We start from the raw sequence: 72089 nt of genomic DNA, 5'->3' as shown, positions 1-72089 counted from the left end.
CATATGGGAGAGTTGTGGCTAGGAAAGGAAATTTTGGTCTAAGGAGTCATAGGGTTTGTGAATAGAGCCATAGGGCAGTAGCTGGTCACATCCCTCCCAGAAGTAATGGTAGTATTAAAGGCCAATGGCAAGATATCCATGCCAGGTAGGTGCTATTATCTTGGTGGATGGTAGGATGGTTATATGACTAGCAATAGCTATATATAATGGGTTGAATTGAATTTTCACTTTCCTTCCAATCAGGAGAGTTCAGCCCTGGGTAGAGATCCAAAGTTTAGTAAATTAACCCTGCTACCTGCTACATGGCCTCTGGAAGCAGATGTTTAGGGGTTTGAGGGTCTGCGAATTTGTTATTTAACTTTTATATAGTGCTTTTAAGGTTTTTGATCCTCACAACAACCTTGTGAATTAGGTACAATTATCCCCATTTTATAGAGGCACAGGAAATTGAGGTAATTGAGGCACAGTTAACTTTTTCAATCTAACTATTTCCCCTTATAATTCTAAATATTTTATTGTATGTTCCAATATTCTTAATTGGAACATTAATGCATTGTTGGTGGAGTCATGAATTGATACACCCATTTTGGAGAGCAATTTGGAACTCTGTGATCTGACAATACCACTACTAGGTTTATATCCCAAAGAGATCATGAAAAAGGGAAAGGTACCCACATGCACAAAAATATTTACAGCAGCTCTTTATGCTTTGGCAAACAATTGAAATTAAGGGGATGTCCATCAATTAGGGAGTGGATGAACAACTTGTGGTATATGAATGTAATGGAATACTATTATGCTATAAAAAGTGATGAGCAGGCAGATTTCAGAAAAACCCAGAAAGACTTTAATGAATTGATGCCAGGTGAAGTGAGAACCAGAGGAATATCGTGCACACCAAGAGCAACATCATATGATGGTTAACTATGACAGACTTAGCTCTTCTGAGCAATACAATAATCCATGACAATTCCAAAAGATTCATGATGGACAATGCTAACTATATCCAGAGAAAGAACGATGGAAATCTGGATGCAGATCAAAGTGTGCTATTTTTACATTTTGTTTGTTTTTCTTTCTCGAAATTTTTCGCTTTAGTTCTGATTCTTTCACAACATGAATAATGTGGAAATCAGTGTGTTCATCCTTCGTTGCCAAAGAAGACCATGCCATCAGAGAAATAATGACATGACTTGCACTTGACTTTGTTTTGAGTGAGGGAGGACTGCATAGGTCACCAACCTCACTTCTCCTCCAGAGCCACCTGAATCCAGTGACCAGATATTCATCAGGATGACTGGAGATGATCCAGGAGGAGGCAATTGGGGTTAAGTGACTTGCCCAAGGTCACACAGCTAGTCAGTGTCAAGTGTCTGAGGTGAGATTTGAATTCAGGTCCTCCTGACTCCTGCACTGGTGCTCTATCCACAGCACCACCTAGCTGCACCAATGTGGAAATATGGTTAACATGATTGTACTTGTACATGGAAGGGAGAGAAAGAAAAAAACTGGGACTCAAAATTTTACAAAAATGAATGTTGAAAACTATCCTTACGTATAAATGGAAAAAAAATATTCTGAGAAGGGGTTCATAGGCTCTAACAAGCTGACTACAGGGGTCCATGACAAAAAAGTTAAGAACCCTTGATCTAGATTCCAATCTGGAGCATCCTTGTTCTTGTTGGGAAGAAGGCAAGTTGCAATGTTCTTCATTCTACCTTGAATTATCTGAAGAGGGGCATGTGATCCAGCATCAGAGGTATTCTAGAGCTAGCTCAAACAGTCTCCATTGGCAAATTTTCAAAATGAACATTTATAGCTCAGAAACAACACAAATCAGGGCTTTTGTTGATTGTCTAGACTTAAGAAAGTGATGGAGAAAATGTTAATAATGCTGATTAAATTTTCAGTTGTGTTCAGAGCACATCCCCTCACACATACCAGAGAGGTGATTGTTAAACATTTACAAGGTGGAACTGAGGAGGCAGAAGTTAATAGCCCCATACTCCCACAATGCCAGCTGGGACTGTTGTAAGCACAGAAATTGTGGTGTTAGACCTGGGGCAGTTGGATTAATTTTGTTACAGTACTGTCTGCTGCCACAGTGAATGAGAATAAGGGAGAAAAGAAGGGATAGTTTACAACCTGTGGCAACCATACTGTATCCAGAACAGCATTTCAGCTCCAAGGGAATATCAGCACCAAATATTAGCACAATCCATTGGTTGCAGGAAAAAAAACAAAACTCTTTTTTTTTAAATTTCTGGGATGCTACATACAGAATGATATGGGGATGGGAGTATGGAAAAGAAGGAAGAAAGGAAGTCAGAAGAAAAGCAAATACGGTTGTTTCTTAGTTTCAGCTCTGCTGTTCTGCTTTGGAAAAGCCAATAATCTCTATCCCTTACTTTCCTCATCTGTAAGATTGGGAGGATTGTATCTCCCTTACAAATGTCACAATGTTGGTTAGGAGGCTAAAATGAGAAAATAGATGGGAAAGTGCTCTGAAAAAAATATTTTAAGTATTACTCATTATGGTGATTATTATTTCCAGAGCCTCCCTGGGTGCCTCAGTGTGGTCACAGCTCCTCAGCTCCCTTTATATAATGATTATTCCTCTGGATCCCTGGGAGCAACAGAAGGAATTTCTCCAACAGGAGACAATGCCTTTAATGCAGAGCACAGAGTAGGACTGTTCTCTCTCCTACTCAGCCTCATTTCTAGATGGCCTGGGTGGCCCTCTATCTGGCCATTTGGGAATAAATGACTTTTCTGCTTTGCTTTTTCTGCATTTTAAAAAAATATCTACCAATTAATTATTTTAATTGTGAGTTCTCAGCAGAGCCTTAACTAGAGTGAGACAATGAGAGCTTTCTCCCAGGGCCTGAAAATTAAAGTGCTGACAGTACTTGTACAAGTAGAAAAAAACATAAAAAAACTGAGCTTACCTCCTTAGTTAAAAAAGAATCATCAGCTAAAATAAGATAACAGATGGTAGATGCTCATAACCCTACTGAACTGTAGGAGAATTCTTCCCTGGACCAGCTTTATAGTCTTCTCCCTCTCTAGAAGTAACCTCAAAATGTCCTGTGGGCTCTGTACATGGACTCTTGTGTTCAAGGCCTCCCCATCCCCCAGAACTAAATTAATTTTTTAAACATAAAGACAACTTTTGCTGTGGAATTCTGTTGTGTTTGCTGATTCTCACCCCCCACCCTGCTGCAGGGGAAACTCTCGGAGTGTCAGAACTTGTAGAGACATTAAAGACTGAATCCAATTCCCACATTTGACACATGAGCAAAAGTGGATACCCTGAGAGGGCACATGCAGGGTTGTACAATGTCAAAAGTAGAACTAGAACCCTTGACTCCTTCAGCATTCCTTCCACTACACCAGAATTGGGATCATTTGGGCTTTGTGGGCAGATGTAGAAATTCTGTTGTTATCTGAAGAAAGATTGCAGTTAGGAATTGCATTATGGAAATAATGTCAGAAACCATAGCTATGTTCCCAGTACAAGATGCTGTCTTACTCACTGGCTCAAGCTTTCATCTGTTCTTGCCTACATGGTGGGGTGGGAGCAGGGAATTTCTCTAAGCCCAGATTCCCAAGGGAAACAAGTTGATATGATGTGCCTGATGATGAGAGCCCAGCCCCATCCCATACTTCCATCTTGGTCTATTGAAAAGCTCACTTCCAGTCCAGTCTCCTTGTTTTCTCTGCCTGCTTTTAGACAGAGGAAGGGAAAGAACGTAGCAGTAATAGGTCCCCACATCCAGGAGCAGTGCTGATGTGATCTGTGTCATCTTTCAGGGAAGACTTGGGAGAAAAAAACAGAGATTCATGCCTCTATCAGGAGAGAGATTGAAACCTCAAATTTAGTTTCGTGTGTGAGCTTGGAAAGAAATTGAACTGAGGTCGCAGAGTTTAAAGTCAAGCAATGCAACCACATGGACACAAAGGGAACAATTCCCCCTAGGTATTAGATTCAAGCTCATTTGCTAGAATGATGGAGCTGGGCCCCTCTCTTCGAGGGTTCATTTCCCACTAAGTCTTGCCATTTTTGCAGAGACTAGGGAGGGAGGTCTGCCTGGATTTCTGATCTCATCAGTGAGGGTCACTCCTTCCACTTATGTAAATTAGCAGTTTATCAACAATTAGAAGCTTACTGCCGTGTGACTCAGTTAGTACGCATAGAAGGCTGGACAAGAACCCTGGTTTTCCTGACTCTGGGACCACCATGTTATATGGCCTCTTTAATAAAATGTAAATCCCTTGATGGTAGTATCAATTTCATTTTTGTCTTTTTTCTCTAGTTTCTGAAAAAAATGCCTCGCAGAGTAGACAGAGGGCTGACCTTGGGAAAAAGTCCCTTCTCTGACACATACTGACTGTGCCACCCTGGGCAAGTCACATCTCAGATTGTCAGCAACTTGCTAAGACTATAAGTTGCAGACTACGAACCAGTCTGCTGTGGTAGATGAAGTTCAGTTGTTTTTCACTGCTAGTTCTTTACATCCCTGAAATCACAGGTTGTATCTTAAAAAAAAATCCCCAGTTCCTAGCACAGAACCTGGCGCAGAGTAATGACTTAATAAATCCTTGTTGTGTTGAGTTGGTGAAGGCTTAGTAATATTGGGGAGAAAGAGAGTTGAGACCAAGGTAATTTACTATTCCCATGGCAAGATGATGCATTATCCATATGGCAATTAGTGGAAAACCAAGGTGCTGCTGCAAAAGTTACCTTCAGTGGGGGGGCTTTTTCTCATCAAGAGAACAGGGCCAAACCTGAGACAGCCATGACTTGACAAAGCAATTGGATTGGTCTGGCTTCTCCAAAACAGGAATTATCTACCTTGATGCACAGACTGGAACAAATGAGTAAGCACATTATTCAGGCAGAACCCAGCAGAAAAATGCTAGAATGAGGCTAACAAAAAACTGTTGATTTTTCCTCCCTTTGCCTCCCTCTTTGGTAATTATCCTGACTTTTCATAAAAACAATGCTGAGTGCCACCCACCTCCTTCTGGCCATCTTAAGGATGCCTGATGTGAGCTCCAGGCTGATTGTCACAAAGGCCTGTTATACACATTCACTCTTCAGATGTCTTGGCAGCTAGGATGCTGGGCTCTGTATTTGCATCTTCTGACAAGAGCTCTATCACTACCCAGCATCCCACCCCCCCACCCCTACCCCCAGTTTAGAGTTCCTCATAAAGGACCTTATCTTGAACCAGCTGCTGTCTTCCAAGGGGCAGGAGGCAGGGACACCAGCAAACACCAGCAGAGCTGAGATACAATTAGTGAGGATTTTTATTTAAGCCCCAAAGCTGCTCTAGCCTATCATCCAAGCCCTGCAGAAGAGCTTCCCTTGCATTTGGGACACAAAGTCACAGTGCTGAGGTTCAAGACTAGACCACTAGGTTCAAGACCTGACCCTCTCTATATAACATGAATCCTTGCTGGAAAGGAATTAAATTCATTCAAATCCATAGCTATACTATCTCCATAGTACCAGACATCTATATAATGGAAGATAAACAGAGAGTAGATCCTGTTTTTCCATATCCAAATCAAATGCTTCACAGTACACAGAGATAGCTATAATACCAAATGGAATGCAAACATGATGGTGTGCAATGAGTAGAAAGGAGACATGAAATTTGCTCCTCACACTGAAATGTTTCCAGGATTTTTCTTTGTTTATTTCTCTATTAGGGCAGCAGTTCCTCCCTTCCTGATCTTGGCCTCTACCTGTAGACCTCTTCTGATATGTGGTACTAAAGAGAAATAGCAGCAAACCCTCAAGTGTCATTTACGTCCTACTGTTCATTCATTCAATGAAAATTCATTAAGTGGCTATTGTGGTTAATTCACTGCTTATATCTACCTTCCTAAACCAGAAAGAGAAAGAGCTAATCGATTTGACATTAGGGTTGGCCCTGGGGCAGAGCTGCTGGGATGATTGGAAGTTGAGTGAAGCAACCACACCTTACCTTCTCCTCCTCCTTATAACTGACCAACCCCTAGACTCCAGCCAATCTAGCCTCTGACCCCAGCCTTTGACCATTAAGCTCTGTTAGCCTCCAGGCAGGACTAAATACTTGTCAGGTGCCCTATAGAATGCACCCGCCCCCCTTCACTTTTTACTCTAGAAACAATAATCAACTCAATAGTGCCACCGTAGGTAGGAAAGTCATGACAAGTCATAGTCCCATGACTACACTCAGAGTTCCTCACATTCAGAGCCCTTGGCTGCCTAGACAAGAAGTTCCCTTCTCTAGCTATGACTTTCCATTGCCCTCATACAGATTCTTCCCATCATTATCTCTCCATGTTCCTATATCACTCTATGCCATTACTTCTTTGTTGTGCCCTGTGGAACTCCTGTGCTTAATAAACTTTCCTGTGTTTTGCCTTTCTGTCATGCTTATTCCATCTTCTTGAAATCATCAAATCTGTCTCCCCTCCAGCAGACTATGACCATTCTCTCCAGTACTGGATAGATCTTCACTCCTGCCTCCCAACACAAGGGCCAGAAGGAGGAGTGGTAATGCTCCCCACCTCAGTGCATTCCTCTTGCCCACCTTTCCATTCTACTTTTAATATCATTCAAAGACAATAGCACAGAATAGGATAGGACAGATGCCCTATGTCAAATTATATATCCTTTAGTTCTGAGGGGCTATCGGTATAATATCCCCATATAAGAATGTAAAGAGTCTAATCTTTATTTAAGTATCTTATAATTTCTCACTCATATTTACTTGTTTAAGCTTCTCATGACTCCTGTGTCTGAATATCAAATTTTCTATCAACCATTCTTTTCATTAGGAATGCTTGAAAGTCCTCTACTTCACTAAAAATCCTTTTTTCCCCTTTTGGATGACACTCATCTTTTCAAGACAGTTTATTCTTGGTCTTAATACTGGATCTTTTGCCTTCTAGAAAATCATATCCTAAGCTCTATGTTCCTTAATAATCATGGTTGCTAAGTTTTGTGTAATCCTAAATGTGGTTCTGCCATACTTGGCTTTTTTTTTTTTAATTGTGGCTGCTTGAAGTGTTTTGATCTCCCTCTGGGAACTACAGATTTTGTCTATAATGTTCCAAAGAATTTTCATTTGGAAGTTTCTTTCGGTTGTACTTTGCTCTCTGGTTTTATGTTATTTGGGGAGTTTCCCTTTATGATTTCTTGAAATATAATATCTACACTATTTTTTTGTTCGTAGATTTCAGGTCATCCAGTGATTTTTAAATTCTCCTTGATCTGTTTTCAGGGTCAGGTGTTTTTCCTATGAGAAATTTCACATTTTCTTCTGTTTTATCATTTCTTGATATCTCATGGAGTCATTAGCTTCCATTTGGACAATTCTAATTTTCCAGGGATTATTTTCTTCAGTAATATTTTATACCCCTTTTATCAAGCTTATTATTCTCTTTTCATATGTTTTTTCCCTAATTCTCATTTCTTTTCCCATTTTTACTCTAATTTGTTTTTTTAATTATTTTTGCTCTTTTTAAAAAAACTTTTCAGCTCTTGTAGGAATTCTTGATTGACTTGTGTCCAGTCTTCAGGTTTTTTTTTTTCCTTTGAGGCTTTGCTAGTAGATATTTTTCAAGTTATTCTCTTTTTTCTTCTCTCTGCGCCAGATCTGTAATGTGGAACTAGGTGATGAGTTATAGAACTGCCAGATGGTACCCACCTGTACCCAATGCTAGTTCAGGGATCCCATGGGATTTCTGCCTCACAGCTTCTTTTTTAGTGTTCTCTCTCAGGACCTTTCTTGTCCTTGGTTGTAGGAATGCTCCCCTCCATAGCCACCATGCACATTTCTGAATAGACCCCATGCCCAGTGTCCAGAGACCTCTTTGTCTGTCACCTAAGATGACCTGTGTTGGTAAAACAAACAAACAAAAAATAACAAAAAAGAAAACAACTCACTTTGACTTTTTTATTGACTTTCCTGATAATGCTAGGTCTTTGCAGAGGAGGCATGCTGGGTAAGCAAGGCAAAAATATTTTTTCTCACTTGCCTTCATTTCACCTTTCCCTAATATCAATATCCTCTAATTCCATGGATCTTTTTCTTACTATTTTCCTTCTCAGATATTCCACATCCTTAAAATTATTTTTTCACTTAATGTTACCAGTCTCTCAGGTTGTTAGTCAATATTAATGCTGGACACTATACCAAGATCTGGTGAGACAAAGAAAGGAAAAAAAACAGTCTTTCATTTCATGAGGCTTATATTTAATGGGGAAGATGTGAAAATAACTAGTAATATGTAACGTAAAGTATGTAAATGGCAGGTAATCTTAGAGGGAAGTCATTAGAAGTTGGGAGGGACCAGTAAAGACCTCTTGCAGAAGTAGAAATTTGAAGTGAATCTTTAAGGAAACCAGGGAAGTAAGGAGTGAATGTGAGGATAGAGACTACTTCAGGTATGGGGGACAATCAGTACAAATACCCAAGGTGGAGAAATGATGTGTCATTTGTATACAAGAGGAAGTACATCAATGTTGACAAATCTTTGAGAACATAGTGGGGAATAAAATGTCAGAAGACCGGGAAGGTAAAACAGGCCAAGGCTGGGAAGGGCTTTGATCACTAAAAAGATGATTTTATATTTAATCTTGAGGGAGCAACTGGAGTTTAATGAGTCCGGGGGTGACATATCTCTTATCTGTTTTACAACCAAACTCCTAGAAAAATGTGTTCTACATTTGAATTGGCTACCTTGCCTCACTCTCACTCACTTCTCAGTTCCTGATGATCTGACTCCTGATCTCATCACTAAACTGGAACTATTCTTTCCAAAGGTACCAATGTTGTCTCCTTTCCAGATTGGATGTTTTGTTTTGTTTTTTCCAGTGACCTCTTGTCACTCCAGTTTCTTCTTGACCTCTCTGAAATGTCTAATATTATTAATCAATCTTTCCTTCTAGATACTCTCCCCTCCTTAGGTATTCATGCTAAAGCTCTCTCTTTTTCTACCTATCTAAACAGTCTTCCTCAGTCTTCTTTGTAAAATCATGTCCTGCCCTATATCTTGGTATCCACCAGGGTTCTCTCTGGGTCCCTCTTCTCTTCTCTTTACACTTTCTTGGTGATCTCATCAGTTTCCATCATTGCCATCTTAATGCAGAAACTCTCAGACTTATTTATGTAACCTCTCTTCTGACTTTCAGTACCACCAACTGCCTACTGGGTATTTTGAACTGGATGTCCCATAGTATCCCAAATGTAATATGTTATGGAAAATATTTTTTTATAATTTATTGAAATGTTTGAACCTAGCTTTATATGGCTAGAAAATTGTCTAACCTAAAAGCTTACTGTAGAGGTCAGGCTGACCTCAGAGATGCTCCAGGGAAGCCAGCTGGCTGTAAGCAAAGCTTAGATAACACCCAGAGCTTGTTTCTGTTTTATTCAGGTCTTGTTTTGGGTCAATACAAATCTTGTGAGGTTCAACCCAAAACTTGCATTTTGGGTTCCCCAAATTATATTGAGTTATCAGTTGATATAAATCTCTGATAGCCCTTCTCTGTAGAATCCCTACTGCCTATGCGAGAGTCCCTGATTGGAACACTGTACAATGTAGCTTCACAAAGACTTGGGAGGAGAGTCACACCGTCTTATGGTTCTCTCTTCTGCCAAATGACCAAATAAATTTCTTTCTAAAACTTATTTCATATTTTGAGATTCATTCTTCTGACTGAAGTCCAAAACAAAATTCATGCTCATTTTCCCCAAAGCCTCCTCATTTCTCTTAAGGATGCTTCTCTCCTTTCTATAATCCAGATTCATAGCCTCACTCCTCATATCCAACCAGCTGTCAAGTCTTCTTTTCTACCTAGACAATAGTCCATACTGTTCTCTTTACTCTCATAGCCATCTCCCTACTTCCAGCCCTCATCTCCTCTTATTTGGATTACTACAGAAACCTTCTAACTGATTTTCATCCTGTATCTCCCCTCTCTAATCCACTCTCCATACAGGTGCCAACTAAACATTCCAAAAATACAGTTATGACTAACTCCCTTACTTAAGAAACTTTGGGAATTCCATCTTGATTCTAGGATAAGATGCAAATTTCTCTACTTGTGATTTAAATCCCTTAGCAGTTTAGCTCTCATCTCTTTTTCTAGACTTATTGCATTCTTTTCTTCATGAAATCTATGTTCTAGCAAAATTGGTCTCCTTGCTGCCCTCTATATACAACATATCATCTCCTGTCTCTAACTCTGTACAAGCTGTACTCCATTCCTTCAAGGGCCATATTCTACTTCAGACCTTTCCTCAACTCCCAGCTGCTAGTGAACTCCCTGCCCCCCCAAGAAATTATCTACATTTACTTTGCATAAATTCTCTCCTCTTTTGTAGGTGTTATCATCCTCAATAAAATCGAAGCCCCTTAAAGGCAGTAAATGGTTCTCTTAGAATTTTGCCACACGACCTTAGTGCCTGATTCTTCTTGCCCCAGAAGATCTTTCTGTTATGCCGCTCCCATCTTCCACTGATGAATTCTTTCAGGACTTCCATTTTTGGGACAGACCCAGGCTGACCGTATTTCATTCCTCTCCTATTTGTAATTCTGACTTTAAGGATTTTACTCCAGCACCCTCTAAACTGGTACCCGAACTCCTCCTTTTCATTCCCCTGTGATGTGCTGCCTTCTTCCATTAAAACATCAGCTTCTTAAGGTCAGAGATTGCCTTTTTTTTTGTTTATATTATATCCCCAGGTACTTAGCACAGTGCATGGCCCACAACAAACACTTAAGAAATTCTTTTTTCCTAGTTGCCTACCTGTAGCAGCAACTACACTGGCATACACAGGAGGGCCTACTGCACAGGTTCTTAGATATGTTTTTCTAAAAAGAGCAACTTTTGAGGGGTCAACAATCTTATTTAATCACATATACCAACAGAGAAAATACAAGAAGAGAAATAAAGACCAACTGACAGGGCTTCTAACTGTCTGACCATAAGCAATACATACCTCACAGATCAACAGACATATCCAACTGTCTGACCATATTACATACATACATAGCTACCAGAAAGAAAAAACACCATCTGGGTTTTCAAAGTGTGTGTATGGGGGGTGGTTCCTTAACAGCTACCCAGAGTCTCATCTGGCACATGAACCTTCTTCCAAGCCCACAAAGCAAAATCTCATCTCACAGTACATATACACTTGCAGAGTCTGAGGGCATCAGGACCCTCCTGACCCAGTGCCTCAATGAAATTAATAAAAAGCTTCTCTTAATTGGTTTCAGGTGAGGCCTGATTAATGGGCAGGGAAGATCTTTAATGAACATTATACTACCTTATTTCATCTTTTTATGTCTAATGTTGAGTGCATTTAATAAATATTTGTTGAATGAAAGAATGAAAAAGATATAAAGATTTGGTCCCAGCCCTCAAAGAGCCTGTAACCTAGTGGGAACGTCAGTGAAGGCTCCGTATTGGGTCTTTGGCATTGTGGTTGAGCTGACAACCTGATCCACCATCTGAGTTGAGTCCTCTGTGAGGTGCCCAGCTGGCAAATTGGTTAACTCTAATAAAAAGCACAATTCCTAAGGCTGACTTCTGCCAGCCAAGCCTAGCCCAACCCTCTCTATTTCTTTTGCCACTCCTTAGGATGTCTTTTGACTTTTGAACTAGAGAACAAATTTGCCTTTTTGTGCCTTTCCTGGAAACCATCAGTTCCATTTCCAGGGCAGCTTTGTTAATCTGGGGTCAACTCCACTGCCTCTAATTATTTCACTGTCATTATTTTCTTTAACAAAAGAGATAAAACCAATCATAACATCTTATTGTAAGCTTCTGAGAGTCATGTTTAAATTGCTGCACTGATTTGAAAATCCCAGCAAGTAAATAGATTTTATCTTGGTAGATTCTGATGTTTTGCCAGATACCTATAGAGTTTTGTGACATTTTGTATAAAAATAAGAAATCCAGAGGGGGAAAAAGATTTTGTCATGAAAATTCTCCAATTTGTAATGATTCTTTTCTCTTTTTACAAAATTGTCACACCTGTGGAGATCTTACTGACTCAGGAGAAACCAAGAACATGCCAAGTTTCCTTATTCTGTCTCTGTCCCTAGTCCCGTTATCAAGTTGGATAACATAGGTAAAATGCATTATAAACCTTAAACTTCTATATAAATGTTAGTTTTTATTAGTAGTAGTACATAATGTTATTGAAAGGTATAAAATCTTTGATGCTAAGTAAGAGCCTAAACAGAGCTATCTTATCTCAAGATTTCCTTGAACCACATAGGGTTAAATATGAGGGTTTCAAATGGGGTCCCTATAGGCAGGTGATCGATTTTGTGATGTATTATATGTGATTAGCATGGTGCCTGACATAGAATAGGTGCTTAATGAATATCGATGGACTGGTAGATCGGACATGGTAGGTAACAGGTAGGTAAGCTATGGTAGGTAAGCTCCTTGAGAGGAGAGATTAATGGTTTTTGCTCTTGTTGCGATTGCTATTTTTTGGTTGATTGGTCGGTTGGCTTTTTTATACCCATTTCCAAAATGGTACCTTAGGCATAGTTGATGCATGTTTCTATTTCTTGAACTGAATTAAATTGAATCTGAGAGAAAATGTAAATATCACTCAACCCAAGTATCCCAATGCCTTCAATTTCACTATTTATGTCTGTGCTAGATCATTTCTGATGCCCCTTCCAGCTTTATAGTTCTATGAGCTTTAGTCTTCAGGCTCCTATTCTAATCATCTGGCTAGATTCATTGCCCTCTCCTTGAGTTCCTTTTAAAAGAAATTCCTGGAGGCCTGGGGTAGTCATTCTTGTCACCCTTTTATGGACAGGTTTAAGAGAGGTTTTCTCTATGAGAAAAAAATAAAGCTACTACAAGTAAAAAGGGCAGAAGAAAGAGAGAAAGAGTGAAGAAGGGGAGTTTGCCTAGGGCTAGCCTTGCTTATAGACCCATGTAAATTAAATCCAGGCAGGAAACAGAGATGTTAACAAAGCAAGTAATTAAGTGGAACAGGTGCTCTCAATAAACTTGGTTGTCTAAACAATCTCCCAGTTAAAGAAGAGTCTTGGCTCTGGGAAAGATTCTTGGCAAGGGAGCCACAAATCTCCTACTAGCTTTGGAAGCTTTGTTTCCTATGGCTAAGATCATTCAAAATTCAGAGGAAAGCCTGTTATAGTTGGGCAGTGATGGGATGGGGCATCAGGGGAGTTCAGTCTTGGCTAAGAGATATGAGACTTTTAGAACCTGAGGGCAGGTCAAACCCCAGGCAAAATTAGAAAGCAGTTGAAGTTTAATTTTAGTTCTCTGCTTCCTAATCCTTTCTGCACCCTTTCTCTAATCTGGAGGTGTCCCCTAACTAGGGAGGTGTTGGAGACAGCTCAACTTGCTTTTGGAGAGAACAATTGTTAAACTTTCAACGTGAGCATTTACACTTTGGAAATTGGCAAGCACTACACATCAAGGCTTGATTTATTGTTTGGTTGATTTGTCAGTATTTAAGAAAGTGATGGGAAAATGTTAATAATGCAAATTAAGCTTAAAAATGCCATTGTGCATTTTCAGAGACACGATTATTAAATATTTATCAGCATAGCACAGCACTGCCCTTAACTTTCATCCAAACCACCTCAGGAATCAGGAATCAATTCTCTCTCTCTCTCTCTCTCTCTCTCTCTCTCTCTCTCTCTCTCTCTCTCTCTCTCTCTCTCTCCATCTTAAAAATTATAGCTCTGCTGAGAGGATCTAATCTCACTTACACAGTGTGATAAATGACTAAAAGGCTTAATTTCCATCCCTTCCATGGGGAATACAGATCTTTAAGGAGGAAAGAAGGCTTAACTCAAAGAAATTAATTTCTAATTACAGAATTCCAGGTGTCACCAAAGCAATGGATAGTAAGGAATCAAAGATAACACTTAGGTTGCAAATATAGGTGACTAGGAATATGGTGATTCCCTAGCAGTATTAGGAAAGTCAGGGAGAGAACTGGAGGGGGAAAGATAATGAGTTCATTTTTAGACATGTTGAGTTTAAGATGTCTATAGGACATTTGGTTCAAGATGCCCAATAGATAGGTGGAGATTGAGACAGAGGTTATTAGAGATGTTAGGGCTGGACAAGTAGATCTATTAATCATCAACATAGAGATGATAATTGAATCTAAGGGAGTTGATGAGATCAGCAAGAGAAAGAGTATATAGGTAGTAGAAAGAGGGGCCAGTAGAAAAGAGGGATATGCACAGTGAGACAGAAACCTAGAGAAGATCCAGCAAAGGAAACTCAGAAGATGAGACAGACAGATAAGAAGAAAAATAGGAGACAGTAGTATCATGGAAACCTAGAAAAAATAGAATATAAAAGAGAAGAAAGCCAATGACACTGTCAAAGGCTGCAGGAAGGTCAAGAAGGATGCGGACTGAGGAGAGACCATTAGATATGGTGATCAAATAGACTTACACAAAATAATTAAGAGAAAAATGGACAGAATCAAAAAAAACTGTATACAGGAATAGAAGTACTGTTATAAGAATGACTTCAAGAGACTACACCATTTTGACAATTGCAAATACTTAAATTAACTACAAAGGACCTATGAAGGAAGGTGCTGTATGCACACACATACATACATACACACACACACACACACACACACACACACACACACACACATATTTGTTTCTAATGGTAGCCATCTGTAGGGTGGAGGGGGAAGAAAAAAGGGAAAAGAAAAAGAAAGTTACACAATAATTTTGTTATATATTTAAAAGAATAGCAAGTTGTATATAATAGATTTTCAGTTTTATTTCGCAATCTCTTTTTTCCAATTCTACATGTTATAGAAATGTTTGTTTTATTTCTTAAGTTCAGAATAAAATTAAATTTAAAAAAAAAAAGATTTGCTGATGAGATCATTGGTAATTTTGGAAAGAAGAGTTTCATGTAAATCACCAACCTGGAAGCCAAACTTAAGAGAGTTCTGAAAAGAATGAAAGGAAAGAAAGCATAGGCACCAATTGTAGATGGCCTACTCAAGAGATTTAGCTACAATAGGGAGGAGAGGTATGGGATGACTTCTAGTAGAGACAGTTGGATTAAGTAAGGGTTTTTTTTAGTGTGTTTTTTGTTTTATTTTTTGTTTTGTTTTGAGGATGACATGTCTGTGAGCAGTTGGGAAAAAATCAGTAGATACGGCAAGATTAAAGATTAGTAAGAATGTCGGGATACTAGGGGAGACAATGTATTAGAGAAAAATGGTGTCACTGGTGCATAGAGAGAGGTTAGCTTTGGCAAAAAGGGACACTCTGCAAGTGACATGAGTAAAGGAGGACATAGCTGCAGAAGGTATCTGAGCAATGAGAGAGGAGAAGAGGAGAAAAGGAAACTCAGCGAATGGTTTAGTGTCTTTTTTTGAAGTGAAATGTGATGCAAGGTTCTCAATGGAGAGCATTGAGGGAGGGGAAGACATGGGAATTTTAAAGAGGGATAAAAAGGGTCTATGGTGAATGAGATAGTGAATCAGTTAGGAAGGTATAAAAAGATAACCTTGCCATAGTGAGGGCAACCTTGAGATTATGTAACACAAATTTGTAGTGGATCCACTCAGTATGATTTCATGATTTTCTCCAGCTTTTTTCAGCTGCATCTGGGTAGGAGTGAAGGCAGTGAAAGGTGGGACTCATCCAAGGCTGAGGTTTTTCTTCAATAAGATAAGAGGAAAAGAAATTGAAGATGACAGTACAGGGTTGAACTGGTTTATCAAGGGACCAATATGAGGAAGGCAGCCATCTAATTCAGCTCTCTAATTGTACAGATGAGCACACCAAAGCTTGGAAAGGTTAAGAGACTTTTCCCAGGTCATGTAGCTTTTAAATGACAAAGATAGAATTTGAACTCAAGTCTTTTTGCTCTATGTCCAGCACTTTTCCCACTGTCACATACTGCTACTTACAGGCAAAGGAAAATATTAACTGGTTAACAAAAAATGATTCCTTCAAGCAAGGCAATTAATGCTGATGTCTTGTTCCCTCATGAGGGGTCAGATTGCCCAAGTAGGGCTCAAAACAAAGTGAAGTCTCTGGGAATTTTGACATAGCAGGAATTGGTCTTAGGTGAAAGGAGGTAAGAAAATCATTTTTCTCCTAGTTTCTATAATTTGAAAAATCTTAATCTGGAAAAGTGAAGGATTCTGGGGACCTGAGGACAGTAGAATGGACAGAGCCCTGATGTTAGAATGAGGAAAATCTGAGTTAACTCTTCACTCAGACACATAGATTTAGTAGGCCTGAGGCAAGACCTTAGTAGATCTTAGCAAGTCACAACCTATTTGGGCCTCAGTTTCCTCATTTTTTAAAAGAAATGAGGGCCTCTAAAGACCCAACTCTAAAACTATAATCCTATTATCTCTACAAAGGAGACAGTGTTTACCCTGGCTGACTTTACATTCAGCAGACAACTTTGTTATGTACAGATTTCAGGAGTACAGAAAGATCTGGCTAAATCCCAAAGTCAGTCTCTCTCTTCCTTTCTCTCTCTCTCTCTCTCTCTCTCTCTCTCTCTCTCTCTCTCTCTCTCTCTCTCTCTCTCTCTCTTCCCTCTCCCTCTTCCACTCCCTCCTTCCCTTCCCTCCTTCCATTCTTCTGTCCCTCTCCTTCTCTCCTTGCTTACTGATGCTTGAAAATCCCTGGTAAGAGCTTCTTTCCCTCAATTTAAGACTTTGATCCCTGTTTAAATGCTCGTGGGAGAGAAAACATGTTCAGCTGTTACCAAGGGTTATACTTTAGCATGAATGAGTTTCAAATCCTTTCCTGAGGGGTTTTAGATTAGGGAGAGGTGGAGTGAAAATACCACTGAGGGGGCAAAGGGCACAGAACTGGAGAGGAGAAGCTCCAGGAGCTAGTAGTCATGTCAAGGATTTGCTATATGCCCTTGCTGAGGGAAAAAAAAGCATCCAAATAAGAGGAGGGAAAGTAGGTATTTTTACCTGGCTTCCTTAGATGCATTTACCAAAAAGTAGCAAGGATAAGCTATGATCTGCACCCACGGAGAGAATGCCCAGGTGGATGAGATCACAGATCTGTGATGAAGTATAGCAGGGTGTAAGTGAAAGATGCCCTGAGGTGTCTCTTTAGATTTGCTTACAGACCTGGCCTCTGGTACCACCCAAAGAGCCCCCAGATCCTGAGGGCAGAAAAGCAGTGTTCAATCTTTTAGCCTCTTACCTCAAACGAATGATTGTCTTTTCAAAAGAGAGGGTTTGAACCTGAAGCCAGCACTCCAGGGGCCAGGAGAGCAGCTAAGAAGCGTCAGCCTGGACAGCGCCCCAGGGAAGCTCTGCTTATCAAAATCGGCTAGAAGTCTTTGAAGATATTACTGCTGCACATGATAAGGGGAAAGGGATCTCTAGTGTACTTCAGATCTTCAACAAGTATCTGGTGAAATGCCCCTGAAGAGATAAGCCCAGGGTTGGAAGAGAAAGGAAGAAAGGGGTGCTGGGGAGAAAACAGGCTGCAGAGTATGAGACAACAGTAACAGTCTTTAGGCTCTGGGGTCTGAAAGGACTCCTGAGTGCTTTTCAGTGATTAGCACTGAAAGACGAAATGGAAGGGGCTGGAGGCAAAGGGGTGGGGAGGAGAGGGGTGGGGAGGGGACTGGGGAATGGGGAATGAATTTGCTTTGCTCATTTGCAGAAACACATACCAATTTTTGCAGTGTAGCTCTCAGTCTTTACAAAATCAACAAGCCAGCATAGATGCAAAGCCAGAGGGTGACTGCAGGGGAGATATTAGAAAAGGAGTCACTTAGGCACACACCACTATACCAACTCTTCCTCGAGTCCACCTCCTCCAGGAAGGGCAGGTCAGCACCCCAATCTGTTTACATAATCCCAGCTCAAATTTCTCCTTTTTTTTTTGTCATCCTCTTATAATGACCATACAGATAGTTAGCACTTATGTAGTACGTTCATGTTTGCAAAGTACTTCACATATATCTTCTCATTTCATCTTCACAACTATCCCTGAGAGGTAGGCTCTATTATTATCCTCATTTTTTTTTTCCTCTGAATGATTTTCTTTTCTTTACTTTTGAAAATAAATTCCTTAAAGACAGAGACCATCAAGTTAGATGGTTGAGAGCTAAGAGGGACATTTGGAGATCATCTAGCCCAAGGGTTCTTCGGAACTTTTTTGTGTCATAGACCCCCTTGGCGAAGTCTAGTAATTCTGCCAAAAGAACTGCCTTTCTCAGAATAATGTTTTAAAAGCATAAAATGAAGTGCATACAATTATAAAGGAGCCAATTACAATGAAATAAAGATGTAATTTCCCCTACCCCCCATTCCTAGACTTCCAGAAATCTATCCACTGATCCTTTGGGGGTCCACGGGCCTGAGGCTAAAACACTTTGATCTAGCCCAAAAGCTAGAGGAAACTAAAGCCCCAAGGGCAAAGGTCAGTTGCTAGGTCTAGCTCCCCTAGTTCACAACAGAGACAGAGGCAGCTTCTTATCACGACTTTTATTTAGTATGGACTCTAAATACTTAGGAGGAAGAGATGCACCTTCTTGCTACTCATTAAAAGAACTAAATTGACTACTGGTATCAAAGCCCCAGTTCTAGAGGTGGTAAAACTCTCCTTCCTTGGCAATCTTTCCACCCGTCTAAACTAAAGAGGATATATACTTTGACCTTCAGTGGGCCCTTGAGGCTGAGGATTTGGAGACAATAAGAAATATCCTGAGGTTCCAAGTTTCAAGCTCATTATGTTCCCCATAACTCTCAGTCTGCTTTGTGGTGGGTGGGGAGAAGGGGCTGGGGTGTATATGCTGTGATGTGTGCCAGGGAGCTGGCAGAGATACTCCTAACACCTGCCAGGTGCTAATTTAGGATTCTGTGTGGACAGCACATGGAGACCGGCTGCAGGCATGGGGAGATCCAGGCTGAACAGTGGCTCTCTTGACCCTGCTTCACATTCACATTTTGAACCAAGGTGCTCATTAGCCACAGTTCAATTTGCATTCATCATCTCAGCAGAGAAGTCGGCAAAGAAAGCAGCTTCCCTGTTCTGTGGCCTGGCTAAACCTCACCAGGAAAAGCGGAGGGGTAGAAGTGGGGGTGTAGGCCAGAATATTTGCTAGTTTTCCCAGTTTGGGTGGCTCCTCCAGTGGGGATAATCTCCCAGGAGACCTGTGTTCCAACACCGAAGCTGTATCCCCAAGGGCCCCATGGCTTTAGAATACATTAATTCACCAGACATCGATCAGACACTGGGTATCTAGGAAGGAAATGGGCACGATGCAGAAACTTGGAAGTGTCTCGGCTCCTCTTTTTCCAGAAGCTTGGGAGGATTTTAAAGACTGCCCCAATATGTCCCTTCTGTCCTTTCCCTTGCTGTGACACAGCTTGTAACAACAGTGGAATTTAAACTCCAAAGCCCCTTCAGAAACCTTTTCATTCTTAGAGTGTCCATTGACTCTACCACTAGGAACAATTTGATTGGGGATGGGGGGAGACAAAGACAGGGGGAAAAAAATAACAAAACTCCAGTCACTCCTCCCATGCCCCTCCCCCAGTGAAATAAAAGCCTCACCAAGTGCATACATCAAAGTCGAGGGGAATCTTTGTATTCTGCTAGCTATGCTTACAAGGTAAAGTGGCATGCAGATTTCTTATTTAATAAATTCCCACAGAAAATTAGTTTTTCACAGTGGGAAGAATTTCAAGGCTTGCTGAGATGAACAGGCAGGATCTAATCACTGTTCAGGCTTTGTACATACACCAGGGCTTGGAGATATTTGAATGATCCAATTACTCTGTTGAGGCACAATCGCCTTACCTGCATACTAATCAAGTGATAGGGGAACATCGAAACAAGCTGGGCTTTTCGGGAAGCCCTAGACACACATGGCTCGCTCGCTGACCTTCTGCCAATTACATTAATTTCAATTCTATTAGCTCATCTTTTGCCCGAAGGTGACATATGCCCAGATCTATAGGGAAAATATGCCTCTATCAACTTCCCACTACAAGGAATGCAGGACATCTGCTCAGTGACTTGAATGGGAGGCTGACAGCATAAAGGTTTTACTTCTAAGAGCCCAGACAACAAGCTTCCAGGATTTATGTGCTAAAGGTGATGAATTGTTCCTGGATTCCGTGCTGACTTCTGAGCTCAGATTGGAGCCAGTAGGTTATGCTTAAGGGGCAAGCAGCTGGGACACTGTCCTTCAACCTGACTGCTTTGCAAACTTGCTGCAAACTCCCTTCTGTTTGCATTCACAGACTGACGGTTACCCTTCACTCCATTAGCAACAGGAGGTGAGGAGTAGGAAGGACCTGGTACTGACTGAAATAGGGGAACGGGCCATCCTGCATTTGAATCACTATCTACTTCTTACTTCCTGCATCACCTTGGGCAAGTCAGTTAATTCTTATGGGTTTTAATTTCCTCACTAGTAATAATGGGAGCAGTAGACTTGATTTTCTTTTAAGATACCTTCTAGCTAGAAAGCTACTATCCATTTCAATTTGTAACCAATCGATTAAAATGGTGGAGATTGTGGGGCAGTTAGATAGTCAACAAGCATATATTAAGTGTTTGTTGTATGCTAGGCTGTGTGCTTCAATGTGTGCATGTATATGGGGCTGGAGAGAGGGAGGAGACAGGCAAAAACAGTCCCTTGTCTCAAAGAGCTCATAGTCTAATGGTGAGACAGTATGTAAATAACTAGGCAATACCACATATAGTATAGAGATAGAAAGTAATCTCAGAGGAAAGGCACTAGTAGGTAGGAAAGGCATTGGGCAAGGCTTCCTCTAGAAACGGAGGACTTTGAGGTGAGTCCTGAAAAACCCTGGGGGAAAGCAAGAGACAGAGGAAAGGACAATGGAATGCTAAGCCAGTCTGAAGGCACAAAATAGAATGAAGTAGAGTGATGAACAGTTGCAAGCTGGATAGCGTAGGTGCGTCACAGAATGTGTAGAGGGAAGTAAAGTCTAAGAGGACAAGAAATGTAGGAAGAAGGCAGGTTTGGCAGATCTAGAAATTCAGGATTTATATTTGTTCCTGGAGAAAACAGAGAGTCACCAGAGCTCATCTCACTGCTAAAACTATGAACCTTTGACTTGTGGAATACCTACCATGCTCTAAGCCTCATGCTAGGTGTTGCAGAAGAAAGTTTACAACCTGGTTCTTGCTCTCAAAAATCCCAACCCTTCTCTGCTCTGCTAATACAGTCTTCCTTTACCTTATCTTGCCAGGAACCAAGTTTCTTCACCACTTTCTAGGGACCTCCACATCATGCCCTTCAGTCTCTTTATGGCTCTTTTCTCCTAACAGAATCTAAGTATCTTGAGGACAGGGACTATCTTCCTTGGTTAGTTGTATTTGTGACTCCAGTGCTTAGTTCAGTGCCTAATACACAATATTTACTTAATCTTCTTCTCTCTCTCTTTCTCTGTCTCTCTCTGTCTCTGTCTCTCACTCTTTGTCTTCACTTTCTCTCTGTCTCTCACTCTTTCTCCATCTCTCTCTCTCCCCCCCCCCCACCCATGACACATAAGAACATTTGTCATTAAGTGACTTGGAGCACTCCACTCAGGGAAGTTTTCATAGAAGATAGTATCCATGTTTTAAGCTGGATCTCAAAGAATGGGGGTGGGAAGTATACCAGGCCTACAGAACAGCAAGGTGAAAATTGTGGAGCTGGAAATGATTATGTTACCCTTTTAGTAAGGATGAAAGACCCACCTTACCAACTGTTTCCAGAATTTCCTGGTTCAACAAGTTCTGTAAAAAAGCAATATGTGCTCTAGTGGAAATAAAACAGCCTTTATATAACACTTTGACGTTAGCAAAGTCCTTTCGCATACTTGTTATTCAAGTCTCAACAGCTCTGTGAGTTGTTGTACATACAGAATCATTTTCTCCTTTTTCAGAAGAGAAAACTGAGGTTCAGAGTGGTTAAGAAACCTTCCCATGGTCACACAGCTGGGAAATGTCATAGCTGATAGATGAACTCAAGTCTTCCCAACTTCCAAGTTCAATGTGCCATCCATTATGAAACACTGACTGCTACTCATTAGCTCAATTCCTTTAGGAGAATTTTTTGACCTTTATGAGCCCAGTGTTTCATCTGTAAAACAGTATATAATAATAAGTCCTGGCTCACCTACTTCACAGGTTTGTTGTAAGAATCAAAGAGCATAACTGTGTGCACGTGTGTGTGTGTGTGTGTGTGAAGTACTTTGTAGCTGAATCACTTTTTGCTCCAGCTGAAGAGTGCAAGTACCTCTTAAATTGTAAAATGATATGCAAGTATAAGGAGCTGTTACTATTAGAGGGCTGAACAGATCCCTCTGATGCCAGCCCCAAGTAAACTTCTGAGGATATAGGAGGAATATCTTAAGATATGATTTCTAGGGTCATCCCCACCATCATCTAGCATTTGTGTATCATTTTAAGGTTTTCATAGAGCTTTATAAATATCTCATATGATTCTCACAACAAGCCTGGGAAATAAGTACTATTATTATCCCCATTTTACAGGTAAGGCAAAAAAGTTAAGGGACTTGACCAAGTACACATAGTTAGTAACTATTGTGGCAGGATGTAAACTAAGGTCTTCCTGACTCCAAGTTCAAGGCTCTTTTGATACCTGTCACCACTTTCTTCCTTCCCATATGCCTTCTCACTGATACTCTGAACAAATGAAAAAAAAATGTGAAAAAAAAGTCTTAGGTCATGACCAAAGAGGTGTAAAATTTGAATGGTTCCAGTGTCCCACAGCATTTTCACTTAGAAAACCACAAATTAACATTATCTGTGTTTCATTGTATTTTTATTTTTTATTTTTAACACATTTCCTAATTGCGTTTTAACCTGGTTTAGGACACTGGGGAATTTTGTGAGGTCCCTGTGCTCTAGCTTGGATGTCCCTAGTTCCTTCCAGTGCAGGATAAAGATCATGATACAAAACATGAACTCTCAGACGAGGGCCACTGATCACTCTCCAGGGTCCTGAATCAGGGCTCCCGCTGTCCCTCCAGTTTTAATGCTGATGCTGCTCTCAATATGGAAGGTGGAGGTAGGGGATGGTGGAGAATAGTCCTACATCTTTCTTCTAAGATACAAAGAAATATCAGGTGAGAGGTGAGGGGGTAGAGCACTACAGTTTGTGTGGAGAGTCACAGAATCATAGAATGTTAGAGGTTGAAGAGACTTAAAGCAACTTTTTCATATTGGAATCTGATTGAATTTTTTCCTCTCATAAACACACAAACTAAACTGGTCCCTAGAAATGTTCCAGAAGGTGTGTAGCAATATGTCCCATGGATATTCAAGGTTTTCTCATCATCTCATTTCTTCATTATGAGTGAGCTCACTTGTTTAGAGAAATGTGGGTAGGATTTGTTCTAGGTTTGACTCTTTGGTGGATCAGTTAACTTTGCTTGAATCTAGAATAAAAGATTACACCTTAGCTTTGACTTGCCATCATGGAAATGCCCTGTATCACATAAGGGGAGAGGACAAAGAATGGATCCAGGCCAAGAAGAATTATCACAACTGGACAAGTACAGTAAAAGGATCTTGAAATCAAAGATTTGAATAAATAAAAAAAAATAAATTTTATTTTATTATTTTTAAATTTATTTTTATTTTTATTTTATTATAAAATTAAAAAAAATAAAGGACTTGAAATCAAAGGACCTGGGTTCAAATCCCATTCTACTACTTATTATTCAAGAGATCTTGGGCAAGATATTACCTCTCTGAGCCTCAGCTTTCTCATCTGTAAAATGAGGTCCATTTTAGCATTAAATATATAATTCTATGATCTTAACCAGACTCACTGAGGGTAGAGAGGTAGCATTATTTTTGTAGATGAAAGACACAATATTAGAGATAGTGACCAATAAGGTAAAACAGTGAAAACAACAAGGACCACAATGTTTCAAACATCATTTAATCTTGAGGTAGTATGGGCAGAAACCTAAAAATTAGGACTAGGACTCTTAGGTTCTCTCCCAAAATCTGACACCAGCTTTCCAGTATGGAAATTTAATCAATATAAGTATCAGTTTTCCCTGATACTTACCATAAGTGTTGAGTTTTGTGGAAATGGGATAATCCAATGCTGCCAGAACAGATCAATATGGCACAAAGTAAAAGGAATCATCCAGTGAGTTGGATAACATAGAGACATTCACTTCTATATCACAAAGATGAAATGCTTCTTTATTATCTGAATATTTCAGAAGGGAATATCTCAACCTTTTGTTTTTACATTGTTCCTCTCATTGGAGCTGTGCAAACCTATCCTATCACTCCTTTTTATATCTAGAACCAGGGCATTTGTATGATCTTGTGGCCACGAAGATATCTCTGGAATAATTTCCTGCCTCTGCAGCTGGATGCAGGCTTGTTTGGTATTCTTTGCAGTCTCCTTCCCTCAAATCCTCTTCTTCAAACTCTAACAAACAGCAACCTCCTAGAAAGGCGTGTGTGAAAGTCTGGAGAGTAATGATTTGTTTCTGTCCTATTAGCCTCTTAGGAGGACAGGAACAGATCACTAGGCTAGAGGGGTGGCCTGCCCAGAATATCTATGAGGAGGAGCCAGTTCAGCCAGAGAAATGACAGAGCACATAAACTGTTCCAGTCAACCTAGATTGTCCACTTGGACTCTAGTGATTCCCAGATGAACTTCTTATGGGGGTGAGGAATTCAGAACAGTGAGTTGCATTTCTGTTTTCTGACTTATAGTCATTGACACAAACTTCTTTTCAGGGTTGAGGAAACATGTACTTATATATACTTATCTATACTAATGCACAAAATATACACAAACACAAGACTACTTCCAGAACTGGGTCTTACAAAGATGAACATGACAAGCAGAGCCTTTCCATGAGCCTTGTTCTCTAAGGTGGAACTGAGACCTGGGTAGTGAGGTAGACGTCACTTTCACATAGTTCTTTCCATTTGGAAAGGCATAAGTAGGTAGTCTCTCCCACCTCTCAACTACTAGTTAGTGGATTGGGGTGTCTGGGTTGGGGCTCATTTTCTGTCTCTCTGCCTGCCTGCCTGCTTCTCTCTGCTGCTCATTCATTTTTAAAATTGATTTTTATTGGTACCTTTTGTTTTTGTTTAGTTCTCTAGATTCTCCTTTTCCCATTCCATGTGACCCTTCCGCCCTTTGAGAGAACCCTTCCCCCCTTAAAATAAAGGATTTTTCAAAAGAAATTAAAAAAAAAACAATAGGTGAATCAATTGACACATTGACAAATCTGATGTCATATGCAAATATTCCATGCTTTGCACCCCACATCTCTTCAAAGGAGCAGAAAGAGGTATCTTCATATCTTTTCTTTCGTGATAATTTTTTTAAAATCCACATTTTTCGTGTGTGATTTTTCTTTATATTTACGTTATTGTAATTATTGTACAATTTTTTTCCTGGTTCTGCTTACTTTATTTTGCATCAATTTATTTAACTCTTCCTATGCTTCTCTGTATCCATTACATTAATCATATTTTATAGCACAATAGTATTCCATTTCACTCATGTACCACATGTATCGATTTATTTATGGGGATCTATTTAGCTTCTTTTATGTTTGTCTGACCTCATCAGGGCATTTAATTTTCAGCTGCCTATTCATATTTTCTCTCTCCCTTCCCCTCTTCTTCCCTCTTCTCCCCTCCTTTTTGCCTCCCCCTCTCCTCATCTCTCTCCCTTGCTCTCCCCTCCTTTTCAATGTTCTCCACCTCTTTTACCTACCAGGAATGTAGCTCTACTAATATGAGGAGATAATCCCATTTTCTCTTCTAAGAATGCTGACTTTTCTTTTTTTTCCTGTATCTATTTTATTATGTTTTCAAGTAGCATTTTTATTACTTTCCTTCTCACAACTCCAATCAAGCAATTAAAAAATAAATCTCTCTGTATATTCCAGGAAAATTAACTCCCACATCAGTCATGTCCAAAAATACATGTCTCTTTCTGCCTTGTAAATTCATTTTGTATTTTCTTTCCTTCTGTCTAAAGGTGAAGGGCATGTTTCATCTTCATTCTTTTAGACGTGATTTATCACTGTGTTAATCAGAATTCCAAATTCTTTCAAAGTTTTTTTCCCTTTAAAGCTATTATTTTAGAAATCATTCTTGTTTTGTTCCTTTTGCTCTGCATCAGTTCACTAAGTTTTTCCCAGATTCGTTTGAAATTGTATATTTCATCATTTCTTAAGGTACAATAATATTCCATTATGTTGATTTACCACAATTTTTTCCTATATTCCTCAACAGAGGGATACTTTCCAGTTTCCAATTTTGGCTCCCATGAAAAGAACTGCTATAAATAGTTTGTACATATAGATCCATTTCCTTTCCTTGACTTCTTTGGTATAGACTCAGAAGTGGTATAGTTGGCTCAAAGAATATGCACAGATTAATAACATTTTCGTCAGAAATCTAAATTGTTTTCTAGAATGGCTAGAACAATTCACAGTTCCACCAACAGAATGCAAGTATACCTATATCCCTTTCAACCTTTATTATTTTCCTCTTTTGTCATTTTTGCCAGTTTGAGAGGTATAAGGTAGAACCTCAAATTTGCTTAATTTATATTTCTCTAATTATTAGTGATTTAGAGCAATTTTACATAATTGTTAGTAGCTTGAATTTCTTTCTTTGAAAACTGTCTGTAAACTCAGATTTGAATAACTGAAGTAATATTTATTGTTCATGGGTAGGTAGAGCCAATATAATTTTTAAACTGACAAATTTACCTAACTAACCTATTTATTCAATGTTATCCCAATTAAGCTACTAAAAAAAAAAATTTGCTGAGTTAGAAAAAATGATCACAAAGTTCATTCAGAAGAACAAAAGATCAGGAATTTCAAAGAAATCAAGGGGAAAAAGATGTAAAGGAAGAAGGTTAAACAATAACAGACTATATTATATCATGCTATATTATATTACATTTTATTACTACCTTATTATAAGGTGAGAGCATTGTTGAAGTGTAGAAAGGATAATTTCAATTATTTAAATAAAACCTATGTACCAAGAATACAAGAAATGCAGAAAATTGGGGGGAAAACTTTCATACCTGAGATAGGATGTGATTAAGTTGGAATACTGCTGTGCTGTAGGAAATGATGAGTTGGTGGATTTATAAGAACATGGACAGACTTATGAAAGAAGATGCTATCCACCTCAAGAGAAACAGATGATAGGAGGAAATAAGCATAGTATAGTCTTACTTATATGTATATGAGTGTCTATACATATATATATGTTTATAGATATCTATATGTGTATATATACATATACATATATGTCTATACATATACATATGTGTATATATATGTATGTATGTATGTATGTATGTATATATATACACATTTAATCTTAGCCTTCTTTAGAGTAGTGAGGGGAGGGAGAAGATAAAATAAAGTAAAAAGTACACAACAGAAAACAAAAGAAAACCAATAAGGAAGCAAAGAAAAGCTGGATAGCTTTGAAAATATTGTATAGTATTTACTATATAGATTTTCTTGAAACTGAAATTTATTGTTTATATGGTCTGCTGTGTGCATGGCAATGTTTTTTTCTTTTCTCATTTTGTATTTAAATTTAATATAAAAAATTACAAAAAGAAGAAAAACTGTTCATATCCTTTGACCTATTGCAGAATGGCTCATATTCATAAAGTTAATCAGTTCCTCATATCTCTTTGAAATGAGGTTTTATCAGAAAAAAAAACTTGTAAAGATTTATCTTCCAGTTACCTGTTTCCCTCCTGCCTTTTGTTTCATTAGATTTGTTTGTGCAAAATTTCAATTTTATATAACTAAAATTATCCATTTTATCTTGTTTAATTCTCGTGATCATTTGTAATGAGCTCATCCTCAATCCATAGATCCAAAATATAATTTCTTCCTTGTCCCTTTCATTTATGATATGACTTTTTATATCTAAGTCACATATCCATTTGATGCTTATCAATAATGACCTTTCTACAGTCTAAGTAGGAGAGAAAATACACAGACTAACTGCAATGGGTATATATAATATCCTCTGTGTGTACCCCTATATATATATATATATATATATATATATATATATATATATACACACACACATATATACATACACATCACATGTGTGTATGTACATATATACACATATATGTATATATGCACATATATATGCTGCTTATTGTAGATACAATGTTAGAATTGAGTGAACTGATGAATGCAAAAGTTCTTCAAAAAATGAAGTACTGGCTAAATGAAAAACAGTATTGTGCTTGAGATACAGTGGTTATAGAGCTAGCCTTGAGTTAAACTCCCCGCCCTCACCCTACACACACACACACACACACACACACACACACACACACACACACACACACAGAGTTGCCATCTGACCCTGGGTAAATCATTCCACCTCTCATTGTCTAGTCAACTCCTAAAAACTATAAATTGCTGCATTGGCAATTTCCACTCAATTCCAATGAAACCCACAGGTCCAGGCTCTTAACTTACTATGATAATTAATAAGACCAAAATAATTCTAATAATCTCTCAATTCTAGTACCTCCCCTCTCAATTACTTCCTACACCTTGTATATAGCGTGTTTGTATATATTTGTCTACTTGTTATCTCCCCTACTTGACTGTGAGCTTCTTGAGTGTAGATTGTCTTTTCCTTCTCTTTGTATCCCTAGTGTATAGCACACTATGTGCTTCTAAATATTTATTTAAAAAACAAAGTTTATTTAACTGACTTACATTTACAAGGTCATTGATTTGGAGCTAGAACAGATCAGGGAGTGTACTGAGCCAAACCACCCCAACCTTCATTCTCCCCCTCCCCCCCCCAGTCATTTTGTGGACGTGGAAATGGAAGTTAAGTGATTTGGAAGTTAAGTGACTTGCCCAGAGTCACACAGCTATTTTTAAGGTGTGATTTGAATCATAAGGAGTTTCTTGGCTGAAAAGAGCAAACTCTCTAGCGCCCTCTATCTTGCCCCACACAACCACTCAACAGAATGGGGAAAGAATGAAAATAATATAATCATGGAAAGAAAGAATTAAACATACAAGTCTGAGACACCTTAGTTTGAATATATGATGAGTCATCTGGCAGAGTATCTCAGTCCACTTCTGGGTCTTCCTCTCCCCCCCTTACCCCCCAGCTCCTTCTTCCTTAAGCACAGGCTAGTGTCTCTGAGAGCCCCTTCAATTAGCAGATTCCAGCAAGAATTGAGGTGGTAGAAATTCTCCCTTTCCACAGATCTGTTGATAACTTCTGATAACTGAAGCTAGCAGAACAGCACCCCACCATATTCTGTGGCTTTAGCTGAAAGCAAAGTAACAATATGATTTTTATTTATTGTTATTCATGCATACTTTGCCTCCACTAAAATCCTATTCTCTCTCTGTTTACTTCCCACTTTCCCTATGCCCTTCCAACCTCTAGAAATAGATCTCTACTAATTTGAGGGCAAAATCCTTATTTACCTTCTCCTGGTGGTGATCTTGTGTTTGGGAAGATGACACCAATGGGTCATGAGTTCTAGCAAGCCCTACTTAGATAGGAAGGCTGTGAGTAACAGATCTGGTGATGTCTTTTATCTGAGAATAGCCTAACTAAATTCAGAAAGGCTCATAATCAGGTTAGCAACAGAGTGATGAATATGGGGGGTGGGGGGGGACGGCACAGTAACTCTCAGATATCACCTACCATGTCATAGAAAGTTTTTCATTTTTGTTGGTGAAAGGAATAGTCATGTAGGTGAGATCACAGATCCTTGATATATTTCTGTAAATATGCTGTAAGCAATGCCCAGAGTAGATGATTTCCATTTCTTCCCTATTCTCAGGTTCACGCATTCCTTGCTAAGCAACCTCAAGACCTAAGATATCTCTTCTTGAAAGAATTCTTTCACAGCATACCCATGTTGTCATAGACATCTGGTTTTCCCAAGGGAATGAATGCTAAGGCTCTGATGACAAAGACATTTAGAATGGGGCCATCCAGAGACAGGGATCCTGGTACTCTTACTGGTAGGTCAATGTCTGCTTCACTACAAGATGCTTGCTACAAAATGGATTATTTGAGAATATCCCACCTTCTACAGCACAATCATAGGTTCCATAGGCCACCCACTTTAGAGTCAACTTCCGGTTCGGCTGAACTAAGATGTAGAGGAGAAACCTAACAACATTCTGAAGCTAAAAGACAGGTTCTGGGTGCACATAACAAAATTTGCACTTCAAAGATAACTCTCTGATTAGGTGGGACTGGAATGAGTAATTCATAGATTCTTTTTAATAAGGCACTTTTGAAAAAAAGGCTTTTTAAATAATTCATTGCTCAAAAGTTTGAAAAGTAGGTCATTATACAGTTCATGGTTCTTGAAAGTTCCTTTCCTTTTTTCTTTCTTTTTTTTTTTTAACTTTCTCATGTAAGAAAGTTTATTTTAAAAAATTATCCTAAGTGATACCCAAGCTGACCAGCTACGGGAGCCAAGGGAAATTTAGAAAGTAAAAGACTAAGAAATCACCAACTGAGAAAGGATGGAGAGAATAAGGACACACAAGACAGTAACTGAAGCAAGCTGTGGTAATAGCAAAACATTTTAACTGGTAACAGACCATGACAATTCAACTAGCAATCCGTCACCAAGCACTTAAGTTTTTCTTTTGTGTAGTCACTATACCCTTCTCAACTTGCGGCCAAAATGAAGTCTGAGGTCTATAAAACTCAACTGAGCTCATCTGTACTTCATAGAGTATTTTTGTCTAGTCTCTGAAAATAATAATAATGATAACAACCACATGTTTCTTTACTTTCTTAAGGTATACAAAGTGAGTTTACAACAATCTTATATAGGTACTCTTACTATATCCATTTTATGGATGGGGAAATTAGGACATATAGAAATTAAGAAACTTGGCCAGAGTCAAACTGTTAGTAAGTATTGGAAACAGGACTCAAATGCTAGGCTTTTGACACTAAGGCTAGCAATCTTACTACTATGCTCTATTTTTTCAGTTAAGATGGTGAGATCAGGACAGAACCAAGATGGCAGAGAAAAGCCATCTAGTTGCCTGAACTCTCCATAGTTTCCCTTGGAAACAAAGTTAAATCAAGTCTCTACCTAGATTGGCCAATTAATATTGTAGAAAAGGAAAATGATAAATGTTGGAAATGATGTGGGAAAATTGGGAAACTAATGCATAGTTGGTGGAGTTGTGAACTGATACAGTCATTCTAAAGAGCAATTTGGAACTATGCCTAAAGGGTTATAAAATTGTGTGCCTTTGTTCAAGTAATACCACTACTAAGTTTGTACCCCAAAGAGATCATTAAAAAAAAGAAAAGGATCTACATATACAAAAATATTTATGGCCGCTATTTTCGTGGTAGTAAAGAAATTGAAATTGAGGGAATGTCCATTATTTGGGGAATGGATGAACAACTTGTGGTAAAGTAGTATAATGGAATACTATTGTGCTATATGAGATGATGAGCAATCAGATTTCAAAAAAACCTGGAAAGACTTATATGAAGCGATGTTGAGTGAAGTGAGCAGAACCAGGAGAACATTGAATACAGTAACAGCAACAAAGTGCAATGATCAATTACAAATAACTGACTCTTCTCAGCAATACAATGGTCCAAGACAATCCCAAAAGACTCATGATGGAAAATGCTATCCACATCCAGAGAAAAAACTATGTAGTCTGACAGCAGATCAAAGCAGACTATTTTTTTGTTGTTTTGTTTTTTCTTTCTCATGGTTTTTCCTTTTTGTTATGATTCTTCTTTTGGAGCATGATTAATATGGAAATATATTTAATATGTTTGTACATATATAAACTATATCAGATTATTGGCTGTTTGGGGGAGGGAGGCAAGGTGGGAGAAAGAAAAATTTGGAAATCAAAATCTTATAAAGGTCAGTGTTGAAAACTATCTTTACATGTAATTGGAAAAAAATAAAATACTCAAGTGTGTGTGGGGAAAGTGAGATCTACTTTTATATCAAAAGTTTGGAAAGGTACTTTGGGCACAACTTCCTGTTTTTTCTTTAGGTTCCTCTACAGGGATTCTTAATCTGGGATCTCTGATCTTTTTTCTTAATAATTTATATCTATATTTCAATCTAATTTATGCTCTTTGTTTTTCTATGTATTTTGTTTTAAGCATTTTGAGAAGGGGATCCATCGGCATCACCTGACTGCCAAAGGGATTCAAGATATAAAAATTAAATGTTAAGAATTCTTACTCTAGATGGACCCTCCATCTTTCTGGGGAAGAACTAGGACTCTGCTTACAAGTTTAAGGGATGACTGTACTTAGGAATAAGTTATTTTGATTTGAAAAGATTTTGTTTTGCATTCTATTTGTCAACAGAAAATGCTAATGTTCTAAACTGCATAAAAAGAAAGGCTAGAGAAGATGTTTTCATGTTCTCTAATCTCCACCCCCCCAAAAAAAAACCCAAACAAAAAAACTTCCTCCTTTGAATTATTCATAAGTAAAGTTAAGGAGACCATTGTCCCCAAAGGTGTCCGAGTCACAAAATTACATTCAAGGCAATGTTTACATGTATTTATAGATAATAGTTTCGTATGGAGGTTGGATGGGAGAGATTATGTAAAAATCTGGCTCCTACAAGTTGGATGATGTTAGTGAACTGCAATATATCTAACCAGGGGTGGGAAACTTGCAGCTTTGACGACACTGTGTGTGGCCCTCTAGGTCCTCAAGTGTGAGGCCACACTTGGTCCTCCAGTGAAATGGCCATACTTGAGGACCTAGAGGGTCACATGTGGCCTCGAGGCTGCAGGTTCCCCATCCCTAAACTATCCATGGGTAGCAAGCCTGGTGTAATGAAGCTCCCACTGCTCTAGTGATCTGAGGACTTGTGCTCTAGTCTCAGCTCTGCAACTAACTCTCCATGGGACATTCAGCATGTCTCTTCATCTTGCTGAAAAATAATAGGATCAACTATTTGGTGCTGGAAGAGGGAAATTAGAGGCTTTGTTATCTAATGTTTCATTTTATAATGAGAAAGTAGGGCCCTGCAACAGTGACCTGACTTGCCAAGATCACACATGTAGAGGGGAAATGTGAACTTGCATCCTTTATACATATATATATATATACATATATATGTATATATATATATACATATATATATACACACACATATTATACACATACACATACACACACACATACACACACACACATATATATATACATGATTTTTGGCAATATTAACATTTTATGAGGTTATCAAGGGTACAGCCTTAAACAAATAAAATTAAAATCATGCAGTGAAAGAACACAAGACCTGGAATCAGGAAACGTGGTCCATCTGAATCCTGACTGTCATGTAATTGGTATGACCTTGGGAAAGTAATTTTTCCTCTTGGGGCCTCATCCATAAAATGAGCAGCTTGGCTTAGATCTCTAAGGTCCTTTCCAGCTGTAAATTCTATGATCCTAGGAAAATGACTATGCTGGCCCATAAACTGTTCTGTGGTGCCCTTGTCCGATAAAGAATTCTGAGCTAGGAGGACAAGGGGCTGATCCAGTCTGGCATCCCTGATGTTACTAATGGCTCATCTTAGTTAATGAGTCAGTCAAGACAGATCAAGAAGGAACACCCATTACTAAGAATACAAATGTTTCCCTTCTTGTATCACACTGACTCTTTCTCCAAATGAGAGATAAGGGTAGATGGCCTTGTAACCAGGGGAATGCTAGAGTTGGGTCCAGAAGACTGAATGACTGACCAGAGTAAGGATGTGAAAATAACTGCAATTATGTAACTGATCTATCCAAACTGCTCTTGGCTTCTGCAAATCCCCGCATGTCTGTTCCAGCGCCTCTGCTGGACAGAATGTCTCTAGGCTGGTCACTCTTTCCCTAGGCTTCTCAATCTTTCCAGGGGCCATCTATGCCCTCCCTCCCACTCAGGTCTCTCTTCATTAGCTCAGAAGCAATCTTGGCTTGGGGGAGCATCATCTTGGCGGCCTCTGGGAGACTTCGGGTGACAGCTCCTTGACGTTTTTCTCCTGGGGGTTGGGGGTGGGCGGGTTACTCTACCATTTTGCTGCCTCACACATTCAATTAGGCAGCATCTCTGAGGGAAGGAAAAAGCTGTTTGTTTCCTTGACAGCAAATACCCAAACTGACTAGAACAATTAGTTTGTCTATTTTAAAACTGAATTTCTATGCTTCCATGGCAACTGAAGTTATTAAAAGATGTAAATTAAAGTATTGTGCAGAGAAGACTACATGGCATTGTAGGAACCTGATTTGGGGGAAAGAACAGTAAGAGACTTAGACCAAGGATATCCCCCATTCCCTCCTCAATCATTTCCAGCCTTGAGCTAAAGCCACCTGTGGGAAAACCTGCCCCACCACCCACATAGTCTATTCCACAGTATTAGGCAGGGAACCATTGCTTTTACTTCCTTATTTCTTTAAGTCCCTTAAACCTTTCCCTTCATGTGGTACTTAATTTTTGCAAAGGCCTCTCACATGGTTTCATTTGATCTTCACAAATGATCCCAAGTGGCAATCCAGATGGGTATTATTGCCCCTATTTTATTCATGAGGAAACTGAGGACCCCCAGAGGTAATATGAGGTTCTCATGGACACATAGTGTATGTTGGAAGTGAGCCTAGAACACAAATTCATGCCTCTTGATTGCTTAACCATGTATCCTTTCTAGGGATCTTTGATCAATTACTATATCAAAATTTCTTATTTTGGTGTTCTACTTGGCTTCCCAATCACTCTGGATTGACCTGTTCTTAATGAAGCCAAGTTAGTTTTTTATAATCATCAGATCCTTTTCTAGATATTCCCCAACATTACTCTAGAATGATTCATCTGAGAATTTGCTCAGGAATCAAAGTCAAATTCTGTGGACTGGATTTTGAAGACTTTTTGAAAATTGAGACATCTTGCCATTTTCTAATCTTTTGGTACTTTTTGTTTTCTATAGTCTTGTGACTATCACTGACAGAGGCTCATCAATGACAGCTGCCAGTTCTTTCAGGACTTGAGAATATAATTCATTCCTTTTTTGTAACCCTTGCCTCCCATGGGCAATAAATAAGAAATGCACAGTTGGTGCCACTATGGTCTTCGGTTTCTTACAATCATTGGCAAAACTTTCTAAGTTCTGTCTGGGAATGTTATATGAGTCCACACGACTCACCCAAAATGGGTAATTGTCATTGGTTTTGAGAAGTCTTGGGAAGCTCTCTTTTATGTCTTAGGAACAAGTCCCAGGAAGACAACAGACCTCAGTAGTGCTATCAGATGGACAAAGAACTGTCTTAGGACTCCTAAGCAGAGAGTCATTGCTACCATGACTCTTCTCTTTGGCCTCGCTGCTTCATTGGATGAGACTTTCCCTGACATCTTCTGTGGCCCTAGTATAGCATTCTTGGGAAGAAAAGTAGCAGCTTCCTCCCCAGACCACCCAATCTTCCTCAAATACATGTTAAAGCCCCAACTGATAACTATGTCTTTCCTTTTTACCTCTGAAATGCTCTTCCATTCTCCATTATCCCAACAATGGTTAACTTACACTCCTCTCAGTTGACCCTCATGATTGAATGAACCCTATCTTCTGTTTCCTTCAAGAATACTCCTTTCTCCCTAAAAATCTGGAACATAAAGGGTCATTCTTCTAGTTCCTTTACCATCCCTCCAGAAGGAAAATCTGCCTGCACTTGGAACACAGATAGCAGTCACTTGGCTGTGTCATAAGCACGCATAAATGAGACAAGTCTACACAATTGCTCTTACTCTCCACAATACTTGATATTTTCAGCTTTGTTTCCTGAATCTATTTGTAGATATGTGCAGTCCAACCCTAAGTTCCTGACTAAAACTTTTTAGAGAAAATTATTATATCCTAATAACTGGACAATCCCACTTACATTCTTTTCCTGTGGCTCAACAACCAAAGCCACAGCCACTCTCTTCTCTTCCTTTGTCTTGCATCTATTTTTTTTTTTTTATTAATTTTTTTATTTTTTTAATGTTTAACAATCACTGCCATACAATTGCGATTTTATCCCTCCCCACCCACCCCCCCACTACCTCCCTCCCTCCCCACGACTGCATACAATTCTGTATAGATTCTACATATACTTTCCTATTGAGTATATTTTCACTATAGTCATGCTGTGTAGTCAGACTAAGATAAATGAAAGAATCCGTATAACAAATCAGAACATGGTACACAAACAGATACACATACACAAACATGATCTGCTACATTATGTGAGTGACTTCCATATTTCTCTCTCTAAGTGTGGAAGGCATTTTGCCTTGAGGTCCACCATTGGGATTTTTTTTTTTTTTTCAGAAGTTCTTGTGTTATTACAAAAATCTAAGTCTACCAGACAAAACTCTCACACACTGTGGTTGTTGCTGTGCATAAAGTTCTCCTGGTTCTGCTCCTTTCACTCAGCATCAGGTCATATAAGTCCTTCCAGGCCTCTCTGAAGTCTTCTTGTTCATCATTTCTTATGGCACAATAGTACTCCATTACATTCATATACCATAATTTATTCAGCCATTCCCCAATTGATGGACATCCCCTTGACTTCCAGTTTTTGGCAACTACATAGAGTGCTGCTATAAATATTTTTGTACATGTGGGACCCTTTCCCATTTTTATGATCTCTTGGGGATATAGTCCTAGTAGTGATATTGCTGGGTCAAAGGGTATGCACATTTTTGTAGCCCTTTGGGCATAGTTCCAAATTGCTCTCCAGAATGGTTGGATGCACTCACAGCTCCACCAACAATGAATTAGTGTTCCAACTCTCCCACATCCTCTCCAGCATTTATCATTTTCTTGTTCTGTCATGTTTGCCAATCTTATAGGTGTGATGTGGTACCTCAGAGTTGTTTTGATTTGCATCTCTCTAACCAATAGTGATTTAGAGCATTTTTTCATATGATTATAGATAGCTTTAATTTCTTCCTCTGAAAATTGCCTGTTCATATCCTTTGACCATTTATCAATTGCGGAATGACTTGTATGATTATACATTTGGGTCAGTTCTCTATATATTCTAGAAATGAGGCCTTTATCCCCGAGCTTAGCTGTAAAAATTTTTTCCCAATTTACTACATCCCTCCGGATTTTGGTTGCATTGGGTTTGGTTGTGCAAAAACTTCTCAGTTTAATGTAATCAAAGTTATCCATTTTGCATTTCATAATGCATTCTATCTCTCCTTTAGTAAAGAATTCTTCCCTTCTCCATAGATCTGATAAATACACTATTCCTTGCTTCTCCAGTTTGTTCATGGTATCAATCTTTATACCTAAATCATGTACCCATTTGGACTTTATTCTTGTGTACGGTGTCAGGTATGGGTCTATGCCTAATTTCCGCCACACTGTTATCCAGTTTTCCCAGCAATTTTTGTCAAACAATGGGTTCTTATCCCAGAAGCTGGGGTCCTTGGGTTTATCAAACAGAAGGTTGCTATATTCCTTGCCTACTGCGTCTTGAGTGCCAAGTCTATTCCACTTGTCTACCTCTCTGTTTCTTAGCCAATACCAAGTGGTTTTGATAATTGCTGCTTTATAGTACAGTTTGAGGTCTGGTAACGCTAGGCCACCTTCCCAAGCATTTCTTTTCATTAGTCCCTTTGATATTCTGGACCTTTTGTTTTTCCAAATGAATTTTGATATTATTTTATCCAGCTCTAGAAAGTAATTGTCTGATAGTATAATTGGTATGGCACTAAATAAGTATATTAATTTGGGTAGAATTGTCATTTTTATTATATTAGCACGGCCTACCCATGAGCAACTAATGTTTTTCCACTTACTTAAATCTGAGTTTATTTGTGCAAAAAGTGTCTTGTAATTGTGTTCATATAGTCCCTGGGTTTGTTTTGGCAGGTAGACTCCTAAGTATTTTATACTGTCTGCCCTAACTTTAAATGGGATTTCTCTTTCTATCTCTTGCTGTTGAACTTTGTTGCTAATATATAGGAATGCAGAGGATTTGTGTGGGTTTATTTTGTACCCTGCAACTTTGCCAAAGTTGTTTATTAATTCAAGTAATTTTTTACTTGAATCTCTGGGATTCTCTAGGTAAATCATCATATCATCTGCAAAGAGTGATAACTTAGTTTCTTCTTTGGCTATTCTAATTCCTTGAATATCTTTATCTTGTCTAATTGCTACAGCTAACATTTCTAGTACCATATTGAATAATAGTGGTGATAATGGACAACCTTGTTTCACCCCTGATCTTATTGGGAATGCATCTAGCTAATCCCCATTGCATATAATGCTTGCTGAAGGTTTTAGATAGATACTGCTTATTATTTTATGGAAAGTTCCCTTTATTCCTATGTTCTCCAATGTTTTTAGTAGGAATGGATGTTGTATTTTGTCAAAAGCTTTTTCTGCATCTATTGAGATAATCATGTGGTTTTTGTTAGCTTTGTTGTTGATGTGGTCGATAATGCTAATAGTTTTCCTAATATTGAACCAGCCCTGTAGTCCTGGTATGAATCCTACCTGATCATAATGTATTAATCTCGTGATAAGATGCTGTATTCGTTTTGCTAAAATCTTATTTAAAATTTTTGCATCTATATTCATTAGGGAAATTGGTCTATAATTTTCTTTCTCTGTTTTGTCTCTTCCTGGTTTGGGTATCAAAACCATATTTGTATCATAGAAAGAATTTGGGAGGACTCCTTCTTCCCCAATTTTCAAGAATAGTGTATGTAGTATTGGAATTAACTGTTCTTTAAATGTTTGATAGAATTCACTTGTGAATCCATCTGGCCCTGGAGATTTTTTCCTAGGGAGTTCATTGATGGCTTGTTCAATTTCTTTTTCTGAGATGGGGTTGTTTAAGTATTCAACTTCCTCTTCTGTTAATCTGGGCAATTTGTATTTTTTAAAATATTCATCCATCTCGTTTAGATTGTCAAATTTGTGGGCATAAAGTTGGGCAAAGTAGTTTCTAATTATTGTTTTAATTTCCTCCTCATTGGAGGTGAGTTCACCCCTTTCATTTTTAATGTTAGTAATTTGGTTTTCTTCTTTCTTTTTTTTGATCAGATTAACCAAAGGTTTATCAATTTTATTAGTTTTTTCATAAAACCAACTATTGGTTTTATTTATTAATTCAATAGTTTTCTTTATTTCAATTTTATTAATCTCTCCTTTGGTTTTCAGTATTTCTAATTTGGTATTTACTTGGGGATTTTCAATTTGTTCTTTTTCTAGCTTTTTCAACTGCAAGCCTAAGTCATTGATCTCCTCTTTCTCTATTTTATTTATGTAAGCATTCAGAGATATAAAACTTCCCCTAATAACTGCTTTTGCAGTGTCCCATAAGTTTTGGTACGTTGTCTCACTATTGTCATTCTCTTGAATGAAGTTGTTGATTGTTTCTATGATTTCTTCTTTAACCCAATACTTCTTTAGAATTAGATTATTTAGTTTCCAATTGATTTTTGGTTTCTCTTTCCATGGCCTTTTATTACATGTAATTTTTAATGCATTATGATCTGAAAAGGATGCATTGATTATCTCTACCTTTCTGCACTGGATTGTGAGATTTTTATGTCCTAGTACATGGTCAATTTTTGTAAATGTTCCATGTACCGCTGAGAAAAAGGTATATTCCTTTCTATTCCCATTTAATTTTCTCCAAAGATCTATCATATCTACCTTATCCAGAGTTTTATTTACCTCCTTAACCTCTTTCTTGTTTATTTTAAGGTTGGATTTATCGAGTTCAGAGAGGGGGAGGTTGAGGTCCCCCACTAGTATAGTTTTGCTATCAATTTCTTCCTTCAACTCCCCCAACCTCTCCTCTAAGAATCTGGATGCTATACCACTTGGAGCATACATGTTTAGTAATGATATTGCTTCTTTGTCTATGGTGCCTTTTAGTAGGATATAGTTTCCATCCTTATCCCTTTTGATTAGATCTATTTCTGCTTTTGCTTTGTCTGAGATTAGGATTGCTACTCCTGCCTTTCTTACATGAGCTGAAGCACAATATATTCTGCTCCATCCTTTGACCTTTATCCTATGTGTATCCCCCCGTTTCAAATGTGTTTCTTGTAAGCAGCATATTGTTGGATTATGGCTTTTAATCCATTCTGCTATCCGTCTCCGTTTTATGGGAGAGTTCATCCCATTCACATTCACAGTTATGATTACAATCTGTGTATTTCCCTCCACCCTCTTTCCCACCATTTGTGCTTTTAACTCTCCCGTCTCCCTTCCCCTCCTCAATAGTATTCACTTTTCTCCCCCTCCTCCTGCAGTCTTCCCCTCCTTCTTTTAGCCCCCCTCCCTTTTACTCCCCTTTACTCTTATTGCTTCTTTCCTCCCTTTTAGCCACCCTCCCCTTTCTTCCCCCTTCCCCTCCTACTACCTATAGAGCTAGTTAGGATTATCTGCTTAAGGTTATTGTTCCCTCCTTTGAACAAATCAGATGAGAGTACCTCTCAAACAATGCTCATCTCCCTCCCCTCCTTCCCTCTACTATGGTTTTGTACTTCTTCCTGTGATATAATTTGCCATTTTCTGCTTCCCCCTTTCCACACCTCCTATTACATTCCCTTCTCATACTTAAATCATATTTTTGCCATGACATCATTTACTTTATGCCCTTTCCCTCTACATATATCCCTTTTATCATAATAGCTGCACAGTTCTCAAGATTAACAGGTATCATCTTCCCTTACAGGGAGGTAAACAGATTGCCCTAATTGAGTTGCAAGTTTTTGTTTTTGTTTTTTCCCCTCTGTTTACCTTTTTATGATTCTCTGGAGACCTGCATTTGAAGATCAAATTGTCTATTGAGTTCTGGTGTTTTGGTCAGGAAGCTCTGGAAATCCCTTATTTCGTTGAATGACTTTCTCCTTGCCTGAAATGTTATGCTGAACTTTGCTGGGTAGTTGATCCTCGGTTGGAGTCCCAACTCCTTTGCCTTACGGAATATTGGGTTCCAATTCTTTCGATCTTTTAATGTAGAAGCTGCAAGGTCCTGTGCGATCCTGACTGTGTGACCTTGATATTTAAATTGTTTCTTTCTGGCTGCTTGTAGTATTTTCTCCTTCACTTGATAGCTCTGGAATTTGGCAACTATATTTCTTGGGGTTTTGAGTTTGGGATCCCTTTCCGGTGGGGAACGGTGGATTCTTTCGATGACTATTTTGCCCTCTGAGTCTAGTACTTCTGGGCAGTTTTCCTTGATGATTTCCTGGAAGATATTGTCCAGACTCTTTTCTTCATCATGGGTTTCTGGCAGGCCAATAATTCTTAGATTTTCTCTCCTGGATCTATTTTCCAGGTCAGTTGTTTTTCCAATTAAATATTTTAGATTTTCTTCTATCTTTTCATTCTTTAGATTTTGTTTGACTGATTCTTGTTGCCTCATTGAGTCATTAGTTTCTACTTGCCCAATTCTAATCTTGATCGTATTGTTTTCTTCAGTTAGCTTTCGCATCTCCTTTTCCATCTGGCCAATTTTTCCCTTTAAGGAGCTATTTTCTCCATTTAATTTTTGTACTTCTTTTTCCATTCGACCAATTTTCCCAGTTAGGTTTTGGGTTTCCTTTTCCATCTGATCAATTTTCCCTATTAGGTTTTGAGTTTCCTTTTCCGTTTGATTAACTCTTCCTTTTAGGGAATTATTCTCTCCAGTTAATTTTTGAACTTCCTTTTCCATTTCTTCAATTTTCTTTTTCAGATTGATGTTCTCATCAGTGAATTCTTTTTTTATGGTTTTAAAATCATTGGCCAGTTTTTCTTTTATATCCTTCTTCAGACGTTCCAGGTAATCTAGTTGTGCTTGCGAGAAATTCATAGTCCCATCTGAGGTTTCAGATGGAAGTACAGTCTCAGCTCTGACCTCTTTGGTGTTTGTGTTTTGGTCCTTATCCCCATAGAAAGATTCTATGGTTTTTTCACTTTTCGTCTGCTTTTTCCGATTCATGATGTTGGCTGAGTGTTGTAGCTTTTGGTTCTTTCAGTCAGAAGATACAGATCTTTTAAGTTGAGTTGATGTTTGTCTAGGCTAAAAGCAGGCTTTTTGTTGTTGTTGTTGTTTCCCAGATCAACCCTGGGTTTAGCTTGATAGGTGTGTGGGAGGTGTGGTCTGGTCTCAGGATATCTCCTCAGCTGGCCTGAGGCAAAGGCAAGGTCCGGGGGATGGTGATCCCAGCTTCCCTATTGTCTTCCCTTTTCCCCTGGAGGGCTGGGGCACGCCTAGAGGCTAATGCGTGTTCCCGCCCCTCCTGGGGCTCGTCTCCCGGGCTGCGGCTTGCTTGGGTCTCAGTGCGAATTTTTCTCTGCCCTGGGTCGTCTGTCCCTCCAGATAGCCTCCACCACGGTAGGAAGAATCCCCCTTTGCCACCTCTCCAGCCTCTGGTGTTATGAGACCACCCGCCCCCTTCTGCTGCTCCCACTGATCCAGGATCAATCTGGGGAAGAATTTTATGGTTCCCTCACGGTCATCGGGGGGGAGGGGAGAGCACTTACTGATCACTCCGGCATCCCAGCTCCTGGATGTTCAAGTAGTGACCCACTGAAGTCCCGTCTTTAGGCTGAAGATTTCAAAGGCTGTTGCGCTGATATCGTTGGCTCGGCCTGGCTTATCTCCTGCTCTGCTGGTCTCGCCCGCCACTCTCGGGCCCCTTGGGTCGCCTCCGCCCTGCCGCGCCGACCGCGCTGCGCTGTGTGCCGGGGTCTTACCCCCGCGGAACAGATCCCTCCCGTGGACCCCCCAGTCCAGCCTGGGCTCCGAATCTGTCAAAGTCCGTCTCCCACTGGATTCTACACCTCCAAAGCCTGGTCAGACTCTCCCCCCAGATATATCCAGAGGAGTTTCTCCAGGAGCTTAGGTGAGTCGTAGCTTTCACTCCGCCATCTTGGCTCCGCCCCCGCATCTATTTTTTTTAACCAATTTGTCCCACACTAATAATTTGTTTAATCATTTAATTGTTCCACTTATTTTTCTTACTTAATTTTCTTTTTTTTTTTTTTGCCACCTACCTTCTCCTAATCCTTCAGGAGTTTATCTCTTCAGATTCTACCTCTAAATGCTCCTTGATCTTTCTTGATTCCTTTATATGCCCCTTAATTATCTTTGATTTTTTAAATATATATCAGTGGAATCAGAATCTGGAATTAGAGATTCTTCTCCAAATTTTCCTCAATTTCTCCCAAATTTTGCCAAATATCTCCTCACCGCCTCGCCGCACTCGGTGGTCCTAACCCTTCTAAGTAACCCACACAATTTTGTTCTTCTTATTTAGCTCAAGCTTTTCTCTCTTCTCCTGTTCTTTATTGTACCATCTTCTCCATCAAATGCTGGATGTAGAATGCCCATGTGGAATGTATGTGCACATATATCAATTGCAGAGAGAGAAAGAGAGAGAAAGAGGGAGAGAGAGAGAGAGAGACAGGGAGTTGATATGTATGTGTTCAAAATACTCAAATGGATCTAAAGCCTTATTAAGTTGCAAATTCTTTCCAAAGATGCAGGTTGCAATCTATCCATGCTTGTCTATCCTGTGGATATCCATACTCTCCCATATATTCACCACAAGGGTCCACCCAAAGTGTTGAATGCTGTCCTTGCTTTCATCTGACAGTTCAAAGATACCAGTGGTACACTTTGGTCTTTCCCCCATTTATTTCTTCATCTTCATCACACATACAACCCATCTTCTCTTCCTATGATGTATTTCTCTGATATCTTTAATTTTGTTCTTCACTGGTTATACACTCCATCCTGCTCACACTCATATGTGTATGTGTATAGATGTAAGCAGTACCTAAAGCAGTGTACCTTCAGCCATTTAGTTCAGCTGGTTACTACGATGACTACATCACAGACCATGGCTACAGTTCCTACTACAACTATAACTACTACCTGACATCTTGGTAGCAATGTTAAGCTTGCAAAGTACTTTACATTTTTGCCTCATTTTATCTTCACAGCCTGGGGAAGTAGATGCTATGACCATTACTATTTTACATAGTAGAAAATTGAGGCTAAGAGGGGTAAAATGACTTGTCCAGGATCATACCACTATTACATCGTTTAAGCCAACCAAAATTCAAACTCAAGTCTTCTAAATTCCAAATCCTTCACTCTACACACTGCCACTTAGCTGGTTGGAATACAAAATCAATTTGTCCCATGAGTTAGTGGGTTCATTTCTTCCATATGTGACAAGTTTGCAGTCAGATGCATAACATTAGCTAGTTACTGTTAACCTCATGTAATTGACTATAAAGAGGGAACAAGAAAGGGAGTTTGGATGGTTTAAAGTAACCCATTCATACTTGAAACACAATACAAAGTCCATATCCTATGGATGATATGTTAGTAGCATCATTTCCACATATAAAGGATGACACATTTTGGTACATTACAGTAGATAAATTATTATGTATTTAATTAGATACTTGGAGTCTATATTATTAAACAATGTTGGAATCCAAAAAGAAGAGGCAATGTATTGCAATGGAAAACGTCTTGTATGTGATGACAGAAAATTTGTATTTGAATCTCTCACTTTCTATCTAAGTACACCTAAAAAAGCCACTTAATAAATCACTCAATACTTATTAAGGATTTATATAGTATATTATACTATCTACAATATTTATTAAGTATTTACTATATTTACTATTTATTGAACATTTACTATACTACATTAAGTATTTATTATATTACTATATATAATATACTATATTTACTATGTAAGTATTTTAGTATATATTACTGTACTATATATCAAGCATTTACTATATTTACTATATACTAAATACTATAAGTATTTACTATATATACACAATATATTAAGTATTTACTATATTTAGTATATAGTATATTAAGTATTTGCTATATATTTACTATAGACAATATTTATTATTTACTATGTATAGTACATAAATATACTATTTACTATACACAACTATATACAAAGAAAAAACCAATAGTAGTAATAAGTAGTTCTCACGCCCAAGGAGCCATCTTCCTGGACCTACGCTTTCTCCTCTTTAAAAGGAGGATAATAAGACTTTTAAAACTGCAGCATGGTGTAGTAGAGTGTGTAACGTGGTGTACCTAGAGTAAGAGAGACATGGGTTTAAATCTTGCCACTGACACATTCTCCCTGTGTGACCACAGGCAAGTAATTTGATCTTGAAGTGTTCTAAGAGTTCTCTGAAAGTGAATTATACGCAAGTTGCCACTCTCTCTCAATGGAAGAGGGCTTCCAAACTGAGTTTTTCACATGGAATATGCTTTGTAACAACCAATTGTTGTACACATGGGAGTAATTGACATTATCACTACAGCGATACAATCAGTATATTACATTTTATATATATTATGTTATATACAGTCAGTATATACAAAAATACTACAGTGATGTAGAAAGCAATCTGAGCTTTAAAATCATTGGCATTTTCTAATACGCCTTTGGTAGGGGACCTGAAATATCAGAGAGAGATTCTGGCTATTATCTGGGAAAGTAATAATGAACTATGAGACATTGCTTTTCAAGGGTCACTAAATATTTCAGGCTCCTTGAATCCTAGGACACATCCTAAACCCAGCCACCCTATGGTTACACATCTGCCATGTTTCCCTAAAATTCTTTCCCTGTGTGTTTATGAGCAATAAAACCAAGTTACATGAGGAGAAAGTAGAAAATTCTAAGCCCCAAAAGAGCAAGCTTTGAGTCATGCCAGCCATGTTCTATGGAACCAGTCAGGGAGCAGTCACTGCATTCCTACTTGGTCCATGATGAAGTAGACTTCAGGGGTTTCCTGAAAAGGAAGTAATCCCTACAAGTGTAAAAATACAATTTAGAGCTAGGAAGGAATTTGGCAGTCATCTAATCCTCATTTTACAGATGGGGAAACTGAAGCCTAGAGATATATTGTAACTGGTCAGAGGCACACCAGGGATAAAAAGCCAAAGCACCTAATTTTCAGTCCCTTATTTTCTCTATTGAGTTTTTTAATAATTAGATTTTTAAAAAATTATCAAGAATCACTTTTTTCTCCTTTCCATCACTCTCCACTGGGATAAAAAGAGAAAAACAAGACTCTTGTAACAAATATGCAGTCACATAAAACAAATTCCTATACCACCCATGTCCAAAAGCTATGTCCCATTATACATCTTTGAGATCATCTCCTCTCTGTCCTCAGGCCACTTAGTTTTCCCCACACATAGCCAAGGACATCTCTTTGTGCTTTTACAGAAATTGGACGATTGAATTAAACACAATTCATTTCATTATTTTGGCTCAAAGAAAACACATTGCCTAGGGAAATATCAGGATCATACAACCATAGGAGTATGAAACATTGAAGCTAAAAAATTTTAGGGGAAATTGTAGTCAAAGGACTCTATTATCACAGATTTAGCACTGGAAGGGATCTTAGGAGTCACCTTCTCCAACCCTCTTATTTGAAAAACAAGGAAATGAAGGCTAGAGAATTTTAGTGACTTACCCAAGGTCATATAGCCAGTACTCAGATTAATTTGCACATATCAAAGGAATTAACACATCAAAATATCATTATTTATGAAGCCCTTACTATGTATAAGGCACAATGGGATATGGAAGGTAAGCTACTGTGCAAGGCATTATGGGATATGGAGGGGGAAGCCTAGAGTTGTCTATATTTGCATATATATATGAGTAGATAATGCTAATAACAAAAATACACATTGCAAATGTTCACACTTCTAGCCAACAATTTTTTTTTTCTTAACTTTGATATTTGATATTTTACTAGCATTTCCCTTTTGGGGGATAAGATGGCAGATGGGGTTATTTTTAAAAAATCTTTTACTGATGTACTTGAAGTTTTTTGTTTCTTCCCCCAAGCCTTTGGGATTCTGGTGTGACATTCTGAGTAAGGACATAACATTATGTTGTTAGCACATGACATCCACTTCAACGATATAAGAAGTCTCCTCTTGTTAGTACATCATATAAATATGCACCTAGCTGGAAGCCCCATCTAGCATTTTAAATAATGCCCACTGTCTCTGCCTAATATGGAGTCAGACAAGTTGAAATGCCTAGTTCTCATTTCCCTCTCATTAAGAAAAATCAATGTGGCTTTCTTCAGAAGACCCCCAAGAGACCCCTGAAACCAGGAGGTTGACAGAGGAACCCACTTGACCTCTTTCTTTTTTTCAAATTGGGATAGAGGGGAAAAGAAAAAGAGGAAGAAGTAAGAAAAAGATCAGGAGGAAAGGAAACAAGACAAAGTGAAAAAGAAAACAAAGGGAGGAAAAAAGAAGAACACAGAAAGGAAAAGGAAAGAGAGGAAATGCTAAAGGAGGGGAGAGGAAAAAGAATGGAAGAGAGTAAGAACAGAAAGGACAGAGAAAACAGGAAAAATTTTTGGAAGAAGAGGGAGAAATCATGAATGATTTGAGGAAAGAAGAAATAAAAGAAGAAAAAAGAAAGAGAGTGAGAAGGTTAATGGAATATCACTTCCTAAGTTGGCAAGTACTGAGGTAGAGTCCTCTATGATCAATAAGCCCTTGTTGAGTGCTGAGAGTATTCTAATTTACTAAACCTACTTACTGTGTTCAATTACACAATTAGCTCTTTGGTGGCCTACCTATCCCCTCCTTTATGCCTTCCAGAGAAACAGTGGTGAAGTTCTGTTCCAATGAGTTCAGTAAGACCCCATGGGCCTCAAGAGCTGAAGATCCCTTCCAACATGAAAATTCCAACCCCACATCTCACCGTACTTACCAATGGGAAGCTGTGAAATGACCAAACACTGGACAGCCCCCCACACTTTTACCTAACTCTCCTCCTCCAAGGATAGAGGAGAGAACATCTGGCTCTGCATCTGGGAAAGATGCCCTTGTCAGTTCAAATACAATGAGCTGGCACCCTTTGTTGGATTTCCTTTTACTGGTTCCAGGTTAAGAATAAAAGCAAACAGTAAGATTTCAGAAGGACTTTAATTTCAATTTCATCGGTGCAATGGACACAGCTAAGCCCTGAATCAAAAGGCAAATATTTAAATTTAAGACAGGAGCATGTGCTGGATAAATCCAATTTTTAAAATCCTCTGTAGAAAGTCCATAGCTATGGTACACAATCTGTGTTTGGCCATTAGATGTGTTAAATCTAGTCCTTCTAGGAACCAGTTTTTACAGTGTTGGAAGTTTGAAGCCAGGGGCAATAAACTCAAAAAGATGCCCTTTCAGATGTGCTTAGTCAGAAAAGTGGGCGTTTGTTAGTGCTGAATAAAGAAAAAAAGAATTGATATAGACCAGCTATGCAGAACATAAAAAGAAAAATGAGGCGGGTAAGAGTCACCAAAATGAGGGCAGTTTGGGCAGAGAAGAATGCTGATAGCATTTCCTCAATTAGTTGAGTATGAAAGAAAGAGAGAAAGAAAGGAAGGAGGGAGGGAGGGAGGGAGGGAGGAAGGAAGGAAGGAAGGAATTTTGAGTCTGGTTTCAGTCCTCTGTCCTCCTTTCCCTTTCTTTCACTTTCCTCCTTCATTGCTTTAGTGCAGTTTTGTTTAAAAGGCAAGAAAAGCAGGCAGACGAGATTATTTTGGCTCACAGAAACAAAATATATTAAGACCTGGAAGAATCTTTGAAGATCTAATCTTACCTAATCCTCTCATTTTGTAAATAAGACAATTAAGGCCATTCATTCAATTTAATTCAATTCAATATGCATTTAAGCTCCTACTGTGTGCCAAGTCCTGTGCTAGGCTCTGGAGATACAAGGACAAAACAGTCCCTGCCCTTAAGGAGCTTATATTCTCCTCGGAAGAGATAACATGGATACAGATAAGTAAATTCAAAGCGCAGACCAAGTGTGTACAAAGCTATTTCATAGAAGCTGGGCAGAAATGAGGTCAGCTGAATCCAAACAGGCATCTTACTGGAGATGGCAATTAGATTTAGCCTTGAAAGGGAGTTAAGGGTTCCACTGAGTGACAGAGGAGAGCATTCCAAGCATGGGTTACATCCTGGGCACAGGTATAAAAGATGGGAGATAGAATGTTGTGCAGGAAAAACAACAGATAAGGCAGTCTGGCTAAAAGGGAGGAGTGGGGGGGAAATGTGTAAAAAACAAGGAAAAGAAGGCTGAAAGCAGAATGTTAAGGACTTTAATGCCATTTTATTTTATTTCATGGGCACTGAACTCCTTAAGAGTAAGATTTAAGACTTTCACTTTTCAGTCTTCTTAAGAAATTAAGAAAGTGTTCAGCACATACTAAGCACTTAAGAAATATTTACTGACTGAATCATTAGAGAGCCACTGAAATTTCTTCAGTCAGGTAAGTGACATGGTCAGACCTACGCATTTAGAATATCACTCCGATAATTGTGTAGAGAATGAATTGGAGATAGGAAATTCTTGAGGCACACGGATCAGGCAGAGGGCTTTGCATAGTTTGGGTGAAAGATGATGAGGGCAGAAACACAGAAGTAAAATCAAGCTCTAGGCTTTCTGATACTCAGGGCAAGTGCTCTTTCCACTAGGCAACGTTATAGCTTTTAAGGTCACATTAACTGTGGCTGTTTTGTCCCTATCCTATTCCCCCTCTGCCTCTACCAGTCCTATTATTCTATAATTCTACCCATAGCCTAAGAGTATGTATGCATGGTTCCCCCAGGAGGAAAATACCAGTGTTTCTTCTTTCAAATCACATTATTTAAGCCACAATATTAGCTCACTTTGAAAGAAAACATTTTCATAAAACATTCAAACCGTGAAATATGAAAGAAAAGAAACAAATCCAAAAGAAAATCACTAATTAGTGTGACTTTCTTATTCAATTACATTATGTCCCTGGAGTTCAAATCCAACCACCAACAACAATGAAAAACAACCTTACGAAGGAATGTTTGTTACTGGAGCAAAAAGAAAAGGAAAAATTCTGGGCTAGTAGGTGAACTCTGAAATGGGGAACTCTTAAAAGTGAACATAAATCCCTAAGTTGATTTTGAATGTGATTCATTAGGTTGATTGTTTTCCTAATGTTGGACCATCCTTGCATTTGTCCCTAGTATAAATCCATCTTGGTCATATAAACCCATGTGTTGGAATAAGAATTAGACTTCAGCAAAGAATTTGATCGTTTCTCATACAAATTTTGTTCATTAGCTGTAGCGATGAAGATGAAGAGGTAGCACAGGTGGGTGGTTCCAGAAATGGTACAGTGACCAGATCCAAAGAATAGTCATTAATCATTTGACATTGACTTATATAGTCCAGCAAAATGAGCCAAAGATCTGGCCTTTGCCTTGCACTGTTTAACGATTTTGTCAATGAATTTGATGAAGGGAGAAATGACTTGCTTATCAACTTTCCAGACCATATGAAACTAGGAGAGATATACGAGAGTCAGATCCCTGAAAAATTTCAATAGACCAGAAAAAATGTGTCAAATATAAGGTTGTTGTTTTTTATTCATGTCCAACACTTCACGATCCCATTTGGGGTTTTCTTGGCAAGGATACTAGAATGGCTTGTCATTTCCTTCTCTAGTTCATTTTACAGATAAGGAAACTGAGACTAACAGGGTTAAGTGGTTTGCCTGGAGTGACATAGCAAGTAAATGTCTGAGGCCATATTTGAACTCAGGAAAATGAGATTTCCTGATTCCAGGTCGAGAACTCCAGACACGTGCCACCCAGCTGTCAATGCCAAATGTATTTAAATTAAACTCAGTGGTGGCCAATACAAAGTCCTACTTTGGATCCCAACAGTTCACCTCACTGGGATCATTTAGGGGAGGAATGGCTAAACTATTGTTCCAGTGGAAAAGAACTAACAGGTTTGGCAAATTTCAAGGTTACTATGAACTGACAGTGCAACATGATAGCCAAAAAAAACCCAATACTAGGTTGCATTAGTAGGAGTATAATGTCCAGACTAGATGAGGTAGCTGGACTTCTACTCTCCTTTGGTCAGACTACATCTAGAAAATAGTGTTCAGTGTGGGATTCCATATTTTAAGAAGGATATTGGCAAGCTAGGGAGAGGCCAGAGGAGGGTCCCCAATATCACCCAAAGAACTAACAATCATGCCATTGAAACGCTACTGAAGGTAGCGTGGTATAGTGGATGGAAAGCAGATCTTGGGATTAGAAAGACTTGGTTTGGAATCTTTCCTCAATACTCACTAACTATGTGTCACAAAACATGTCATTCAGTCTCTTTGGATGGAAGTTTCCTCACTGGTAAAACTGTGTTGGAATTCATGACCTCTATTGCCACATTTAGTTCTAACTCTATGTTCTTATGAACTAGGAGTATTTAGCCTAGAAAAGAGTGGATTTGGTTTGGGGAGGCAGCGCAGAGGCCATGACAGCTGTCATGGACTTAATGGGCTGTCATGTAGAAGAGATATTAGATTTATTCTTCTCGACCTTAGAGGGCAGAACTAGGAACTACTCATGGAAGTGAAAGATGGGGTATATTTAGACTCACTATAATGCATAACTTCCTAACAATTAGAACTGGAGAAAACTGGAGAAATTGTAGCTTCCCCCTTTTCTAGACATCTTTAAGACAAGGTTTGCTGGCTATTCACTTGTCAGTGTCATACAGAGAAGGAAGGAGGGGGAGGGAGAGAGAGAGAGAGAAAGAGAGAGAGAGAAATAGATTAGATAGATGTGTATATATATATACAAAAATTCTTATTTTTTTATTTAAATATGGGCTAGATTAGGTGGTCTTTGAAGTCCCTTCCAACTCTGAGATACTACGATTCTAATTTGGATTTAAGACACTTGGCTTCATGTATTTGCTCTGACATTTCTCTGCTCTGAGACTATGGGAAGTCTCTTCTCCTCTCCTAAGCCCCAACTTCTTCATTTGTGAAAAGAAGGTAAAAAAATTTGCACTCCCTGTCTCGTGGGGTCCTTATGAGGAAGGTGCTTTACCAACTTTAAAACCATGTGTTCATATAAGTTGATTACTGTTTTATTTTTATTATTATTATTATTATTTATTTTGTTTTCCATGCTTTATTCTGATACCTCCCATCCAATATGCATCTAGTCTTTCTGTCCTGAATTTCTGATCAGTTTAGCTCTTCACGGTGCTTGCCCTCCATCCATGAAGCTCAGGTAAGTTGGGAAGCAGCATGAAGACTTGTTATTCTCCAAGAACAGACACTGGTGCTTTCCTTTCATTCCAATAATCTCTGAGACCCAGCTCGTGGGCTCTTCTTCGTGTTTCAGATTCCACAAACAGACCAGCTGAGCTGGCTTTTCCTATGCCTTTGGTAACTGCCTGTTTCTACTAGAGAGTCTTCTTTTTTCAAAGCCTTCTGTAGCCTTCCCTGAAGGGCAATTTTCCCCTTCTCCAAACACCTTGCTGCATGGAGATACAAAAGGGGCAAGAACAGAAGAACTTCTAAAGTCGTGGAATGAGGACTGAGCTGCCACAAATGGATTGAAAGGTGTTTTTACAGCTTGCTTCTGGCAAGATCAGTCACTACTCTAATATTTTGCTTGGAGGAAAAATGTCCTCAAACAGATATACTGTACTCATGAGAGTAATGACATCGGGGAGAAGGGGGGTAGGTGGGTAGAGAACCTGAGTGGAAGTCCTAATTAAAATGATTGAGGATTGTTTTGCAGGATAAAGAACTTTGGAGAATAGTGTGAGGTAATCACTGGAATTTTGAGCTGCAATCATAAATCCTGCAGCTCCGATTAGAGAAAGAACATTCTAGGGTATCCTTATTCAAGTGTGTTAACAGTTCTGGAAGGAATTACAAGTGCCACCATTTGTGTTACACCAGAGCTATAATGAAGAGAATTGGATTCTGTATAAAATTAAGTTCATGATGGGACATGGGAAAGCCAAAGACCTGCCAAGGGTTGTGATCTCTATTGTTACCACTTACTCTCCTGAGAGCTGCAGTAAGTATGAGTTCCCATGCAAAGTTTATGAGCAGTTTGCGTTAAGTGGGTGGCATTTGCATTAGCACAGTGCTAGGGGAAAACATGGTCACTGGCAGAAGGTCATGACAGTGATGGAACTCTGAGGTGTGTGTAGAGCAGTGACCCAGATAGGGAAGGGAGATGTTTACTTCCTTTGAGAACCCAACATCCAGTTCAGGAGTTCTCAACTTTTTTTATGTCATGGACCCCTCTAGCAGTCTGCTAAAGTCTTTGGACCCCCTTCTAAGAATATTTTTCTATCTAATTTCCCAGACTTTGGTATATATCTATAGACCCCAACTAAGGTTAAGAACCCCTCATTTGGAGGAACATTGTTACAAAGAAGAAGCATGTCATTCCTCTTCTCCTCCTCCAGTGCCAGTACCAGAGCCACTCCAGTGCCTCCACATTACATCAAGTAAAACAAGCAAGATTCCATATCTGCTATAAAAATTAATAGCATTTTTTTTGGTCAGATGTTAATACCATTTCCCTATGGTTTTGTGATAAATTTTTATCACAAAGTCAAATTTTACATAGTGACTTTTTGGAGGCAAGAATCAAAGAATCATGGAATCCTAAACTTAGAGCTGTAAGAGATCTTTAGAGATTGCCCATTTTAACCATTTCATTTTCCAGATGAGGAAATTGAAACTCAGAGATGATGAGTGATTTAAGTAAGTAGCAGAGCTGGATTTGAACCCCAATCTTCTGACTCCAAACCCAGACCTTGTTCCACTGTGCTGTAGAATTGTCTTTCAATCAGGAGCCATGACGGTGGAGAAGAGTAATTAAAATGAGCCTAAGAAGGGATCTTTGCCGTGCTTATTAAAAAGAACATAGACTCAAGGCTATTAACTAGGGAAGATTATTGTTGTGTGGTCTGGTTTTTAACTGTGATCCCTAACCTCTCCAGACAATTGTGGGTTTTCCATTATTTCTTTTTTTAAAAAAACACAGTATTTTATTTTTTTCCCAATTACACGTCAAGACAATTTTTGGCATTCATTTTTATAAGATTTTGAGTTCTAAATTTTTCTCCCTCCTGCTTTCCCCTCTGCTCTTTCTAAAATGGTAGGAAATTTTATATAGGTTGTACATGTGTTATCATGTAAAACATATTTCCATGTTAGTCACAGTTGTGAAAAAGAAACAGATCAAAAGGAAAAAGCCCACAAAGTATGCTTTGATCTGCATTCAGAATCTATCATTTCTTTTTCTGGATGTGGACAGCAGCATTTTTCTTCTTGAGTCCTTTATATTTGTCTTAGACCATTGTGTGAAGAAACTGAGGCAAACAGACTTAGGTGACTTTCCCAGGGTCACACAGCTAGTCTGAGGCCAGATTTGAACTCAGGAAGATGAGTTTTCCTGACTTCAGCCCAGAGCTCTATCTCCTGAGCTATTACTTTCCATTAAGTGGAGTCTGGGCAGGGACATATTGTTGTTGATTTAGTTATATGTTTTCTTTTGCTCATTAAAGGGACCATTCCCTTATGATTTCTTAAAAAGGTCTATTCACTGAATGGGCATTACCTCACTCTGAATGAGTCCCTGAATAGGTATTAGCCAGAAAAGACCAATATCTCCCATTACATCCTGGGCCATCTCCAGTCATCCTGATGAATATCTGGCTATTGGACCCAGATGGCTCAGGAGAAGAAAGTGAGACTGGTGACTTTGAACAGCCCTCCCTCCCTCAAAACAAAGTCAAATGCAAGTCATATCATCAGTTCTCTGATGTCATGGTCTTCTTCGAAAACGAATGATGAACACAACAACAGCAGACAATTGTATTGCTAAGAAGAGATAAGTCATTCATAGCTGATCATCACACAATGTTGCTGATACTGTCTACAAGGTTTTTCTGGTTCTTCTTATTTCACTGTGTATTAGTTTGTACAAGTTTTTTCAGGTTTCTCTGGAAATCTGCCTGTTTATCATTTCTTATTGTATAATAATAATATTCTTTTACATTCGTATACCACAACTCTTCTCCAATTGATTGGCATCCCCTCAGTTTCCAATATTTTGCCACCATGGAAAGGGCTGTTATGAATACTTTGCAAATGTAGGACTCTTTCCCCTTCTTTGGGATATAGACCTAGTTGTAGTATTGTTGGATCAAAGGGTATGCACAGTTTTATAACCTTTGATCATAGTTCCAAATGGTTCTGCAGAATGGTTGGATCAGTTCACAACTCCACCAACAATGCATCAGTGTCCCAATTTCTTATATCTTCTCCAACATTTATCATTTTCCTTTTTTGTCACATTAGCCAGTCTGATAGGTGGAAGGTGGTGCCTCAGAGTTGTTTTAATTGTCATTTCTCTAATCAAAAGTGATTCTTCCTATGTCCATAGATAGGTTTGATTTCTTAATCTGAAAATTACCTGTTCATATCTTTTGATTATTTATCAACTGGGGAATGGTTGATACTTATAAATTTGATGCAGTTCTCTATGTATTTGAGAAAAAAAGGTCTTTAGCAGAGACACATGTTTACCAGCTTTCTGCTTTCCTTCTCTTCTTGGTTGCATTGGTTTTGTTTGTGCAAAAGCTTTTTAGTTTAATATAATCAAAATTATCCATTTTACATTTTGTATTGTTTCTGTCTCTTATTTGGTTGTGAACCTAGAACTCACTTAATATCTCCTTTAGGAATTTGGATGCTATACCACTTAGTGCATATATGCTTAGTATTTCTATTACTTCATTATCTATGGTGCCTTTAGCAAGATGTAGATTCCTTCTTTATCTCTTTTAATTAGGTCTATTTTTGCTTTCACTTTGTTTGAGATCAGGCTTGCTACCCCTACTTATTTTTTCTTCAGCTGAAGCCTAATAGATTCTGCTTCAGCTCCTTACCTTTACTCTGTGTGTATGTGTGTATCTGTTTCAAATGTGTTTCTTGTAAACAACATATTGTAGGATTTTGGTTTCTGATCCACTCTGCTACCTGCTTCTGTTTTAGGGGAGAGTTCATCCCATTCACATTCACAGTTAAGATTGCCAACCGTGTATTTCCCTGCATCCTATTTTTCCTCCTATTTGTCCTCTCTCTTCTTTCACCCTTGCCCTCGTAGATAGTGTTTTGCTTCTGTCTATCACCTCCCTGATCTGCCTTTCCTTCTGTTAGTCCCTCCACATACAGCCTTTACTTAACCTCCTCCCCTCCTACTTTTCTGTTGGGTAAGAAAGATTTCTATATTCAGCTGATTGTGTATCATTCCTTCTTTGAGCCAACAGTGATGAGAGTAAATTTCAAGTAATGCCCATCACCCACCATTCAATCTTACCCTCCACTATCCCAGGTTTTTCTTGCCTCTTCATGTGAAATAATTTACCCCATTCTACCTCTCCCTTCCTTCTGAATCTGGTGTACTGCTCTTTCTCATTCTTTAATTTTTTTTATGTCATTCCCTCAAATTCACCTCATCCTCATACCCTCTGTCCATGTATATTCCTTCTCATTGTACTACTGGAGGTGCAGTTTTTAAGAATTACAAGCATTGTTTTGTAGGGATGTAAAGAGTTCAGTTCCATTGAATCCCTTATGTTTTCTTTTCCGCTTTTTGGCTTCTCTTGGGTCTTGATATTGTAGATCAAACTTTTTTGTTCAATTCAGTTTTCTCCTTATGAAAGCTTGAAATCCTTCTATTTCATTGAATGACTATTTTTTTCCCTTCGAGTATTATGCTCAATTTCACTGGGTAGGTGACTCTTGGCTGTACTCCTTCCTCTGTCGTCTTCAAGGATATCACATTCCACGACCTCTGATGCTTTAATGTTGCAGCTGCTAAGTCCTGTGTAGTCCTGATTGTGGCTTCCCAATATTTGAATTGTTTCTTTCTCACTAGCAGAATTTTTTTCTTGACCTGATAATTCTGAAACCTGGTTATAATGTCCTTTGGAGTTTTTATTTTGGGATCTGTTTCCTGAGATGATTGGTGGAGTCTTTCCACACCTATTTTGCCCTCTGGGCAGTATTCTTTGATAATATCTTGAAAGATGGTGTTCAAGTTTTCCTTTCGATTATGTCTTTCAGGTAGACCAAAAGTTCTGGAACATTTTCTCTCCTAGATCTATTTTCCAGGTCATTTTTCTCATAAGGTATTTTACATTTTCTTCTATTTTCTCATTCTTTTAAATTTGTTTGATTGATTCTTGATGTCTCATGGAGTCATTAAATTCCATCTGCCCAATTCTAACTGTTAAGGAATTATTTTCCTGAGCTTTTGTATTTCCTTTTCTACTTGGTCAGCTTAATTTTTTAAGGAATTGTTTTCTTCTTCTAAGCTGGTGATTCTCTTTTTTAGAAAATTCTCTTGCAACCCTCTCATTTCTTTCCCCAAATTTTCTTCTATGATTTTTAAGTTCCGTTTTTGAGCTCTTCCATGAGTTCTTTCTGAGCTTGAGACCACTTTCCATTTTCCTTTGGGGTTTTGCCATAGGTCTTTTGGTATTGTTATCTTCTTCTGAGTTTGTGTCTTGGTCTTCCCTGTCACCATAATAAGGTTTTATAGTCAGAATCTTTTTTATTGTTTTTTGCTCATCTTTTTTGATCTTTTTCCTTTCTTTTAAATTTGAGCTTTGCTCCTGGGGTGGAAGGACACTGTCTCAGGCTTCTTGTGCCAGGACCAGGGCACTGCACTGATTTTGCCCTGAAACCTATGGGGGATCCTTGTGTCTGGTGTGGCACTGAGGGGGTGGCTGGCACTACTGGAGGCTATAGGGGTTTGGCAGTTTACCTGGTCATGAGCCAGGGTCAGAGCTAGTGGTGGTGTCTGGTTTATACTGAGGCTTATAGGGTGTTTCTGTGGCTCCCAGGGCTACACGGAAGCACGAGGTAGTTCTAGGAGCTGCAATCTGCCCATTCTGCTGGCTATGCTGAGATACATGGTAGGGAGAGGGAGTCGTGATATTGGCTTTTGCCTGCTCCACCACACTGGGGTTCAGGATCTCCCCTTGAGTTGCTGAGGTGGGGCTTGCTGGGATGCTTCCTGTCTTGAACTGTCCTCTCCTTTTACCCAAGTGAGACAAACCTTTCTTGCTGATCTTCCAAGTTTCTTGGGCTAAAAGATTGTTTCACCCCCATCTTTTTTGCTGGTTCTATTATTGCGGGATTTATTTTGGGGGTGATATTTTATGTTTGTTTGGAGGTGAATATGGGAGAGTTATGGTGAGTTACTGCTTAGCTGACCATTTTGGCTCCTGGACATCCCTCCCATTATTTCTTAAAAGGATATCTCTCCCCTAGATTTTTAGGGTTAGAGTGGTTTACTTATTCCTTTGCTGACTGAACAGTATGTCCAAGGAAAGGCTCAGCAAATATGATTGGCTAGGTATCCAGCTTTAACAACAACATCTGACAATTCCCCAACCTGCTTTCACTTCTCACCTTCACCTCCCCTCCCTCTTCACGTCTTTCTTCCCAATTCTGACACCTAGGATTCTGAAGAATTTAAGAGAACTTTAGTCTCTTACTAATTTTTAAAAATCTATATATGTATCCTCTTTTCAAAAAATGCTAATTTTTGGTATTCATTTGAATTTATAGTAACAGACTAATGACACTTTAATCTACTTTCCATTTGACATATTTCATCTGAAGACTATATGCATATTTAATAAAAATAAATCTAATACTCAAATCCTCAGGGGTTGTGATTATTCAAGTTCTCTCATTTATGATTATCTATTTGGTGGTAAACTCCATCCACAATCCACCAAAAGGAATGAGGACATTCCACCCTGCAGGTTTCTGAGAACTTGCCCCTACAGGGAGGTTGCAGATGAACCACAGTGCAGGAAATGTTTATTATTAGGCATAGCTTCTAAAGAGCTTTTCTAAGGGCTGGCTATATTTTCATTTTCTCTTCTGCTTTGTATAGCTATAAGTAGAACTGCCTCTGGAAATCACCCAGTTCTGACTTTTGGTCATTCTGCCTTCAGGCATGCAATTGTTAAAGGTCATATAGTTTTTCTACATGATATTCTTAGAGGCAGAGGGCAGTCTCTGATGGTCTGCCTATATGATATGACTTCAGGGGGCAGTGCATAGTATCTTCCATGGCTTATCCCACCTCATCACTATCATCATTGATTAGAACTTTATCCTTTTAGCCAGTCCTTCAAAATGCTTTTCAGACTCCTCCTGACCCCATTTAGGGTTTTATTGGGTGAGATACTGGAGTGGTTTGTCATTTCCTTCTCCATCTCATTTTACAGATGAATACACTGATGCAAACAGGTTGATGTGACTTGCACAAGGTCATACAGCTAATAAGTGTCTGAGGTCAGATTTGAACTGATGAGTTTTATGAATTCCAGGCCTAACACTTTATCCACTGTGTAGGTGGAGAAGAAGATAAAGTGCGGGGCTTGATGTCCCAAATAATAACACTTTAAGCTATTATCAGTCAATTATATCTCAACATGAATGAATAAGTCATTCAACAAGCACCTATTAAGCGTCTATTGTGAGCCAGGGACTGTATTCTATACCAGAGATACAAAAATGGAAATCAAAAATAAAGTCCCTATATACATGGAGTTTACATTTTGTAGTTTAAATATAATATTAATGACTAATTGAAATGAAACTTTGGTGATCTATTGAATGAATATTTGGGAAATAAGTGTCTAAAATCCTCCACTAAATTTTGCTTAGGGTTAGAAAAGGGAGAAATGTTACTTACTGTTAAACAGTTTGACTAAATTAAGTCAGTTAAAACTAGATCTTGTGTGAGGAAAGGGATTTTTTTCCTTCCCTTATAACTGTCATTGGTAGTAACAAATACCAATGGACTATCAGTGATTGATTGATAATAATCTACTAAAGTTAATATACAGATTTGAGAAGGGCACAGACTGGTGGAGAGGCTCCTGGTAAAATAGAATTCATTTCAACCCAAGAAGTATTTCTTAAATGCTTATTATATGTCAGCTACTGTGCTGATAACTGGGGATACAAGACATAAAAATAAAATAGTCCCATGTCTCAATGATCTTCCACTGAAGCCCTCCATTCCAGAAAGCATAGAACCTGTCATTTCTTAACCTCATTCCAACATCTCAAGTGCTTCATATCACTTCATCTGGATCTGATCTGGGAAGGGACATGATAGAGTTTTACTGGTACATAAGGTGTAATCTCCTTGCGGAGGGTGGAGAAGGGGGAGGGGCGGGGAAGACTATTGTTTCATTTTTCCATTGTATCCAATCCAATCCAATAACTATTTATTAAGGTCTAGTAAGTGCCAGGCTCTGAGAAAAGAGCTGGGGAAGCAATTAATGAAAAGAAATACAGTCCCTGCCCTCAAGGGAGTCTAATGGTCATAGATAATACAAAAAAGGAGGCAGGAAAGTGGGGTTGGGGGGAGACATTATGGGATATCTTATTCTGAGGAATTTAAATCCATCTAACAAAGAGTTGTATCTCCCCAGTGCCTAGCTCAATTCCTGGCTTATAATAAGTGTTCAATAAATGTTTGTTTCATTGGACTGAAAATTCTACTAGTATGTTTATGGAAACATCATTTACCCAAATAAGTAAATATGAAATATAAAGAAAATAAATACAAATGCAGCAGAATATTAGCAACTGGTCCGGTTTTTGATAGGTATTGCATACCTAAGTGGGTGAAGGGAATGCCCCTGAGAGGAGCAAGGGGAGAAGAACTGGCAAACAGGAGCACAGAAGACAAGTTTTGCTAACTTTTCAATATTGCCAGTGACTGGCCCTGGGCTAGAGATATAGCACCTTGATTCACAGACAACACAATCAAGGAATACACCACAAAAAAATGGTGCTAAGTCTTTCATTCAAGGCTGAGTCACACCCAAGCATGAGATAGTAATATATAAGGGAGGCAGTGTGATATAGATTTAGAAACAGAAAACTTGGGTTAAATCTTAGCTCTTACAACTACCATCTAGGTGACCTTGAGCAAGTAATTTCAGCATTTTGAGCCTCAGTTTTCTTATCTGTGGAAGAAGCTTAATCCCTTCAATCCTGTTTAATGTAATTAATAAGATGTTCTATAATGCTTTTATCAGATACCTCTTCGACTGATTTATAAAATCAGCAATGTAAACTAGGTACACATTAAAGTATGCCAAACAGGAAATGTATTGTGATTGGTTGAAGAGAATTAGTCATTTTCTGTCACTCTTGCATAAAAGAGCAAGCCAGATCATATTTAGCATTCTAATTGCAAGCCAGACTAGTGATAGGGAAGATCTACCCATACCACTTAAAAATAACTGGTTGGGGAAAGAAAATGAATCTTTGTCTTCTCACTCTCAACCCCAAATGGAAGATAACATTTTGAACTTGAAAAGGGAGGAAGATTTGTACTTCTCATTGGATTAGTGGTAGCATCAAAACAGCTGCAGATGTTGGTAGTACCTATATCCAGAGTCAAAGAGAAACAGGATACATTTTGTGGACAGGCATCTTTAAGACCAGGCAAGGTCACAGACAGAGCTCATCAGAGAACTCTACTTCAATAGAATTCCACAAGGATTCTATGAAGGGAGCAAAGAACTTGTATCCAACCCAAAAGTGTAAGTTAAGCCTTGTGATCTCTAAGCTTAAAAACATTTTCCCCAGGATTTTGTATATACTTTTGGGAGAGGGGTCCCAGACTTTTTGATGGCTATTTTTGAACCAATTCTTTTTACTATACTAAATTACTAAATAGCTTTTCTCAAAGGTTATTATATCTGACTGGCTAATAATCAATGGGGAGCACACTAGATGGGGGCTCATGAACAAAGTATTAGAAAATTACCACCACCACTACCCCAACCCCTCAGGATTATCCCCTATTATCCTGATGACAAGAAATAGTTAACAATTCTTTGGGATCCACTACTCCAATGTAAGAGGGAGCTAATATTTGAACCCAGAGAGAGTGCTCCATTTTTAGAAAAAAGGGAGAGGGGTAGAATTTAATACACTCTAAGAAACTTTTCAGCTCTAAATCCTATGAACATATCCTCTTTCTTTGGTTTGCTGATTGGAAGCCTAGGAACTAGTCCAAGTTCTACTATTGACTAACCATGTGACAGTGAGCAAACTTTGTTTCTGTAAAGTTTTATACTGTCTACTCAATACTGCACAAGATTCTTATGAAGATCATGTAAGATGATAGATGGAAAAAGTTTGCAGGTCCCTCCTAACTGGGAGCAAAATAATCCAATGGTCATTCAGGCTTGGGTACATGCTCTCTGTCATCAGGGCTTCCTTTTCTAGATGTTCATTAATTATTCCTAGCACATTTTAGAGTTTTGTCAGGAATCAAAGCCAAGATCACTAGTTTATAGTAGGCTAACAATATTTGCTTACTTTTATAGACAACTGGGACATTTTTCCTTTTTATACTCTTACTCTGTCTCTTTCCTTGATCAAAGTTTTAAGTATATGCCCATATGTGTGGGTGTATATATATATATAGATAGATAGATAGATAGATGTATATGCACACATATATACACATACCTATATATGTATACACATGTGTCTATGTGATTACATAATCAGGTCTACTACTTCTATTAATCTCCCCCAAAACAGTCAATTTGGGACTAGTGATGAACATATCAAGGCCAGTTAGGTGCTCTTTTACTATTTTTTGATGTATTTTGGATTTTATCTCCACATTAATCATTCATGTTTGTTCTTTTCTAGTCCAAAAATCACTTTCCCCTTTGATAAAGGCACCTAAATGGCCCAGTGGAGAGACTACTGGCTCAAAAAGACCCAAGTTAAAATCCTGTCTCATTTACTAGCTGTGTGGCCCTGGGCAAGTCACTTAACCTCTTTCTGTCTCAGTTTCCTCATCTATAAAATGGGGATAATAATGGCATTTGCCTCCCAAGGTTGTTGTGAGATAAAATCAAACAATATTTGTATATTATTTTGTTAATCTTGAAACACTGTTTAAATGCTACCTAACATGCTAGAAAAGCAAAAGAAAGATAAAGGTATAGAAGTCCCTCCTCTGTCGTAGATTTCTCTCATGAAGCCCAAGCAGTGTTCTCATCCATTATTTGATCCTTCTCTTCTTCTCCCCCAAAGAGCTCAAAAACAAACTAAAAACCTCACATGCTTTTGTGTTCTCCTGTGCTCTTCACCACCCTCATCTCACTCCTGACCTTTTTTTTACAGGACTGTGCCATGTTTTTGTATCCATACTCAATTAGCTGTCCTCTATTCCATCTCTGTAGATGTATCCCTTTCCTTTCTAATATTGTTTCTCTTAAGGTCTTCAGCATTTCGTTCTTGAAATCCCTTCAACTGATTCTTCTCCAGAATTTTAGATATTATCTGATTTTTCTCTGAATCCCTTGAAATTGGTTCTCCCAAAATCTAGTATTCATACCAGACTATGATGGACTCCCCCCTCTTTTTTTTTCTATTGCAAATTTTAATACTGAGTGGTCACCATGACTAGTTATTTCTTGTTAAGAATCAGTTTCTCTTGTTGGTTTCCTCGCTTTTTGAAGGATAAAATCATTAAGGGGAGGGGAGAAGAGAGGGAGAAGGAGATGTTAAGAAAGAGAGAAGAAGACAGAGAGAGGGAAAGAGAAATAGACATGGGCAAAGACAGAAGCAAGAGAGGAAGAAAGAGCGAGACAGAAATAGAGAGACAGAAAGACAATAAGATTGAGAATCTCACAAAATCTCTTTTTGCCAAAATTGTGATTTGTTTCCCAAGTTCCTCATCTAATTCTTTCATTCAAATGGTATGATATACACACACATGTATATGTATATATATACATATGTATACATGTATATGTGTATATATATATATATATATATATATATATATATATATATATATACATACATGGGTGCATGCACACATACACACACACACTGATAACAGATAGCATGCTTTCATTTCTTCTCCCTTCATTGATTCTCACCCAAATGCTCTCCTTTATATTCCTTTTGGGGAGTTCCTGAATTAATTAAACAATTCAATTCCCCCCAACCCCTCATTTTTCTTACCTATCCTATTTCTTTTAAATAAAATATATTTCTAGAGTCTTATACTAGTCTTGGATCTCCCCATAAGGTCAGATTTGCATTCTTATATTAGGATATCTAGTTCAAAGCATGATACTCATACTACATTTATGCATAGACATCTGATGCCATGGGTTTTATCATTGGCTCTTTTCTTGAATCCTATTTCCTGAGAATTCGAGAATTTCTGCTGTTATTCTTCCTACATCGATGCTTCTATTTATGGTATGTGTCTTGGTGGACATACTTAGACAGTATTCTGTCTTTCTCTTGCTTTTTCTGTTTAAAGCTCCTTTGTTTATATTTGCAAGAATCCAAGCAAATGCATTATCATCCTTTGTTAACTGCATTCTATATCTGTCCAGGAGCACGTCATTTCTATGGAGCTCAACAGTCTGAATTGTATTCTCAGATACTGTTTTCTTAACCAGTTGTTCATTTCCCAAATCTGCCTTTTCTTTTCAGAAGGTCTTGCCAACAGTAGTGATGTAAACACCACCTGCGCCTCTGTGGTTTTTACTTTATCACCCAAGACTTTGTAGTCTTAGCAATGCTTTCTAGATCCATTCTGGCAGTAGTATTTGTGCCAAGTAAATCACCAGAAGTAGGTGGTATTCATTTGTTTTTACAAGTCTAAAAAAACTCTCTGTCATCTTCTTGAAAGACAGTGGACCTTTATATGGGGCAGCTAGGTGGTGCAGTGGATAGAGCACCAGTGCAGGAGTCAGGAGGACCTGAGTTCAAATCTCACCTCAGATACTTGACATTCACTAGCTGTGTGACCCTGGGCAAGTCACTTCACCCCAGTTGCCTCATCCTGGGTCATCTCCAGTCATCCTGATGAATATCTGCTCACTGGATTCTGAGGGCTCTGGAGGAGAAGTGAGACTGGTGACCTGCACAGCCCTCCCTCCCTCAAAACAAAGTCAAGTGCAAGTCATGTCATTATATCTCTGATGGCATGATCTTTGGCAATGAAGGATGAACACACAAACCTTTATATTAAGAAAAATGGAATGTCAGGTCAACAAATAGTTGCCTATATGTTTGACCAAGTGCCAGGAAGACTCATCTCCCTGAGTTCAAATTTGGCCATAGGCCACACTAACTGCATGACCCTGGGCAAGTCACTTAACCTTATTTGCCTCAGTTTCCTCATCTGTAAAATGAGCTGCAGAAGGAAATGGCAAACCAATATAGTATCTTTGTCAAAAAAATTCCAAATGGATTATCCCTCAGAAAAGTCACTATTCAACACCATTCTTCTCCCCTTCCTTTGATACTTATTGAATTGGCCCTCTAACAGCAGCTATGGAAATATATTATCATTTGTTAGAGGGAAGGCAGTTATTTCTTCCTCAGAGGGTTTAGCTCTCTTCTTTTGGGGGGGAAACCTGGCATCTTTTGCTTGGCTCTGAGTCTTTGGGACTCATTTCCTTTTTGTTCATCATCACATTCTTCTGCCCTCCAACCCCTGGACACAGGTTAGGATTCTCCTCTGCCTCCTCACATCCTTTTTCATCTTTGTCTTCAGGTGAAAGTCTCCCTTCAGGTTCTTAAAGGGTCATTTCCTGCTTCTGAGTTGCTAGGAGTGAGAAGAGATTTGGATGGTTGGTTGGCTGGGTGTGGGATTCTTCTTCCTTTGGTAGTAGCATGTTGGCTCTTTGAGGACAGGGGCTTTTACCTTTCTTTGTACGTCCAGTGCTTTTAAAGAGGTATCTGACACATGGTAAGTGTTTAACAAATGCTTATTTATTCATAGTACAAACTCGTGCGCCATGTTAACCCATATATATCAGGAAGTCTTGTAGAGAACAGAGAACAACGTCTGTCCTGGCATCAGGGGTCACTTTGGGGTCTGTTCCTAAGTCCTGTTAACTAGGACTGTTGGACTTTTACATAAGCTCTGTCAAAGTCAGCTAATTCTTTTGACTTTTCCAAATCTCTTCTCTGACCCTTTATACCTACCAGAATCATTCTACTTGGCTAGGTTCCTGAAAAAGTCTTCTCTACACCAGCATGACAAATGTAAGGTTCTACTAATTTGGCAGAGGATGTTTCCCATGTGTTTAGGCTGCTTGGTGGTGCTGTGGATGGAATATGGGAGTTGGAAACTTGTTAAATTCTGCTTTACCTTGGGCAAGTCACTTAATCTCAGTATGCTTCAGTTTCCTTGTCTGAAAAAGGGGATAATAAACTTCAAAGGGTTGTAGTGAACATTAAATGAGTTACCTCTATAAACTTTAAAGCACTATCTAAAGGTTATTTATTATTACTATTTTATAAGATGGGAAGGTATTACCTTTAAACATTACCTTTATAAACAAAACCCACTTCAGCTAATTCAAACCTTTGAACCAATCAATAACTGTGTGCCTGACACTATACAATTACAAAGAATGAAGCAATCCCTATTCTCAAAGAACTTAGATTCTTAATAATAAATTCTAGGAGGGCCTACTTAATAGGAAAAAAAAGTTGTGATTGTTGAGGGTTGGTTACTTATATGACACAACTATGTAGAAAAAAATGCAAAAATCCCTTGCCTTCTCTCTCCAAGGGCATAAAGGCAACTAAAGTAGGCCTTTCAGGCTGAAAATCCTTTTATTTGTCAATTCACAAAGGATAAGGGGGCTCTTCCTATTTTATTTATTTTTGCTTGGGGGCTCAGGATTTCCAACCATGCCATCGCAGAAGAGCACTAGGGCAAACTGAAAAATATAATCAACACATTTCAAATCAACATGTAAAAAGTGTCAGATGTTTAAGTATTAATTAATATTTTTGCAAACTAATTACATTAAAATGACAACACAGGGGAAGACACTGAAATAGTTTCCTAATTCCGCTCCGCTGCTCTTATTTAAACGACTGTATATATTACTGCTTTATTCAATTTTTATTTTTTTTAATTTACCAGAAAAGATCTAAACAGCACACTATTTCACAGCGATCATCATTTATTCATAGCTCAATAGAGGAAGCCAGAATAGCAATAACTCTTTTTCTCTAATTGTCATTCTGGAGAGATAAGTGGAATATCAGCCTGGAGTCAAGCTACATTAACGCTGATATCCCGCCACAGTAGCTCTGCTTTTCCATGTTTTTTTTTTCCCCCCTATCACTTATGGGGAGGGGTTTGAGACTGGGCTCTCTCTGGTAGGCTTTGTCCTGAGTTGTATACAGAGCTACAGGGTCTTGACATTCAGGAATACCCCCATGCAGCCTCTCTCTCATCTGGTGAGGGCTTGAGTTTCAGAACTGAATGAGGCAGACCACATCTTCCAAGAACCATGACAGATGGTACAGTTCACCTGGACCTCTAGAATCTTCCATAATAGACCAGCGAAGGAGATGATTTGGTTACGTCAAAGGAAATGAACAAAACTTCTTAGGCTTGTGTTTGAGGTCCTCCATAATCGGACCCCAAACTACTAACCTTTGTGGCCTAGTCATAGACATAGAGCTGGAAGAAGTCTTAGAAACCATCAAGTCCAGCCCCTTCATTTTATAGATGAAGAAACTGAGACACAGAGTGGTTAAGTGATTTGGCTAGGATCACACAGCAAGTAAATGTCTGAGTCCGGACCTGATCTTACATCTTCCTGACTCTAAGTCAAGCACTCCATCCATTAGGCCATGTTATTTCTTCTATGAGTGTTCTCAGTACACTTTATATTTTTGCTGACTTCCATTTGTTCAAGTCATCTTGTCCATCTAGAACATCATCCAGTAACAGCCTGTTCAAGTTTTACCTGCCCTTCAAAGCCTGCCTCAACAACCATCTCCTGATTCCAACCAAAAATAATTTTGCCCTTATCTGAAGTTTCACAGAATTTTATTCATATATCTCTTATGGAACTGATCTCATGCTTCCTTGTACCCTAAGCTGTTTGTGTACCTCTCTTTGCTTACCTGCTAGACTATAAGCTCATTGAGGATAGTAACCATTCTTATTCATCTTTCTACATCCCCTAATGGTGCTTAACACAATGTTCTGCAGAGGATTTTGTTGTTCAGTCATTCCAGTCATGTCTGACTCTTTGTGACTCCATTTGGAGTTTTCTTGGCAAAGATACTAGATTGGTTTGCCATTTCCTTCTCCAGCTCATTTTACAGATGAGGAAACTGAGGCAAACAAGGTTAAGTGACTTGCCCAGGGTCACGCAGTTAGTGTGGTCTATGGCCAGATTTGAACTCAGGGAGATGAGTCTTCCTGACACTCAGTCAAACATATAGAAGGCCCTTAATAAAATGTTTGATGAATGAATGAATAAATCTTCAAAGACACACATAAGAGAGGTAAAGCATTAGTAAATGAATTCTTTTTTATTAAAAATGTATATAATAGCTAGTCTAGTATTGACAAATAAAAGAATTTTTAAAGATACTTAAAGAATGATGAGTCAGGGGTTGCTGCTAATAAGAAAGGCATAAATTTAGCCATGACTCAAACAGTTCCTTGGTGACCATGAAGGAAAGGGCCTCTGGAGAGGACAAAGAGAGAAAGCAATCATTCTATGGGACAATGGGCCAGTAAGGGGAGATAGGTACATTACATATCTGGGTAGGTATGGGTGTGTGTGTGTGGTTATGGGGGGATGATTTTAAAACAGAATTCTCTGCAAAATTTGGCTTTGGATGCCTTGAAGGTTACATATATACCTCTTTGGGCAAATATCTAGCACAATGCTTCACACATAGGAGGTAGTTAATAAATGTTTATTGACCTGAATTGGATTGAAGTGGACTGAGTTTTGTTTCATCCATCATCCCCAAGGGAAACCAAGAGATTCAGGTTATGAGAAGGAAGGACAACACACTTGCAGAGTCTGCACACAGACCGTAAATACTTGAGATAAGGAAGTTAGAAGAGTATGTCTGGTTATATAACCCACTGCAGCTGCAGACAAAACCCCAAATGGAGGGAAAATGGGATGCTCAATGCCAAGCCATGCCAAAGATGGGAACTGTAGCATTGTAACACGTGACTGTGCATTGTATTTTTTGCATTCACTCTTTCAGCAAACACTTATTGCGTGCATCTAGTTCAAAGCTTATTCCAGCAGCACTCTCTATTTTACAAAGAGATATCCAAACCCTGGCCAATGGCCTACTTATTTCAAGCAATAGACAATGAAACCAAATTCTAGGGTGGAGGTTGCCAACCCCCACCAAATGGCATGTGGGATGGTTTGCTTTGGCACGTCAGCCAATTGCCACCATCTGTGAAGGACATAAGAGAAGACAGCAGGTACCCATGGGGGACTTAGCAGCTGGCACATGCTCCCTTCTAGTGTGGAAAGGCTGTGGCAGACCCATGTCCAATGCCACCAACCAATCAATCAATAAACAAGCATTTATTAAGCAACTTTTGTGTGCTAGGCGCTGTGATAGGTCCTGAAGATATTAATAAAAGAATGAAAAGTGTTTTTCTTCCCCCATCAGAATGTAAGTTCTAGAAGGGAAGGTACTATCTTTCTTTTTGCTTGTGTTTGGATTCCCAGTGCTTACTACTAATAATATTATTGGTAAATAATAAATTCTTAATAAATGTTCTCTTTCCCTCCCTCCCTCCCTCCCTCTCTCCCTTTCCCCCCCTCTCTTTCTCTTTCTCTCTCTCTCTCTCTCTCTCTCTCTCTCTCTATCTCTATCTCTCACACACACACATACACACACACACACACACACACACACACACACACACACACACACACACACACACACACACACATCCTTCTCTCAAGAAGACTCCCTTATCATGCTCCAAAGCACTGATCTTGGAGTCAGGAAGACCTGACCTCAGCTTCACACATTTACCAATTGTATGATCTTTGTGAAATCACAAAGTCCTCAGTTACCTTACCTGTAGAATGAGGAGGTTGAATAGATGATATCTAAGGTCCTGTCTAGTTCTATGATTCTATGACATCTCAAAAGATCAGTCCTTTAGGGCAATTAACACTTGGGAGTTCCTTGGAGTTTTCTAGCAAAGGACTTTGCTGGCATCTTTCCCTAGTGCCTCTACTTCATTTTTTCCTTTGTAACTGTTGTTCTTTTTTTTTTCCAGATTCAATGCCAGGAATGGGCATTCATCAGACAGCCATATGATGGGAGAAAAGGACCGATGGGTGGGGAATAAGGTCAGAAAGCATGCACCAAGGAAGCGGGATGTCAGGGAGGGGATTGAGAGAATGGAAGGGTAGTAAAAAATGAATGCTTTGCAAAGTCTTTCCACATCTTTTATCTCATTTAAGCTTCACACCAGCTCTGTGAAATAGATCAGGCAGTTGCTAGTTGTACTTTTTTTTTCAATCCTCACTTTATTGATGAGGAAATTCAGACCCTGAGAAAGGTGAAGTGATTTACCCCTCCCCGCACAGCTGTGGGAAAGATGAGGGGAAGAATGACATGGAATAGAATGGGGGAGTGGTATGAGAATAAGAATAGCTCACATTTATATAGCACTTTGAGAGGTGCAAAGGAACTTAAACCCACAACCCAGAGAGGTAGGCAGAGTATGTGTTATTGCTCACATAGTACCTTAACGTTTGCAAAATGCTTTACACTGGTTATCTCATTTGATCCTCCTAACGTATCTTAGGGGGTAGGCGCTATTATTATCATCTCCACTTTGTAGATGAAGAAACTGAGGTAAACAGAAATAAAATGACTTGGCCAGAGTCACACAGCCAGCAAGTGTATGACCTCAGGTCTTTCTATCTCAAGTCCGGTACTCTATCTACTGTGCCATGTAGTAGTAAATAGCCAGTATTTGAATACAGATTCTCTGATTCCAAATCCTTTGTGCCTCATAGCAACCTCTCACCAAGCTGGAATAGGGGAGAAATAGGAAAATGGTAAAAGGGAATGAGTTTTAATGGAATCAGGGGGAAAGATGGAGTAACAATGCCCACAACTATTATGCTTAATCTTTATTCTAATCCCCTTGCACCCTCATCCCTTTGTCCCCTCATCCCTATATTCCTATTCCCCTCTGCCCTATGTTTACACTGATATAATCCCTCAACTCCTCAATTCCTTTTTCTCCCCCAACTCTTTAGAGCCTTTGTATGATTCTGCTTCCCTGCTTCCCATTTTCCCCAAATTGTTGAACTGCTGATACTTGTGAGAGGTAAGAGGAAAAGCACAAGATTTAGTGTCTAAAGCCTTGAGTTCAAGTCTCAGTTCCTCAGTTGTATGACCTGAGGCAAGTCATTTGAACTCTATAACCTGCATTTTACCAGTCTGTAAAATGGGGTTGACCTCTCAAAGTTGTGAGAATCATAAAATAGCATCATGTCCTAGAATACTAAGACTAGAAGAGAACCTAGAGATCAAAGCTAATCCCCTCATTTTGTAGGGGAGAACACTGAGGCCCAAGGTTCCACAGCTAGTGTGTCATCTCCCCAGGCTCAGAATTCATGTCTTCTGTCTCTCACACATTGTCCTCAATATGGATTGCTCTTTTTTTTTTTTTGCAAGAAATAAGAATAAGAAAAGATCTTTGTGACACAAAGTGCTATAAGAAATATAGACTATTATCATAATTATTATCAGCTAAAGATTTAAATGAGAAATAATATTCAAAATATTGTGTAAAATACACTGGCATAATACCAAGCCTGGTATGTGTTCATCCTTTGTTGCTGAAGAAGACCATGACATCAGAGAAATGATGACATGACTTGCACTTGACTTTGTCTTGAGTGAGGGAGGGCTGTGCAGGTCACCAGCCTCACCTCTCTTCCACAACCATCTGAATCCAGTGACCAGCTATTCATCAGGATGACTGGAGATGACCCAGGATGAGGCAATTGGGTGAAGTGACTTGCCCAAGGTCACACAGCTAGCGAGTGTCAAGTGTCTGAGGTGAGATTTGAATTCAGATCTTCCTGACTCCTGCACTGGTGCTCTATCCACTACACCACCTAGCTGCCCCTAACCAAGCCTGGTATGACAAAATTGGAGGATCTGGGTTCAAATCCTCCC

This window comes from Notamacropus eugenii, chromosome 1 (genome assembly GCF_028372415.1).
Source record: "Notamacropus eugenii isolate mMacEug1 chromosome 1, mMacEug1.pri_v2, whole genome shotgun sequence".
In the NCBI taxonomy this organism is placed as follows: Eukaryota; Metazoa; Chordata; class Mammalia; order Diprotodontia; family Macropodidae; genus Notamacropus; species Notamacropus eugenii.
This window is presented reverse-complemented; position numbering follows the sequence as displayed.